This window comes from Coturnix japonica, chromosome 7 (assembly GCF_054131305.1).
Source record: "Coturnix japonica strain WE chromosome 7, WE-NBRP24, whole genome shotgun sequence".
Taxonomy (NCBI): domain Eukaryota; kingdom Metazoa; phylum Chordata; class Aves; order Galliformes; family Phasianidae; genus Coturnix; species Coturnix japonica.
This window is the reverse complement of record NC_140669.1, coordinates 23,320,494-23,391,676: the sequence shown is the minus strand read 5'-3', so window position 1 is coordinate 23,391,676 and position 71,183 is coordinate 23,320,494. Positions and strand designations below refer to the sequence as shown.

Genomic DNA, 71,183 nt, shown 5'->3' with positions numbered 1-71,183 from the left:
TCTTATAAAGAGATGCAAACAAGAAAGCCTCATATCAAGCTGTCAGTAAAACACTTCAAACGTGAGCAATGCTTGAAGAAGGTGTTAAGAAAAGTATCTAGCAAAAGTAGCTTTTTCTTTCCTCGCACCATTCCACTCACTTTAATTATAATCACTATGAACTGTAGGGCGTTCTAACAAAGCAAATAATTGAGTGACAGCAGAAGAGGAGGAGGCTCATTTATACATTTAATTTTTATTACAGGAAGTTCCTGGAACGTAGGCCAGTCAGTCATTTCAATCTAACAAAAAAAGAAAAAAAATGGTGAGTAAATAGCGACTGGAAGAATTCACAGGATTTATGAAAGCAATTAGTGTCTGCCAGGAGCTAGATTACAAAGGACACCATCCCTAATGTAATGGCAGGAAAATATTATTGGAGTCTTCATTAAGCCTAATGCTAAAGTTTGCTCTTTTGCGATCAAACATCAGTGACTGCAGTCAAAATCACTATTGTGGACTTGCATGTTGCACAAATGCCCATAAAATTACTCACGTGGTTAAGTAGTCCCACATGGTTCAGTGGGTCTCATTACATAAGTGCTATCAGAGGTCTTAGGTCAGGATACTGCATTCCTTAAACCAGACAGATTCTCACTGAAGTGATTAGGAGCACTTCATTTTCAGAATAGAAAGAATTCCACAGGTATTTGCTTGAAGTGTGAGACAAATCTACTTTAGCTACATTTCCACCTTTCTGTAATTTATGCAGGAAAAAGCTATTTGAGTGCATGAGTATTACTGACCAAAGGAAACATCAGACACATTCACAGGTATTTGCAGCAGAAATTTGTGTTCTCAGCTATTGCCACAGGTCTGTTACCCGACCAAATCACAAAGAAACAATGATTCCAACTCCTGTCTCACACACCCACACCTACTGACTCCCAAGGGCATGTGGGATTATTATTATTTTAATATCTAAGAACAAATCATTGCCCTTCTGTAACTGAAAAACTGGAAGGTGGGCTACATTCGATGTTAAGTAAATGACTGGGTTTGAGCAGTGAGCAAGAGCTGCAAAAGTGAAACGTAATAAATTAAGCAGCCATCTTGCTCAGTCAGCAGCACAGGATTGAACCTTCAGTGCTATTCACTACAAATGGATCTATTGGATCATGGGTCATTAGTTCAACTACCTTTAACAAGTGCAACCAAATAGGAATGTTATTAAACATTTATCTTCAGAGGCAGATTTACTGGAAAAGATAAGGGGGTTGTAGAGACACTCCAATAGCACTGCCTATTTCAGCATGCATTCCTACCATAAGTACCTTTCATTCATAAAAATATCTCAGGAACCCAAAGTATCCTGCAGACATCTGCCTTTACATGCAGGGGACTGCACCCTGGCACTCCCCTCCCCCACCAAGGCACTGACCGCTCATTTGCAATACACATTATGTGTTAACCTCTTGCTGCCCTCCTATTCCACATTTTCCAGACAAGGACAGACTAAGGCCATTAGAAGAGAAGAACAAATTACCATTTTGGCGGTAGAGGAGAAATGATCTTATTAACTAGTGCTGAAATCATTACTGCCTTACTAAGAAAGAGAGTAATTAGACACAAAATCAGTCCCTCCTTTCCCTCAGAGGTCTATCCAGATTCTTAGAAATTTGTACCTTGGCCCATATGACATTAAACAGTAAGGAATTAATTAAGCAGAAGGAAAGAACAGTTTTTGTCACCCTGGCCTATTGTTTCAACCTTTGCAGACACAAACATTTGTCACTGAACCAGTTTACACTATTCCATCTTCGTGCTTTCCTCCCAAGAATTCAAAACAACTTAATTTTTCATTTAATAGTTTAAAATCCAGAAAAAACAAAAAAATCATGCAAGGAAGGGATAGGTTGGGAGGATTTTGTTGCAGGTTCCAAGCAAGGAGGATGTAGCCAAAGGCTGAGCACAGCTATAGCTGCTAGATTTGATTTACATTTACTCGAATGTTTCCCTCATTGCCCTTGGAAGGCTTTGTTCTGATTTGAAAAGCTGCATTAGTCCTTCTAGGTTTGAAGATATGGAAGGAAGGGGCTTATAATAATATTTTCAAATTCTCTGCAGTACTGATATCCCAGAATCGGAAATCTGAGTCATAAAGAGAAAATGAGCCTCTTTCAGATTAAAATACATCTCAATCCGCCTTAACTGATACATGAATTACGACATCAATAATTACTCTTGTTACAGAACAGTTGTGACAACCATGTCAAGCTCAGTACTCATGACTTCACATCTAGTCTCTAGAGAGTCAGCCTAGGTCCTGATATGATGAATGTGGCAGGAGCAAGAATCTGAAGAAAGCCCTGTCTTTCAAGAGATGTTGCAGACTTTTTTTGTACCCCTTTAAATGGACCAAGAATCAAGAAAGACAGATTATTTCATTGCAAAAGGTTCAGTCCAGTTTTAAGTAGTCACAAAAATACAAACAGCAGCTTAACAACCCTAGTGGAATTGAGGGATAGTTTGCGGAAAAGTAAAAACAAGCAAACCAAACTCATAACTCTAGAATCAGTTCTTGACATTAACAAAAAGGCAGCATATTTCACTGCTGAAAAGTGCAATTTTATGGAAGGGTGTTGGCTTATCAACTGCCATGCCCTTACTAGCTCTTAAAAGTAGAGCAAATGTTAGAAACTTTTATGACTGAATGGGGAAAGGCAGGAGATAGACTATAAAAAAGGTATGGGAAAAAGTTAGCACAGAGCCAAAACAACCTTGCAGCTGCATTACATTATCCCAGTGGGAAGTTGCCAGGCTGGCAGCAAAGTTAAGCTCTATGTTCATAAAAGCGAAGTACTGATACCACCAGCTACAACTTGCATTACATGAGCTTCCCACACCTCTGTGCCAATTCAGCTCAGTCCTGATCTTGAACAATCACACTGTACCAGCCTTGGCTCAGATCTATGCAAAGCCTGCCAGGCAGTCTGTACACCCAAACCGTGCAGTGATTTACAAGTAAGCTTCTATAATATACCATGATAGATAGTGAGGATTGTTGAATGTAAGCAACAGCTAGCAGGATAGGTACTTCTCCACAAGTTGCTACCCATCCCATCGCAATCTAATCACAACCTAATCGTAATCAACCCTAATGATCTCCTATGTTATTGAAGCTAATTATTTTACAGTACCACAAATGTACATGAAAAATACAGAACAGACACATTATCTTTTTGAGTCAGGAGAGTTTATATTAAGCCAGGATAAAAACTTTGGAAAGACAATCTATGGAAATAACTGAGGTAAGAAAAAACATCTTGGAAAAGTTCCAGAAGGAGAAGCAGAACGGTTAAATATCAAAAGCATAAACTACGCATACAGTAAAACAAGGCAAGAGACTCCAAACTTTCATTTGGGTCCTTGGCTTAGCACACAAGCTGAATACTCTCCCCACCACCTGTATCTCTGTGGCCACCCATGAGACTTTTCAACAGTTGGAAATCTACTGTTTCCACATTGCCACCATTTGTGGAGACCTTTCACACTGATGTTAAAGTGAAGCCATAGAGCAAAAGTCATAATGCACAACACCACAGAAACTCAACCAATCTATTTCTAGCTCTTCACCATTACACAGGGTCAGATGCTGCATCGTTGGTTTACTGCTGTGCAGCTCCTCCAGCTTACACAAGCTCAAAATCATCACAGGAAGGAACAGATTTCATAATATGAAGTTCTATGCCATTTAATTCAAAGCACTTTACAAATAGCATTAAAAAAATAAAACCTGAACGACAAAAGCAAATTATAGATAGGATTGCCTCACTTCTAGGTAAATGCGGCTGACATTACACCACAGTCCAAAGCAAAGTGAAGGACTGGCTATCGAGCCAGCCTGGAACTACATTCAGCAGCTAAAGTTTAACGTTTGCAGTCATGAGAACTACTTCTGAAAATATTTCAGGTATTATATATCAGTTGTTGTAAATTATTGATATTCTTCTGACCACATACATAGAGAAATCTGCAGTCTCTGAAGGTGAGAGCTTAGTGCTGATCACTGAAATACCTAGTAAATACATAGATTTAACACAGTGCTGATGAGAGAGTTAATAACTTCTTAAGTTATAGCTTCACACTGCCCCCAAATTTGGACAGGCACTGTATCACACTGCCTGATGCTAAGTATTTTTTTCCACAGTATAAAAGCAGGGTTTACTTTGATTAGATTCTTCCAGAGTAGAGTTCCACATGAATGCATGCATTTTTTTTAACTAAAGATGACATGGAGTCCCATCTACTTTGTTGTATTTTTCTGTAAATGCTGACCCTGCTGATCTTTAGGGAACAAACACGAACATGTTTCTTTACTAAATGTACTAACTATGGTGCTCTGGATTACACCTTCCTAACTTAATCAGTTACAGCTCCATTTCTCTCCTCCAACTGAAAATTTCCACACAGATACAGAAATACTCAGATACATAATTTAAGGGGAAGTCTTAAGAACCATTAGGGAACATTTATTTTCAGGTAAAGGTGGTTCCCCAGTTATTTTCCTTGCACAGTCATCTTCCCCTAGATATCTTTAGCATTTACAATAGCACTACTCTCTTCTTTTGCTTGATTCTATATAGTTGCTCTGAATCCTTAATGCATCCAGTCACACCACAGTAGTTTTGGGGGAAGAATTTGTCAGAAAAAATGTCATCTGTATCTGCAGTGCTCTATAAATGAAGATATCACCAATCTGATACACTCTAGGTCAACTCTTCCTTTCTTTGTTGCTCACTTTTCAGCAACTGAAATCACAAGGCACGAAGTCAATAGATATTTGAGCTATTTAAATAGCTCGAAGGATAAAGGTCATGCCTCTGATGCAATTTATCTTCACAGGAACCCACTCAAATCTTGGAAACCGCTACCTTGGAGATAGGAGATTCTGGGGGTTGTATAGATAAGAGGTTGGTATATTCAAACTAGAGATAGCTTTTTTCAGAGCGTATTTAAATAGCTTAAAGCAAGGCCTTAGGCTAAAAAAACAAAACAAAAAACCCACCAAACAACTACCATCAGTGTATTTTAATGTGAAAAATGCCCACACAGTCACAGAGAGGAGCTCTCTCCCATGCTGGTACCTTCCAGGGGCACCCAGAGCCCAAGAAAGGAAATCAGTGGTTAGATGTTTCAGTTACTGCTGCCTCTTGTCCCATTACTGTTTTCAGTCATGCTCTTCACTCTGCTTCCAAGGTAAGGGTAATTCTCCTAAACAGGAGGGAGAAAGCTTAGCACTCCACAAGCTTCAAGCACACTTCAGTGAGCCAGGCTAAACAGCTGACCACGCCAAAGCAGTCAGTCCCACATTACCATCTTCCCCTGCCTGCCACACACTATGCTCTCCCTGCTTCCTTTATGGCAATTAGCCATAACCTGGCATTAGCCCAACTACACCATGAGTCCAATAGCTTGATCACATTGCCAGAAACTGGCTCTGAAAAAAAAAAAAAAAAAGAAAAGAAAAGAAAAAAAAGTAAATTAAAAAAAAAAAAAATCAAATATTAAAATTTTTAAAAAAGGAAAATAAAAAGGAATATCTTCTGACTAAATTACAAACTGTCACTTAGTCAAAGGTCAGCTAGACATGAGAACTGATACCACTGAGAAAAAGGGAGAAGGAAAAGCTTGGAGTTCTCCACACTTCTCAGGAAACCAGCTCCTACAGAGGTAACAAAAAGGCAATTTAGGTACCACCACTGTATAGCCATATGCAAATAGCACCAGCAAATAACTTGGTAAATAATAAAGAGTAGTGAAAACAGACAAGCTGCAAGGGCAGTACTTTCCTGACATGCTGTATACATTGCTACCAAAACGTGAATAATGACTCTTTGCACAAATGCGAAATGTTTTGATTAGCTCTATTAAGTCTGCTAGAAGAGGTTTCATTTTTGTCTCAGTTCACCAGCTTGTGTAACAGAGACAGCAGCAGCACCATTAAAAAATTCCACCTGAGGCCAGCTCCATTCAGCAACCAGAGGAGAGGAGGAGAGCTAATTAAAACCACATTCCCTAAAATCGCCATTCCTTAGTTGCATGTACCAGACAGAACATAGTATCTGCCACAGATGACTGACCTCAAAACAGAAGAGGGAGCAGGGGAGGTGAATGCAGCTCCAACTAAACATGCTCTGAAGAAAAAAGTGACATTAGAAGCTATTAGAACCACTGGTAGTTGTACCTGGACAACAAGGGGAGCAGAAATGGAACTAGAGAACACACTTAAGGGCACTTATATGCAACCTAGGTACAGATAAACCTAATGGTATAACTGTATTATCTATTTTCTTTGAGATCAATGTCTCAGTAATTTATTTAAAGTTCTCTTAAGTTGTCAGCCCAGACAGGATCGATTCCAGTTTAATTAACCACAGGCTTACACCTACAAAGGGGCACTCTGCACCTCGAGACCACCGCACACTTTGTAGAGGAAAGCTGGAGGCATCTTCTCAGAAAAACCACTGCTGTTCAGTTTGAGATTTGTACCCCCCCCTGCCCAGATCCCTGCAGAAAGCAGCACCCACTTTCGCCAAGACAGTCAGAAAGTTCTTGATTCCTTAACATGGGAACATCAGCATGTCGTTACTCCCAGACATTTCTTTCTTCACTATTCAATGTTTCCTCTGTGCTATCTGTCATCACCTTGTTTTCTCATTTTCCTTTTAATTAAAGATTATTATTCAAAGGAGGAAATATAGCACAATTTGAGAATTCATTCAGCACAAATAGAGCTGCATATTCTCTACTGACTTATGCAGAGGATCAGGAGACAAGATGCTCATATGACTTAGCCCAGCAGTGTCTCTTCTCTCTTGACTTTGTGCAAGTCGCTTAAGGTGAAATACCTTTCCCTTCCCATACTCAGCATTTCCATATTGGATCAAATACAGACAGAAGGACAGAAGAAAGGGATACTCTACTATCACCAGTGTTCCTACTTGTATTGTAGCCACACAGTCCTCACCACAGTTACAACAAAGAAGATGACAAGTACATTCCAGTGCTCAGCACAGGTTTATAAACATCACAAGCAAGGAAAAGATGCGTATACTACATCAGTTTGTCAAGGCAAATTTCAACTTGGATGAGAGCCTTCTCCCAGCATGACTGAAAAATATATACATTTATTTATTATTTTTCTCCCTGTTTTACTCTGGCTGCCAAAATATGATTGCAGACACCACCAGAAAGCATCTCCAGCAATAGTTAATGCTGACTGGTTCACCCCAGGAAGGCAACTCACTGTGACTGATACCCAGTCCTCTTCTGCCTCCTCCAGTCACATGGCATTAGAACAATGATGGATTTCCTACAGAGAGGGCTATGCAATGAACAGCGTGTGAACTCTAGGTGCAGACCCCCACAGGCATCACAGCCATCTCATCACATTGCTGAATCTTCTCTCCACACCATAATATGACAGATGAGTAGCAATACTTCTTCCAGGCTCCTTTAGTTCTCCAGTAGGCAGAATAATTCTCACATGCACAACAAAAGAGTTGGGGAGAAAAAAGTCTGAAGCATAAAGACTTTTGAATACATGCTATTTTCCTCCTTTCTAAAAAAAGTAAGCAGGATCATACCTATCTTAGTGCACAGAGGTAGAATTCTACCGATCATCATCCAAGTCCCTTAGCAGCGAGAAGAAAATTCGAGTTCAGATGTGGAGAGCATCACATACTCAGCATTCACTCACCACATAGGCATTAAGTAAAATGTGATTTATTTTCGAAGCTGAGAGAGTTGCCACAGAGAAAAGCACCATTACTGTGCACTAGGAATATTCAAGTACAGGGGGAACACAGAGGAATTGGTGCATTGTAAATTCATATTCCAACCTACTGCACACTAACTTTCCTGAATAGACAAGCCCTTAGACTAATAGGCACCTGGGAGTCTTCAAGTCTCAGTGCCCAATAAATAAAAAAGGCTATTTTATTATTTTTTTTTATTGGTGCTCTGGAATCAAGCTCTGATGTCCCCACTCAGACAATGCTTCCATTGAAATCAAGTCTTGGTCTATTATTAAATACTGTTTCTTTTACAGCTGCAAGCTTTTCAGGTTAGAGGATAGGGATTTAATATTCCAAATCACTAATCTCAGTCCAAAGGGAATTGCGCAGGCATTTATTTTGTTTTTACATAGGTGCCTAGATACTTCTAGATTCAATAGACCTGTACCGATGCCGAGAGCAGGAATTCTCTTCATGCCTGTCAATTCCCAAGACAAATAAACTCAAAACCAAAATTTAATTTTCATCTCGCTTTGAAAACTGTTGCAGACCCAGATTTATCCAGGACAACACTAAAGACCACTAATAAGTCTGAACGTCATCAACAGCTTTCAGTGCAAATTTCCTGAGCTTTGAATGCCTAATGGACCCTTAGAATAACAACAAAAAGATAGCATATATTTGAGGGCTCCACTGCACTGAGTTCTATAGCTCAAATCCTTGAGGTATTACCAGCTGCTCCTCCCACAGCCATCTCCCATACTGACAGATGAGTAGAGCCCACTGAACTCAATGAAATGGAAGTTAACTCACTACCAAAAAAATCAGTTTACCAATTCCCCTATCATAGGGAGCAGCTCTGTTACAAGCAACCCAGCCACTCACTACTAGGAATTATTTATGCAGTTCTATGCAGATGAGAGGAAGCAACTGCAGCAGCAATCTCGAGGCTAACAAAGCAGACCTGGACAGCGTTTGCTTTTCAGTTCTATCCGCAAGAAGCTGTTCGTATTCTAACAAAGGAATTCATTTACCCCCTTGAGATACCCAGCCAGCACATGAAGGAAGCAATCATTTACATCCATGTTATTTTAACTTCCTTCCTGCTACACTTTTTGCTTTTTTAGAATAACGGGTCAATGACAAACATTTTCCTTCTAGGCAGTTCACTCAGAGTGGTGTTCATGGAAACTTTGACAGCTTTATCTTCTTTCTGAGCTACTTACAGCTGTGACTCCATTACTTTGAAGTCAACTTGGATTTGGTTGGAATGAAGTGCAGACATCAGTGACTCAGGCTTAGCGTGCCACCTGCATTTGTTATCTTGCCATAGACAATTTAATCAGTTATGACTTTTTTTGTCTAGGCACAAGAACAAGAAAAAAATGTGATCAGCATTTCACAGGGTTGTTTCTTTACTGCTAGCAGGCCATTTAGCATCTGATAGACCATATAAAAAGGTCTTCCCAAGGGCTTAGAGTATTTGAGTTGTTCTTTTTATAGTGTAGAAGGTCATTAATGAGCAAGAGAAAGCAGCATGGAAATAGCTAGACAAGTCTTGTTGAGTTAATAAGAAACTGTCATTCTGCTTCAGTACTTTCTCATTAAGCCTGGCAATGTTCACGTCTAAGGAAACTGACAGTACAAATCTATTTTAATGCTCAATTTAGTCCCCCAAGTCTTGAGTCATGGCCAGTTTATCCCTAGTTTTATTTTCTTTTTCTTTAATGCATGGTTTTTTTTTTCAGTTCAGAAATTTGAGGAAAAGCACAACACTTTTTTTTAAACTGCTGCTCAAAAGCTAAATTTCAGATTAAAAGTAATAGTAAAAGAGCTAGATATATGTTGGCTATTCTGAACACAAGACTAGTCACTCCTAATCAAATTTTGCCCTCCTGTTCTTATTCTCATAGCTCACGTTTTCCAGGACTAATATCTTTTTGATTGTTGTTGGGTTTATGTGTCACAGTGCAATAAATTCCTCATTGTTTAAATAGGAGCAAGGCACACATATCACCTTTAACTGAGTCTTAAGTATCAAGGGCATGTCACACATCACTGAAATGAATCCAGGAAGCCGCTTCTTGCTAAGATGCTTACCATAAGAAAAGCTTCTGTAACTCTTTAGGTACCAAAAATCCAGCACTTTTCTCTTTTAAGCACCTTTTAAATGCAGTGCTTACTATTCAGCATCACACAGAACACATGAAAAGCCAGCTCAGATACTTATGTGACAGTGACCTCCATATCACTCTAATGCTGCCGTCAGCTCAGTCACACAATTGATTTAATTGGAAAACTGGAATAAGCCATAACATCTTTGCTGGCCAGCTGTGGATGTCACTTCAGGCTCAATCCCTACATGTCATCACCCAAGATCATACGCAGAAAGCCATGCTTGCAATGATACAGCACTTGGTAACTTAAGCTGAACTTCAGGCATATGGAAGTCCAAGAGGAGGACAATGGAACGGAGCAAAGTTCAACAAAGAAAACTAATGGAAAAGATCCATACGTTCCTTTTTGTTCTTCACACGTACAAAACCTTCGTGACAAGAACTGCTAACACTGAGCAATACCAGCTCTCTCCTGCTGTTTTTAACACTAAAGAAAACAGCGCAGTACATTAGTGAGGCAGTTCCATTCTCTTATCTGTTATTCTCCAGCATTTGTTAGCTAAACCTCTTAACTCTCCCAGCTACCCATTGCTCACACCAGGGAAGTTCCTAAAGCACACCTTTTCACACAGCATGGGTTTCATCTCTTAGTTGATTTCTCTTTTTCTGAACTCCACACATATGGAATTTCTTGTTAGTAAGCCCATAACAACTGAACATCTCGGCTCTGAAAACTCCCTCTAGAGCTGTTTCCACAGAACTCATTCTTATGTTAGTTCCTTTCCCTTTTCTTCCTCCTTACAACAGCCTACCAAAAGCCCCTAGATCTTTCAAGGCAAAGTACTACTTCCTGCAGCGCAGATACTGTGCTAAGGAGCTGAAGTTCCTGAAGGTTTGAAATCTCAGATCATTAAGGTCATACAAAGGTGAAAAGTCTTTAAACTGAAAAAGAGGTGAGAAAGATAAGATGCATCCCAACATGCCAAAAATACTACAGGATTCCAGTAATGTAAATAAAGGGTTTTCCATTATAGGCTACGCAGTTTTGGTGGGGTGTTGTAAAACTGCTGATTTGAGATAACTTGAAAACTCTCCCATTATTGTAATTTCATGAGTGCTTCCCACTATTATTCACTGCTGTAGAAGCAGAACGAGGCAATTACAATTCTTTCTCATTATTTTTAAGATTTCCTTTTCTGGTGAGGGAGAAGGGAGGCTGCAAAGCAGTGGGAAGAGCAGTAAAAGAATAATACGTTCGTATCATCCAAAGCAGCAACCATTTGTTTCTTGATTGCGTTCCTGATTCTTTCTGCACCTGGTTAACTCTGTGTTGTCAAATCCTTAAACTTACCACAATATGAAATAACAAGAACTAAACCTGTAAAGATATTAGTGAAAATTCATTCCAGCTTACGAGCTCCTGAAGGCTCAAACAAATGCAGAAAAATAAAACCAAACAAGAACAATCTTGGTAAGTCTCCTTTTTTGTTATGGTTGTCCTTGGAAGAAAATCTTAAAGAACCTCTACCTCCAGATATTTTTATTCTGTAGTCTGAACCATATAGGTTCGGATTTTCTTAGCATATGCTGTAGTTTCTTGATGCTTAAAGTAGATCTCCCAGAAATCACTATTTCTTGAGTACGTAAAGAAGGTGTTCTGTTTGCCAGAAGGTGCTTTCCTTGCTCCTCAGTCTGCACTTCACAACTTTTAGAGGGAGAGATACCAGCGAAGCTATTTTTCATACTGCCATCACTACTTTCTTCTTGCTGTCTCATCAGAACAGGACCAGCCTTAGATTGTACAGGGCTCTACATGCCAGTATCACATACAAAGCTGGTATCTGACTCCTTCCTCAATTATGATTAAGTCAGTATAATCAGCCAGCACAGGGGAACAAGGCAGGCGTTGCCTCCTTTCTGGAGACAGAGTTTTTCTCCCCCAGGCAAAAATTGGGAAGTGCAAGATGTGATTTGTGATGAAATTCAGAACCATGCAAAACTTGCCTGGTTTCAGATTTCATTACCCCCACACTACAAAGGTTTGGCAAGGCAAGAGATCATCCACCAACTAAGATCATCCTCAATTGTTCCAGAGTTCAGGAAGCTTCTAGAATGCAGCAAGGTGTGAAACTGCAGCTTCAGTCAACCTTCCTGTTGAAATTTGTTCCAACACTGAAGTTCTGTTTATTTTGTTTCACAGACCAAACAGATGCCAAGCAGCTTCATATGCTCTGTTTTAGCTTTACAGATAGTCATAGGAAAGAGAACAGCTGAGAATGCTGTGTTCCTCCTTGAGCTTGGACTATCATCTTTACAACCAGAACAAGACTAGTGCACCCTCTCAGAAGGAAGCTCAGAACAGGACAATATCAACTCTCCCACACTAAAAATGCAGCATTTTCAACAGCACCGACCACGTTCTAAGCCTCAACAGCATTAATGACTTTAGAAAGAACTGTTTATACTGTTACATTGAATTTGATCTCCATCACATTTGACATAAGTTATGAGGTTCATACATGCATTTTTTGTTGGAATTCATGTTTCCCTCAGCCCTTTTCTGCCCAGCATCCCAAGGGAAATGAGACCTCACCGACTCTTTAAGACAAAAAGCTCTGCATATACAGTAAGTCATTCACTCCAGGCTATACCCTGCAAGATGCATAAAAAAGCAGAAGCACCAAGTACATCATTCTAACTGTTAGGTGATCCTTTTGCAACGTTGTCCAGACATTTGTGGGTGGGGAGAGGCATAAAAGACCAACTTTTCTGGAAGATTTTTTTTCCCACCCAAACAGTAAGATAAGCTTTTGCAGTAACACAAACCAGTGTCGTGCCCTGACAGCAAATAGTAGCGTTCTATACATCTTTGAAACAATGGCTCTCTCTGCTGGTACCTCAGTGTGTCGTACCACGAGACAGCACTGCAGAGAAAAGCACTGAACACCCACAGCAGAACAGCCTGCTTGTTTCAAAGAAAATTCTGCTCCTTTCTCTCTGGGTCTGAGGTTCCCACTTTTAGGAAGTGAGTCCCATTAACACGCATTGGAAAGATTATCTATTGCTGCTTACTTCCACAGTTTAACCTTACATTTTAGCTGACACCAGACAAAAAAAGTCTCCTGGTGCTGCATCAGGAAGTGAGAGCACTATTTTACAGATCCCTGGCCCTCTTGTTTGTTTTCTAAGCAAATAAAAAAAAAAGAATATGTGAATTTCCTAGGAGTGTAGGTCAGAAAAGGGGCAATACTGATCTAGCAGCTCCAGTATGGCTAAAAGGTTACCTGGAACCTCTTATTAATTAAGAAAGTCCCATTACTACTGCTGGCTGCTAACAGGTTTCAGGGAAAAAAAATAAATTCATATTAATGTAACTTCTGCCTGTAGAAAGTCTCTAACAACAAACTTAAGCATGAGGAGTTGTTTCATTAATTTTGACTTGCACCTCAGTTCCCAATTGAAGCACAGTGCCAGCAGCTCTTATTTAAGCCAAGTCTTTCTTTTCACCACCCTAGACTCTGAGAAAGAACATATCTTATAAGACTAGCAGAAATCCATAGCACTTGCCAGAAGAGACTGTGACAACAAGTCACAAATCTCTCTTGGGGTGAGGTAGTTAAAAACCACAACCACTTTTTCAAAGAGTCAAATTTAGAACTAAAGCTAAACTCCCATCCATGGTTTGGCTACTTCTTTGCTGAAACCAATGGCACTGAGCTGCAGCTGCTGCACAGATGTTCAGAGGAAAACTATTCTGAATAAAACAGCCCAGCCCAACTGGACCAAAGTCTGCTCTTCAGTTTTAGAGATATGAACAAAGAAAGCCGACAGAAAGCCTGAATGTAGCATTACACAGATGGAAATCTGCTTTGACTGCTCTGCAATTTTGACAAAGTACCTTTTTTTCATAAACTTAAAATTGTTTTCATTTTAAATTTCATGATAAGTTCTGAAAACAAGACTTATACTGTCTCCACTTCCTTTGCTTCTATTTAGTCAGGCACCTTAATTTTACATTATTATCCATTACTTTGTCTTACACAGTAAGCATCATAGTGGAAATTCTTGACAATTGTAGGCCAACAATAGTGGCTTCTGTAGACCACATTCATAGTGAAAAGAACAATTACTGTCACCTGCTTATATTGTCAGAATCCCTTTTCAGATTATTCTCTTAAGATCAAAATATCTGACTACAACAGCATCTAAGCATTCTTAGGGCACATTCACAGGATTATAGAATTGAATCATTGAGTCTTCCAAGTTAGAAGGGACCCATAAGGACCATCTCCCTGTTTCACACAGCACCATTCAAAAACCAGACTCCATGTCTGAGAGTATTATTCAAATCATCCTAATGTTTCTTGAACTCCAGCAGCTCAAGGCCATACCCACCACTCTCTGGTTCAAACCCTGTCCCTAATCCCCAGCTGCACCGTACCCCACCCCCACATTTGCAACTGTACCTCTTGGAGTCACGTTCAGGAAAAAAAACTGCCACCCCTTCCAAATAGTTCCTTACAGAACATTAATACTGAACTCATTCGTTAAAACACACAATGTCATTCTTTTGTATGTGAGTTCTCACACAAAGCTAAGAACTTACTGGTGCTGCTGCTTAAGTCGTGACAATCTATGGAGTCACATAATTCCTAAAATAAAAATCAGACCATGAGTTTCCAAACTCAGGATCTTTGAATGTTAAGTTGTGTAAGTTACTAAAAGGAAACAACAAAATTAAAATATTCACCATTATTAAATGTGCAAGGCACCAATGAATGAATCTTTGGATCTTCAACTGCAGCATTAGCCAGAAAGGAACTCACCAGCCTCAGTAATGAGAGAGCAAGCGATCTCTGAAGAGAGAAGCAGCTAACCTGCGAGGGCCATTACAATTACATGAGGTGCTCATTATAATAGCACCAACAAATTATTCTGAAGAGTTTCAGGTCTTACAGCTGTGCAAAACACAGTGAGAGGTTAAGGCAGCGGTTAAACCAAGGCTCAAGCTTTTCCTTCACTTACTTCCCCCTAAACTTTTCTTTTTTTTTTTTTTTTAATTGGCATCTGCAGTTCAAATGGTGAGAGTTGATTTTGTTGTTGCTTCCCTCGGTTTACGCCTCCTTTTATTTTTGTACTCTACAAACAGGATTTTACAACCTGAATCTGGATCAAGTCTTCTGAGTTCTTGTAGCTGCCACAAAATGCAGAAATAAAAATTCAGTTTAAAAACAATTAATTATAACAAGCAGTATAGAGAAGGAGACTTCCCAATCAATGATTAAGGAAAAAATGCAGCTGGCAAAAGCTGACATAATAAGTCCCACAGAAGCAAAGTGCTGTCCTTTCTCCTGGAATGACTTTGACTACGTACTTATGTCAGCAACTGATTTCAGTCTTAGTGTATTGCACTGAGTGTGAACCAAGTGCTGCCAGTCTTGAGCTACAGATTGCTTTGCATCATCAGCATGAAGTTAAGGCAGCTCAACAGTCATTCACTTGCACATAAAATCATATGCTGCTATGTGACGTATCTACACACAGATTCATCCACACACAGCACTGACTAGTGGTAGAACACCGTTATTGCTCACAAACCTTCCATAGCAGCAGCACTGAAAAATACAGCTGTAGTAGTGGGGAACAATTAAGTCCTGGTGAAAAGCACGTCCTGAGGTCACAGCTGTTAGCCCCTTGTTGGTCCAACAGCTGGTCTTTGGATAAAGTGAAACAGTAGGGACTCTTAGCATAGTAAACAGCCTGTCCGGTATTAAAAACAACACAGGAACAGTTGCATCAGCAGATAATTACAAGACAAAAAGAAAAATCAATAACCCACAGAGCAAATGGCAATTCTTAATGCAATCTAAGGTCATAGATTTAACCCTTTCCTCAGCTCTTAACCACCAGTAAATTCACACAACTTCAAGATATCTTCAAGTCTCAGGTTCTCATGCAGAGTTTTCAGACTCTGTTCAGCAGAGCAGTACATTTCCTTTAGGTACTTGTACAGCTATGGGCTGTGGCAGTTGTGGTGATGTCTTAGAAGCAGCAATTTTTCACCTATGAGAAACATGTCCAAGACAACAAAAAATAGTACAAGAATTTCAGCTGTTTACCAGAAGGTGAATCAGTACTCCCTTAGTACGATTAGCAGTGCTCCCTTATCACCATATATAAGCACATGCAAATTGGGACAAATTTCTACAGAAGCTGCACACTAACCCATGAAGAACATCAGACAAGCAGACAAGGGTGGATCCTGTATTCAAAATATCTGGAAGGAGCAGTAATAACAACAGGCAACATCACAAGGCAGAATTCCTTGTAGGTATGGTTAAACAAAAAGATCTTTTAGCAGCATACTGAACATCATCATGTGCATCTTTCGAGTTATTTCAGTAACAGACACAGCAAGGGTATACAAAGGTTTAGTATTTTACTATTAATTACTGCAAAAGAGAATGAATGAGGGTAATACAGGCACTTATTTTTGTGCTTTGGCTTAGCAGTTACTTACAAGATCAAAGATCAAGGAAAACTCTGGTATTCAGGGATTAGTTTGTTGTTTTCCAAATGGTAACTATCAACATCTATTAGAACCAATTCCACTATTACTAAACCCAAAACAAGATGTAGCAAGCATCACTAACTCGGAAATATTGTAACTACATAGATTATATGTAAGTGGAAGATTTATGGCTACATATATATTTAATAAGAAGTCAAGGACTGCAATTTGTATTAATAAACACAGAAGCTGGATTTTTTTTCCCCTATAATCCACCCTACTGAAGCAGAACTTCTCCACATACACCTCACTAGTGCATGTGTTTGCAATAAACAGATTGAGATTTAGGCACACCTGTTAGCTCTAAGGTAGCACCTAACAATATAAAGTGGATTTTTGAGGTCTTTCACAGTGGGCAGCAGAATTTCAGAGACACAAAGCTTGTGTGAGGTTATCCAGGAGGCAAGCAGCAGCTCTAAGCTCACAGCACACTTTGTCTCATGTTCCAGTTTGCCATGCTATATATCATGGCCTTCAACTATTCATCCACGGACAACTGTGAAGTCTAAGCCCAATAGCTACTTGTAGCAGCGTTTTAACATTTAACCTAGTTTCATTGTTTCAAGGCTTACTATAGTCCTGATGATGTACCTGTTGCATTTTTTCCACTAAAACTGAAGACAGAAAGTAAGATTCCAGGAGTTCTTTAACTCAGGTGTAAGTTATTAACTCAGGAATAAGGCAGAGACAGAAAGACCAAACAAGTTTTTCTTCAAAAAGCCAAAGTATTACATGACACATCACCCAGAATGAGATTAAAATGGTATTTTTACCCCCATTTAAAATTTGACACACTACCAAGGTGTGAGAGTATTACATAAAAATAAAAATTAACGCTTTAATAGAGAATATTTACCTCTCAATGGAAATGTTTCTAGTCAGAACAAGCAATCACCACAGCATCCACAAGCTTACTACCCAGGTCAACACCTGTAAAGGTGGTATAAAGTTGGCTAATATAAAGATGTTAACCAAGATGGCGACAAATAGTCAAAGGTTATTAGTAAAGAAAACTCACCAACGTTGATGCCTTGACCAGATAGCTGAGGCAGTCTCCACTGGGGAGCAATCTCCAAGAGATGCTGCCTCAGTGGCGGTCAGCCCTTAAATGAGGTCTCAGAGGAGGTGGAGTCAAAGTCCACCCCTTCTGGGAGCACAGCTAAATTACTCTCACTTGTGCTCCTGCATCTGACCCAATACTTGCCTCAGCAGATTAATCAGTGGTTCAAGCTGTGATTTCCCATACAACACCATACTACTTCAATAACACTTTGCCAGGAGAAAAAAAAAAAAATAATAAAAATAAAAAAATCAGAGGGATGAAAAGTACCTGTGAGGAAATGGCAGAAGATGGAGGAAGGGGATGGCAGGTCATCAGATTTGAGGAGATGGGGAGCGAGTCCAGCTGCTCACAGCAAGACAGCCAGCAGCACCAGCCTGCCCACCCCTCCTGAGGAGGATGAAGGCCGCTCTGATGACCAACCCTGCACACACAGCCATGACCTGGCTCTGGTACTTACCTCCAGCAGTCACCTCAACCAGCAGAGCCCACACAGCAGCAGGTTGGCAGGCGGGGCCACAGAGACAACAAATGGCATTTGTGGATGCATGCAAACGTATGCTGAAACAGCTCCCTCACGATGAAAGTTTAAAAACACGAATAAATATGTACCCAGCATGTGTTACTTGCTACCACACAGCTGCACAGCTCACTGCCTCCCCCAACGGCCCCACCTCATGGTGACTGCAGCCCCTCCCTCAGGGGCGCTTCCCCACAGCCCCCTCAGTGCAGCCCCCTGAGCCCGGCTGCAGGCTTACCTCAGATGTGCCGTGTAAGAGGCTCCAGCCCTTCTCTTAATTCTGCTAGTTATCCATTTGCCCAAGTATCAGCCATGCAGGCAGACATGGGGAGAAGCCACCACTCGTGGAAGCTTTTTGGCAGGTTGAGAAAAACAACAGGATAGCTTCTGCCTGCCATGTTGAGCAGGTGAGGGCAGTGAGTACCTCAGGAGGGGCAGCAGGTGAGCCCAATTGGGCCCCAGCTCCAGGAAGCCCACACCTTCAGCTTCCTCATCTCACCCAGCTGGCCTGCTCCTCCAGTCAGGCAGGCACAAAGCTGTGCTCGCAGCCATAACATGGAGCTCCTCAAGGAGCACTGAGGTGAACTTATTTTGGTGGGAAGCTGAAAGAGGCAGTGAAGTGCAAAGCAGAAGCTGGGTGCTGAGGTGGGCTCAGAAAGGCACAAGCCTCTCTGCAGCACTTGGCAGCTAGTCCCATTCTGCAGTACAGAGCACCCAGCAAAAGCTCCAATTCCCAGACAAAAGTCAGATATTCTATTATTTTTCTTCTGCTGCTCTACACAAAAACAAACAGGCAGTCTCACACAGTGAGTCCTGAACAAGCCAAATCTACTTTAGGAATTATGTAAAGCATCTCTTTTTCGGTAATTTCAAATATTAATTTGTAACAGACAAATCATTTTTCAAGGAACTCGTGTAATGTTATGTCCCTGTTCAGATTCCTCCTGGAAAACAGCAAGAAACCTGCATGGTAAAAAGTAAGAGCAGCAGGAAGAAGGAAGTTGAGAGGGAGGGCAGAAGAACAAACTAAAAAAAGCAAGAGGAGCAGGAATAAATGGAAAATACAATGAAAGCAAAGTTGGAAACAGAGCAGAGAAGCACAGAGGATACACGCTTAGCAATAATATTCCAGTGTGAGAAGGTAACAACTGAAAAATAATGTAAAACCTCTGTAGTCTTCGCTTTGCTTTCTGCCAGCCAAATGCATATATCCAAACCTATAAATGTTCATGTATGAAGAAATATATATAACCAAGTGTCTGCTTATGTAATAGAAGACTAATATGACATAAAATACGAAGGAGCCAGCAGACTCACCTGATACCCCCAGGCAAATTCCAAGGTGGAGAAAAAACATTTTCATCCGAGGTGTGCACATACATAAAGCTTTAGCAGCAGATGTTTCCTAAGCTTAGCATTGCTTGTCCTAAATATGCTTCAATGCTTCAATCTATTTACCTTTATTCTGAATTTTAAGTCCTCAAATTACCTTTTTTCCAAGTCATTAATGAAAAATTGACAATGAACCGCTGTTGGCCATTGTACAGATTCAGTGTGTGTGTGTTTAAGAATGGTATTTACTGGGGAAAACAGCGAACTCCTTGGGTGATTTTGAAGAGCTGCAGCCTAGAAATAACGCTCAAGGGAGGTTATTTGTAGGACACGTAGGTTTTTAGAAGTAGCATCTTTTACTTTTTATCATCTTTTATTAAATCAGATGGTTGAAAAAGAATAAGTCTGACTTCAGTTTTGTTTAGTTTTGTATTTTGAGATTAGTACCATGCCCTATTCAATTCTGTTTGTGGAAAAGGAAGTAGGCATTCAAGTGAAACTAAGAACCCCAAATTAATTTGGACCATGATCTTAAGTGTCAGCAAGTGATGCAAATTACCCACGAAATTTCAGAATAAGGAGAATATTAGCCTCATTGACTTTCTTTCATAACCCTTATTCTCATTATGAATCTTCCTACAAAAAATAGCTTATTTAGACATCCATTCCATTTACATCTAAAACTTCATTTGATATTTTTCATTGCCTCCTTGCTTGTCACATCTGCTAGGCTCTTGTTTCATGTTTGTATTTTCATTCTACAAAGAAAATGTACTTTAAATATTTCTCCAACCTCTTGATCTCTGAACATTTCCTGCCTCTTGTGCTGTCCTCCATCCCTTGATACCCTGTTGGAACAACCACTAAACTTGTATCCCTAACTTCCTCTTAGTCTCTCGTGTCCTCCCAAAAGCATACCTAAAACTTGTAATTCAGGTTTTTAATCCCCTTAGAGATGTAAAGAGGGAAAGTAGACAATTCATTATTTTTTAAATACTAATTTGTAGAAGCAACCAGACATATGTTAAGTATCACTAACCAGCACCTGTTTTCTCTTTATTCCAATTTCTCTTTCCTTCATTTAGGCAATCTGTTTAGCTCTTCAGGCTAAGAGCCTCTCCTCCTGCCAACATTTTCCAAGCAAACTCAAAGTTGCCATGGCAATTAATAATCATTTTTGTTTTAGGTTACAGAAACGAACTAAAAGAGTAGAGGCACCAGGAGGAGGTGGCAACAAAGAATTCACAGTTAGAGAAAATGCAAGAACATATTTAGCAGCAGGGGGATTATCAGAGAAAGCCTCTGCAGTTCCAGAAGAGACAGTTAGAGAAACAAAATGGAGCAGGTAGCCTATAAAAAGGCTAATGCTTATTTAAACTGTACAGAATTCATCTGAAAAGATGATAGCAATTAAACTTAGTTTGTTTCTGCCATGCAATTCCTGTGACAAGTCCCAAACTTGCAGTAACTCTGTTGCACCTCTATTAAAGATGGTTACAATAGTCATGGCTACCATAGTGGCCCTAAGCTGGAGAAATTCCTCAACGTAGTTTTGATGTAGCAGCGCAAGGCATTAGCAACAATAACATCACTGCCATATTTGTTCATTTCTGGATGTTTTCAGCATATTTGATATCTCCTCTGAAAGCCCCAGACACCGCATAGCTGAAGAAAGATGCTCTAAAATATATTCACAGAGAAATTCTTGAAAATCCAAATAATAAATGCTAGGAAAAAAAAAATCACAATTTAAGACAAACATTTTTTTAAAGACTATTTTAAATACTTGCGATATCAGTATTTCAACATAATTTTCTATTTAAAATTGATGAAAAGAAAAAATATTTCCTAAGCAGCAGGATGTATGAGATTAACCAATAGAAGATGGTGATCTGATTGATGTTTTCTTATTAAGACGCAGGCAATTGCTGACAAAGAAGGAGCAACGAGGTCATGCCAGCAGCTGGTGGTGGTAGCAGAACACTTCAAGTATGAAAGAAATCTAGAGGAGACGAATGCAAGATGTGAGGCTAAGGAACACAAGAAAAAATAAGGAAAATGCTAGATTAGATGTGAAGAAAGCCAGAGACAAGCAAAGTTTTCACTCAGGTGAATAGCTATTATTTAGAAATTGAAGTTATATTTTCACTTAGTATTTATAAAATCTGCATGCTTAGTGTCAGTCTGTGCAAGAATACTTACATAATCAGGTCTCCCATTAGCGCAGTCCTAATGACTTAAGCTACCTTCAGTTCAAAATGTATTGCAGTTCTTTTGCTATTTAACCAGTTTTCCAACATTTCTCCAAATACCAGCAGCAATTCAAGTACATCTTATGCTCTAAAGCAGTACAAAGACGCAGATAATATCTGTTTATACAACAGAAAGAAGCACAACTAGGTTTCACGAAATTACAGTTACCTTTATGTAATCCATCAGAACAGACTCCAGCACAGAACGCTTCCGGAGCTCATTGCTATGAGCACCTCAACACAGGGAGTCTGTACATTGCATACCAAAACACTGCAAACAGCACAGAACTCTTCTTCAAGGGATGAAAGGATACGTGGCAACTGCAGCTGAGCAGGAATAGCTGTTTGTTTGCTCTACCCATCTTGTTGTGACATGAAAACATACTGTCTCACAACAAGGTATAAGCATAAACAAAAATTTTCTTTCCCAGACTGTTTCGAAGCTCGCTCAAAGCCAGCTCCTGGGTAAGTCCAGGCTCCTGTCCAGGCTGTGCCTCAGAAGGCACAGTTACATACTGGCATAAAGCACCAGATAGCCAGCCATGAGCCTACTGAGTTCACAGGTTTCAAATCAAAAAACACCAGACTTCTAACCTGAGGAAGTCTGACTTGTGTTTTCAGTCCATTTTATTAACAGTTCGCAGGCAAAGAGGAGATTCCAAAGCAACATCCACAATTCTAATAAGCACCGCTTATAGAAGCTACTGAACTAGAACAAGGTATTTCTCATCCATAGGTGTTTTGTTATTTTCAGCTACTTGAAAAGCTAGGTCTGAAAACCACACAGAAAAAATAAATACTTGGCATGGGTCGTTGCAGTGAGCTCTTCCAGCTAAAGGTTCCAACCTTATTCAAAAGAGTATCAATGTGTTTTTCTTTACCAGATTGTTGCAATTCTCATTCCCAAAGCTATTTTCCCAGACTGCAACTATAGTCTGTATATACTTATCATTGATAGGAAGTGAAAGCATTTGTTTTATCAGCCAGCGAAAATTAACATAGACAGACCATGATAACCTTTAAAACCTCTTGAGGTGCCAGAATACATTTTGCTTATCTTTCGCAGCTTCACCATAGATTCTTTGGCCCACTTCAGAAGAAAGAAGAAACAAAAACAAAATTGTCTTTTTACTAGAGGTATGAAGACCTTATTGCTGACTTCTGGAAGAAATACCCAAATCAATCAATTGATGTGCTAGTGTTTCAGAAGAGGCAAGTTTTCTGTATCAACAGTAAGATAAACTATAGCAAGGTAAGATCTTTTCTTTGCCAGTGATCTGCTTGACTATTATTATCTAGTGAAAGAAAATGACATTTGCAGATCCAAGTTGTATTGTTCCTGTACAGTCTCCTGTGAAGAAGAGTAATCAACTTCTGTGATCTCCCTAAGCTGAAGCTTAATTTCACTTTAATTCAATACGCACTAAGCACAGGTTCTAAAAGCAAGATAAAGCCACTTGTCATCCAACTACTTCCAACTTGCAGTTCCTGCAGTTCTTTGTATGTTGTCTCAGAAGCTGATCATCTCATCTGCGAAAATTTACCAGTGCATCAGTAGTTCAAAAGTGTATATGGAAGATGCCCAGGTCAGCACAGATACTTAAGTACTGTTTTCTCAAAAGTAATCCTAATTCAAAGTAGGAAAAGCTAAAAATTATAATATATAGGGTGTAGAGCTTCTAAATACATAAAATTTGCAACAGACTTCAAGTCAGACATTTTAACTGAAGTCCATAAGCCTGCAAATTTAAACATTTAACTTCAAAATCTCAGTTTGTTGAATTTACAGTTGACTACATAGATATAAATATATTTAAGAAAAAATACAAATACTTTAGACAAATAAGCTTTAAAGACCTCCATGTGCAACCTGATATTTTACACAACACTTACCAATGCAGTTTTTATATAATATGATAATGAATATCAAGTATACGAAATTCATAGTTAGAAATATTTAAACTGCTTTAATATTTGAAGTCAATAGTGTCTAAACCTTCCTGCTGTGAAGACTGTTTCTTTTTCCAACATTCACTGCTTTTTTTTAATAGTAACAACCAAAAACCACTGAGGAGGAGCAGCTGTCAACAGCTGAACTGAGTTTTTCTGATAAACAGGTAAGCACATCAATGAAGAATACACTAAATTTCACAAGCAGGAAGAGATTATTTTCCCTATTTTTCTCTAACATACAAAGGAGACTCTGATTTCCAGTCATGAGCTTCAAATCCATGAATGGTTTAGAAAGTGCAATCCAGATCATTTTCTCAGAACAATTATTTGGAAAATTGTTACTTGATTCAAAGAAATGAATGTAAAACCAAGTCTCCACCCTCCCGACTTCAAAATTTATGGTTTATTTCAAAGTACAACTTGCAAAAAATGAAGCTCCTTAAAAAGGTACCAATGCATGTGTAGCTTGTTTATCCTCATGTTTTACATGAAGCTCTCCATACTAATTTTGTAGTCAGAGTACAGTTTTCCTATTACTACTGTTCCACAAACAGCTGCAACTGTACAGACATTGCTTTAGATCAGCTGCTCTGTTCCTTGATGCTTGATAACGGATCAAAAAGAGGTCAATTCGTTTTGCCACTGGTACTATGTCCACTCTATAAGCAGACATGTTTCAGGAGTGTTACACAACAGGGAAAAATAAAACAAACACACACAAACACACACACACACACAAAAAGCAACCTTGGCCTCAAGCTTCATTCCACTGAATCTGAAATAGCACTTGGCAGGAAGCTCTCCTCCAGATTCTCCAGTGAGGCAGTGCTTCAAAACTAGAAAACTGATATAGAAGAGCATGTAAAATGGACTCATAAGAGTCAAGGGAACAGCAGGAACCAAAGAAAGCTGACACAGCAGCAGTACTAGCATCAAACACAGGGGAACTGGATTCATTCTCATCCCCACCTTCAGATTCCTGAGTGACCTCGGTAAACCACTGTCCCCTGTGCCTCTGTTCCTAATTTGCAGAAGTGGGATAATGAGAAGTTGTCAACTAACAAGAGCATTAAAAAAATTAAATCAGAGATGATCTGACAGCAATCATAAGGCTGTTTTAGTTCTGGTATTCTGATGTGGGTAAGTTTAACGTTCTCAAAAAGCAACTGGAGCTAAGGCCAGAGAAGCCAAGTTGTTCTACATCACAGGAAGAATTATATAGCATACTTTAAGATTGAAGTCCCACATTCTAATATTTATTAATCAAAAGTTTTAGTCTTTTAAAGAATTTCAGATCCACAATGCATTAGTAGAAGTATCAGCAAATAAAAAATAATAATTAGACAAACCACAAGCATAAAAGTTCCTGTAAAGCTTTACAGCCAGAGCTATAAAAACTGATCATGGACAGCACATTTCCAATTTCTTCCAAGTACACCCGCATTAAAATGCTTTTAAATTAACTTGTCATTCATAAATGAACTTGATTTACAAAACCAAGCCAGGAACAAAGTCCTACCCACCTGCTGAAAAGCTGAAGCAGGGGCAATGCAGAAACCTTCTCCACCCTGCCCTGCTTATAACATTCCATCTGAGCTTTCACACCCAATCAAATTTTCTCAGATTATTCGGAACCTGCAACCAGCTACAACATGAAAACGACCCTCAAGTGTGCTGAGGCAGCTTGATATTTCCATGTCATCCATCATAGAGAGATTACTCATTAGTATCATAATCATTTGAGATGTAGACATTAAACCTCTGTATTTTCTTCCAAGTTGCATTTTCAGTGTAACTTTTGTGCATGAAGTGAAGCAGTATGTAACTATGTGAACATTCCCTAACAGAACAAGAAACAGCTAGTAGTCTTAAAGAGTCACCTGCTACCCAATCCAGTAAGTATATTGCTTATATTGCTTATGCAAGTAGAAAAAAGTAAATGCTTTTATAGGAGGTATGTTTACAGACCACAACTTTTTTTCTGCCTTTTATGTAGTGGTACTAGAAAGGAAAGCCCCAACTATCTTCTTTCACATTTTTGTTCATTTCCAGACATTTGAAAAGAAAATGCAAATTGTTTATAAAATCGTTTTTCTTGTTTATTTTAAATGAAGCTGGTACAGACAATGTCCATTCAAAACCCATGTCCCAGGCCAAAAGGTACAAACAAGAGTGTCAAAGTAACACCAGTTGCCTGCTGTGAACATTCTTGCATGAATACCTGCGTGTACTAATTGCTATATGAAGTTAAAATGCTTCTGGGCTCTTCTGGCAAGATTTAAGAATCATTAGGGTTTTCAATTCTATGTCTTCAGCAAAGCCATCTCTGGAGCAAGGTACAGATGACAACGGTTCTAGATTTTTTCGTTTCCAACTCTGGTCTTCTTCGTCGGGCCATCAGCACAATTTAAGTAAAATAGCTCTGAGTTACGGATACATGATTTCTCCACAGTTTAGTTCTGAAAAACTTCATCTCGCACTGAAAGTTATAGTCCAGGAGTGAAACAGTCACACATCAAAACTTCAGGGCAGATATGGAAGTCATTAAGAACACTCGCCCACCTGGCAGATCTTACAACCTTCGTGCCTGAAATGCACGAACTTAGTGAACATACAAATGCATGTGTGTATATGTATTTCTAAAGGGGAGGGCGGAAGGGAAAAGGAGAGCAGGGCTGCAGCTGGATCACAGAAGTTCAGCACAATGAAAACAGAAACAATAGTGTATAATGAGCACGAGAATTTAAAATACCAGACGCTCGAAAATAAACTCCCAGAGATGGGGTGCCAGTTTCAATTCAGTGTTGAACACCACATTACAAAAGAACTATTATTTAAAAATAAAAAAGGATTAAGGGGAAATAAAACAAACAGAAGGATCTAAACTGTTGAGTGACCCCCCGTCTGTTCCTGATAAACTTCAATCACATCTTCCTCCTCCATCCCCAGCTGTTAGAACAGAGAAAAAAAAAACAGCACAATTGTTACAAATCTGGTGCACCGAATTCAGAGCAGGTCCTAGAAAAGCTATCTGATGCTTTGTTCTTCTGCCTCATCATTTTTCAAAGGACAAAGAGGTGAAAAATTTTTCACTTAATACCTCACTAGCCAACACTCATGCTCTTAAATATTTTTTCTTCCATCATAGACATTTCAGCACATCTTCTCAGTCAAAGCAATAATCTTATCTGTGAAGTCCAAATTCACTTGTGAAGCAGCACACATCAGCTTGAAAAACACTAGCTTTACTTTCCTCTAAACTTCTTCTTGGGCAATGGATGCACAGGAATGTAACTACCAACACTGTGAATGCATCCGCTGTATAGCCGCATGGATTATATACTGCATGCTGCTAAGCACGATACAGCTAAGACCTACAGCTTGCAACTCAAAGCCTGTTCACAGCTGTTGTCTCAAACAAAGTAACTTGTTCATTGTGGAATTCAAGAAGTTTGATTTTTTTTCAGAAGGTCATCATTATAACTCAGTATTTCAGTATTTCTTCCTGTTCCTTTCTTCGTAACAATTGGTGAAAGTCACCAGATAGCAAAAGTAATCTGTTTGCTGTTTATTTACACTTTTCATCTAATAAATGTGAACAAAATACATGTTTACTTCAAATTCAAGCTGAAGATCTAGAACAACAACTGATCAGTTCCCTCAGACTTTTTTCCACTATATGCGAAGGTCCAATTAGTCTTTTTTCTGACCTATGTACCAACCTTATTGAATACTTCAGTCATACAAGTATAATCAGACTACAATTAGTCAGAGATGTATTGACAGATGGGCTACATTTAAAGAATCAAATCAGGTTAATATAGCAGAACAGATAAACTAACACATTTTGTAATTATTTTCTCCTCTGAATGCTGTATGCAACACTCTCTGAAAAGAAACTCACCTCCTTGGGGGTATGATTATCAGTAATCCTCTGACCCTCGAAGAGAAACCTGAGTGAGTTCATTGGAACACCCTTAAAAAAAAAAAAAGCACAAAAAAACCTCAACCAAGATGCACACATTGACAAGAAACACATTTTTAATAAAAACAGTGCACATATAAGTTAAAAAGGAAAGCATAGGTTCTTGTTACACAGAGAGCTCAGCTATCCTGCTGCTCCCATGTAAACTACCAAGTGTCTCAAGGAGAGCAATAGTGCTGAACTGCATCATTCTTCCAAAGTTACAGTAAAGTTCTTCGGGATCAAGAACTGGGAAATTTTCTTAGCATCTCCCCTCCCCAACTCCTCTAAAGTACCAACTATGCACTCCCAAGGCATTACAGGAGGGTGCAGCCTTCTTCTAAACCATTTATCAGCCTTTTTAAAGACTACCATAACATACAGAATATGTGTACTTCACAAACTCCTACACTTGCTTCCACAATCTTATAACACTGCAATAAAGAATGGTATCCTCTACAGATACAAGCTCTGCAAAAGCCCTACACTGTGAAGGAGAGTGAGCAGAGAAAGGAGCACCCCAAGAGCAAATAAAATAAGATCACAGTACATCTAGTGCACAGCATTCCTATGTTAAAGCTTAATACCACACTTCACCTTTGCAGCTAAGACAAACACCTAACCTTTTCCTCTTCTTTCATATCCATTATCAGCAAAGTAAGTGCAAGTGAAATATGACCAGTTTAGTGCATCATTTACATCTCAGAAATGTTGCTTACTTGACACCAAAACCAATGTTGACTATAAATGAAGGAATTGGGACTCTCTAGAAATCAGCCAGGAGAAAGATGTAGTTCTGCCTACCAAAACATGTATTTCTTGGAAAAAAAATCTGCACACACACATTTCTAACAGTGAATATGACTAACTGCATGAATGAATGCCAGGATCTGCTTTTTAGTTTTCTGATGAATCCCAATTTTAGTCACTTTTTAGTTTGGGTTGCAAGGATATCTGTCATTTAACCTTTTATCTCCTTCTCTAGTAGGATAGCAGGCCATATAGCAACATTACTGTACAAAGGCACAGAAAATCTAATGTGTCATAGTATGAAAGAGGTATTTCTACAGAACTTACCGTACTTTGATGCAAATCAAACTTAGCACTAAAATAAAAAGTTGGGTTTTTTTTTTTTGTTTTTTTTTTTTAATATTTTTATCTACTGAATTGAACTTCAGTGCAATTGCTCAAGAAAAGGCCACATAAGGCATCTGTCCCCAAAGCTAGGAGTGAAGTAGACCAGGGCCGCTAAGAATAGCATCACTGAATCCACAGTATCTGCCATAGAACCTGTAAGTGAACACGTATTTCCTGTCCTGGAACAGCAGTCACTATTTACCTGTATCAAGCATTGATACTGCGTATTTCTTTAGGTTAGGGTATAATAGCTCATGCAAATGTATTATCATACTTATGACAGTAACAACATATAAGGCTGCCCTCATCCCAAGCTGCAGTATTCTATTTCAAGGAAATTTCAAAAGGATCCAGAAGATTTTACAGTAATTTCAAATGTAAACCTGGACATTTTAAAAGATTACTTCTACACCTTCTGAACAGCCACTGTACATTCAGTGTCATGGTTTCACAAACCTGTCTTTGACAGTATGATTCTTTGAGTTTCTTGAGGTGTGTTGTCATTTTCACCTTGAAGTGAATTTCACTGCTGTCCTATGAATAGAAAAGAAAAAAATATTAATTCAGCAACTGCTTACTTTCTCTATGCTCATTTTAAAAGATTCATTAAAAAAGTCTTACAAAAAAAGTAGCACAGAACACTATTTAATTTTCACTGGGCATAATTTAGTGACTGCTAAACCATCTTAGAGGTTCATGTTATGCACTTACATTCATCACTTTCGCAGGAAGCCCTGCTTTGAAACAGATGGCACAATACAGCCTTCAGCTCGCCACGGACATTTTTGGATTTAGAAGTATTAAATACCATACTCAGCTCAGTCTGTACTCCATCTTTTACCAGCTGACATACTTACAAAATACAAACATACATATGCAGGGGACTTCTGCTCTAAGATTCCACGAGACAAGTTAAAGCTTGTATTTCAAAATATACGCAAAACCTTGTTCAAATAGAGCAATTATCTGGAGCTTAGGATACAGGCTAACTTGGCAACATAACATCAACCTAAAGCAAAGTCTCAGCTCTCAATATTCTGCAGTTCTTCCTACAAGCAATAAGGTACAAATCATTGCATTTGTCAAAATGGCTACAGATAAAGCAGACCACGAAATGTTCTGTGCAAACACACAGCTTTCGAGTGTGTTCTCATTATAGCTGATTAAACCAGCAAGACTTGAGTTTACACCAGCACCAGTTAAAATCATGTCTCTGGTAGACAGTAACTGTACTAATACTCCAACAAACAACAAGTTAAATCAAATGAACTAATGTGGAATTCTTCTCTTCTGGAAGAGTTTAGATATCTATTTAAACAATACAAATTCAGACTTACAATCCATCACCCATTACCAACAAGTCAATCAACAGAATCCTCTTCCTACTCTTAACCAGTAGGGTTGATCCCATGTTTGCCATATATGAACTCCAAAGACCCAAATGTAAGAGCATGCTAACACACCTTGCTGGCAATTGGTCAAAGACTCGCATTGAAGAACTTAGCACATCAGCTTCTCTCCCATTCATTACAATATTTTAAAAATTCACACCGTCTCCCAAATAGCCATTATGTAAAAACTCACCTGCCCAATGACTTTGAGTTTAATGTATTCCCCCTCTTTCTTATCTCCTAAGTCCTCAGCTGAAGGCTTTGCTTCCTGCAGGAAAAACATTTTAAAAAAAAATTATATTGAAGTCCAACACTTATTTTCACTAGACAATACAATGCCAGTTATACTCATCATAATAAATTCACACTTCTCAAGGTATCTTATTTCTTCCACCATACATGAAAATAGTAGCATACTACTACAGTACGCTACCTGTCTGCATGTGAGAAGTTAATGATGGAAGGAACAGCACGAAGAACATAAGAAGGACCATTGGGAAGCACTGGAGCAGGCTCCCTGGGGTGGTGGTTGAGTCACCATCCATGGATGTGTTTAAAAAGGTTTGGATGTGGTGCTCAGGGACGTGATTTAGTGGAGGGTTGTTAGATAGGGTAGCATTGCTGGGTTGCGGTTATACTTGATGACCTTGAGGTCTTTTCCAACCTGAGCAATTTTATGACTTAAATATAGATGACATATGAAAAAATACGGGAGATACACTTTCATACCAATAACTCAACAAGCAGATAGCAAAAAAAATCAAAGGAATTATACCAAGAGACTCAGATACTTAGAAAAAAAAAAAAAAAAAAAAAGAACATGAGCAAACAAATATTTATAACTCCCTACAAATGTAAAGGCAGTGAACTGCAAAAAACTTCCATTTTTTTGTTGTATCAACAGCAGTTACTATTTCAAAAGGACAGTAACCCACCTTTTCCTATGACTATAAAACAATATCAGTTAACAGCTTCCTTCTAGTATGTTTGTTATAAGACTAATTCTTAAAAACTAAAGTACTTCTAAGAACATCAGTGCTTTGGTATTTCTCCAGGATAAGAATCAAGTGTACAGGAAACTCCGAATCAACATTTCAAGCACTAAAACTCTTCAACTTAAGTGCAATGTTCTATAAAGCAAGAATCATGGACATCAAAGTTCTCATGTTAACTGCTGATAAATAAGATAAGCCAAAATGCAGGCAGTATTATAGACAGACAGTATAATACTGTCACTACACATTTGGACCAGGACTTTGGTTAAGTTCCATTACAACACAAGGGATCCCATACAGACACCATCACGGGTCTAGATGGTACTCAATCAAAAAGCCTTCCCAAGTAATCAGAAACATGGACATCCTGCTGATCGTGTTTCATCTTCCTTTTTCATTCCACTGCTTAGCACAGTAGATGAAATAAGCAGAATGTGTGCAGGTATCCGATACATGTGTTCCCAGTAATAAAGGTGATTTTCACCAAGTACATACAAATATTCTTTGTATGGCCGAACTTGAAATGCATAATACACCTACATATTAAGACCATCCAGACAGATCTCTATCTCCATATTAAAATAGTAGGTAAGCCTTTCTGAGCATCTCCCTCTCCCCCCCAGAGGTTAAACAAGCACATCTTTCCTACTTGTCCAGTGTGAGGTGTCCCTGCCTCTTAGAGGCCCCTAACAACCAAAACCATTCTGTGATAATAACTTGAAAAAGGGGAGCGGAGGCAGGAGAGGGAAGTCTGCAACTACCTCCCTTACGTGCACTACTCAGCCTGGAAAAAAGGAAGAGGAAGTGCTCTTTGTGTAAGTTTGAATACTGCCTCAAGCCTGATCCATTCCATTTTTGCAGCAGCAAAAGCCATAGACTCTACCTGGCCTGAGATGCAGCGGGGCCCAATCTAGACTATTGGGACTGATTTATCACCCTCAAATACCAAATAAAAAAAATAAACCCCAGGTCTTCCAGAAAATAGACATTCTCAAGACTCCAAGCAAGGCATTTTGGACATGGGAAAAGAGTCTTTACCAGTAACAGTCTCAGTGAGCAAGCTTCCCACCAAAGTTTTCCCTTTCTAACATATCTGAACTCTAATCTCATGGACTATCTGCAGGAATAAAAATATGCTGACTTCCACTCCTGACTGACAGAGGGAAAATGAGAACCAAAACCTGTTAACTTGCACAAGCAGCATTTTTATTGCCTACATGCAGGATCACTAGCCTCAAGGTAGCAAAATGTTTCAGATCTCTACAGATGCAAAATACGTAACAAATTTCTCCTGTATGTAGGAGAATTTAAGATATCTGGTCCTTTCAAAGGACATTTCAGATCAGGTATTGTCTTAGTTTACTTCTGCATATGAACTGAATTGCACAGCAGCACGTTAGTCCAGAAGGAGAAGTACTGGCACCTGTTCAAACACTTCAGTGCATTGTAACATTTACCTACTTAGCTCCTATAAACAAATCACCCTGTAAAAGGTATGACAAAGTATCATTACTACTGTAACAACACCTCTGTCCAATACAGCTGGAAAGCAAAGATTCCTAAATTACCTGTTCTCTATCCTCAGGGAAAGAAGACTCAAGTACTAAAATCTAATAGGGAGAGCTGCAAGCAGTAGGGAACGCAGAGGGAATCAGAGTCCTAAAACACCTCACTATTAAGATGATTGTTTAAAGCCCAAGCAATTTATTACCCACAAAAGTCAGTGCTGAGACAGAACTTTAGGAAAAGAGAAACAGGGTCAAACCTTTGTTGACAAGAATAATACTTTAAAAAAACAATGCAAAAGGTTTGAAATCAATGCAAGACCTTCCAAGCCTAAAACACCTCTCTTCATTTTGTCAGTGCTAACTACACACAAACAAAAGAATACCCCAATGCTCAGTTCTAACTTTCCATTAGATCTCTGAAGTTTTAAAGACTTTTTTCCACAGTCGAACCTATTTGGCTAAAACTAGGTCATAACATATTTAACACAGTCAAAAACATAGTCAAACCCTTTTCACCTAAAGAGCACGAGCTGAGGCCCCCAGTACTGTCTCACATTTATGTCAACACTGAATTCATGACCTTAAAGCACCCAAAGCTTCTTGCACTGAGTGTGCCAGGTATTTGCTGCTGTAGCTAACAGAACCACAAAACAAGCATTGTAAGCTTGTGTACTACAAACTTCCTCCTCCAGTTTTCTCTAGTGCTCAGCTTCACCGTCTAAACATACCCAGTCACTTCCAGCTTTTTTAAAACCAGAATTACAGAATGCATACAACTGCAATGCACTTCATTATCTAGCCAATGAACTCTGACATTTGCTGCAGGAGTGACAGAATGTATAAAACTGTGCTGCAGCATTCCACTCGTGGTCCGGGAAGAGACAAACACCTGTGTGCAACTATAGCAAAAACAACACAAGATTCTTCAGAGAAGGGAACCGTTCTTCTCTCCTATTCGGACCCACCAAGCAGCCCCTTTTTGCAGGTTGCCCTTCTTACAGTAACTTTCATGATAAAAAAGTACATCTGCCATTGGAAATAAAGTTGCTAAACCAAACATGCTTCTTGATTTATACTAAAAGGGTGGGCCAAAATTCTAACTACTGTCAAATGGCATCTATCCTCTTAATAACTTAATTCTAGGGCCACAGGGAAGACATTGCAAGCAACACCCAATTTGAGGCTGCAGCAATGGGACAGATCAATATGATGGGAAAGGCATTACCACAACAGTGTGATGATGGAAGGACCAGCACAGTAGAGAAGTGCTATAAAGGAGTAAAGAAGATTGCTCAGCCATATCAGAAGATTCCAGGTTCTCAGCAGAAAGCTCCACCAAGGAGGGATGTCCAGCAAGAGATCCTTCCCCAGTGGCAGTCAGCCCTTCATGGGGTCTAGCAGAGCTGCAGCCAGGCTTCTGCCCTCCTGGTCACACAGCTGAACTGCCTTCACCTGTGCACCCAGGGCTGACTGGGTCCTTTCCCCAGGTGCTCACAGTGGTTCAGGCTGTGATTCAACAGTCCCCATACAGAGGCAAATTATTCTAGTCGATATTATTTCAACTGATTACTTTGATAAACAAGGTTTATCTACAGCTCTGCCTCACTGCACATTGTATGCTTACTTAGGCAGCTGTTAAGCTCTTACTGCAGTCTCCCCAATACAGAGACAGATACATGACAACATTTTGCTTAGCTATTTCCAATAAATCAGTGTGGGCTGTTATTCTAAGACCAAAAAGGTAACCCCATACAGTAAATTTTACATATTTCAAGCAGTTCCAAACACGTATGTGCTTTAGCAGGACTGGGCTGGAGAAGGAATTACTTAATGAAAGCTGCTATGTGTTAAAACATGCCTTAATTCATAAACACAGAGCACTACGGAATGGGTCACGTGAATAACAGCCTACAAAATCTAGTTCAGAATTTGTGCTTTCTTTCTATGCAGCCACTTCCCTGCAGCTCCCTGCGCTGGAGACATGCCCTAATCAGTGCCAGCAACAGCTGCGCTCACAGAGAGAGGCAGGAGCATCCTCACCAACACAGCTGCACAGGGCTGAAAAGCAGCGGATGACCACCAGCACGTACAGCAATAATTTCTATTCACAACCCATAGAGGTTATTCTGCACAGCAGATAAAGCGTATCGAGTTTTGGATATCTGTAATTCCCTGGCTGGCACTGTTACTATTCTCGACTTCACAGCACTGCAAGAAACATTTGTAGATGCTAACGTCGATTTCTCAGAATTCAAACGATCCTGACAAAGTTAGAAAACACTGCCATATGAAAGTACTATAAACGACAAAGTCAAACAGAGCACAGATTGGAAATGGAACGCTGTCGTAGCTCCCAGGCAGCAGGTCACACAGCCCAACGCGACGGATGCGAGCAAAGGGCTGTGTGTGTGTGTGCCTGCCGAGCGAGCCAAGAACTTGCCGTACAAGGAACTATTGAAGTCCCCGGCTGACGGGTCAGAATTGACAACAACACCGCGTACCAGCGGAGGCAAAAAAGGGTCTGGGTGAAGGACCGGATGTTTCATACGTGCAAACAACGCCGAACCGGGCAAGTCAGAGTTCACCCCCGCCGCCCCCCCCCGTCCTCGTTCCTAAGGGAGCCCTCGGCAAGCTCGGCCCAGCCCGCTGCGGGGAGCAGCATCCCACCGCAACAACGGGCAGCGAAAGGAAACCAGCAGCTGCCGCGCGCCGCCCCCATCCCGAGCCGCCCCTTCCCCCTAACGCGAGGAGAGCGCCCCGAGCGGGGCGGGATGGGGGGATTCACCGTCAGCGGGGACGGAGCGGAGCAGGACGCGGAGTCCGACCGAGGCCGGAGCCGTTCCCCCCTCCCCCATCGCACTCCCCGACGGGACACCCCCGCCCCGCTCGGCCCCGCCGTCTGCAGGGGATGATGCCGGGGGGGTCGGGGGGGCGCGGAGGGAGCGGTTCCCGGCCGGCGGCGGGACCGCGGGGCTTCGTGGCGCCGCTCCCCCCGCGGCCGGGGCCGTCCGCGTACCTGGTCCGACATGGCTGGGCGCGGGGCGGGCGGCTGCTCGGCTGGGCCGCTGCGGGGCTCGGCTCCTTTCTCTGCCCGCAGCGCAAACACAGGCCGCGGCGCGGGCGGGATTTCCTGTGCGCCTGAGCTCACTTCCCGCCGCCGGCTCCTCCCCGCCCGAGCGGGGCTCGGCTCAGCTCTGCCCGCCCCGGCTCTGCCCGTTGGCACGAGGGGCCCGACGTGCCCCGCTGCTGGCACCACGCGTAGGGCCCGAGGAACGGAGCTCAGCCCGCGAGCGGGGCCGGCAGCGCAGTGCGACGGGCAGCGGGCAGGGCAGGGCGGCATGGCCGCTGGGGGCAGCGCGGCAGTGCGGTAACGATCCCAACCCCCAACCAGTCGGCTTCAAAACAACGCACGGTACCAACAACGGGACAGACCTCACCCCGTACGCCGTTGGTACTCACAGACAGACACAGCTGTAGCCATGTGCCGGTCTGGCTCTAGCATAAAGCCTGTGTGTAATTCTTAGCAACGTTTCCTACACAGTTTGCAGTTAAAGCGCACGCTCGCTCGAGCCAGAACTCAGCTGCCTTCCCCCATAGAGAACAAAGGCGCGGCTCTGACATGTGCACGGTCGCACAACACGCCGACTCGCCGCTCCGCCTCGTTAAGGAAGTCACAGCCCCGGGGCACGAGAAGCGTTAGCGCTGCGGAGCTGATCCGACCGACCCGTGAGAAAGGAACGCAAAGACCAAGCCCAGGCTTCTCTCCTTTAACTGCATAAACCCTATATCCCATATATTTGCAGTTAAACCACATTAATGCTGCTTTAAAGAAAAACGGAGCACACACACGTAAGGCTCTTATCAGAACACTCAAAGCCATCGCTGCTGCAACCACCTGGGAATTAAGCGAGGCTATTATGGGAAGTATTGCTCTTGCTCTGATTTTCTCCCTGCAACTAATCTCAGTCACTTGGAGTCCCCTCCATTAGCTCAGGTTGAGGTGCGGCTCTATTACGGATGCAGCTGAGCAGGGAAGGGCCGCAGCATTCCCTCACAATCAGTGGCCCATCTCCTCTGCATAACACCTCTTTCACCAACCAAACACAGGCTCTTGAACATCAAATACAGCCACTTGGCTCCTAACACAGGCTCTTGAACAGCCAGTTGGCTCCTAGCGCTGGCACAGCTGCTCGGGAGCAAAAAGGATGAACATAACACTCTAAGCTCCAGCCTGGGCTGTCAGCACTGAAACAGGGCTTTGAAAGTAGGTGTGTGAACCTGCCTGACCTTCTGCACTGAGCACTGCTTGTTCAGTGACGCCGTTAAATGCTCATTATAACACCAAAAACAAACAGCTCCCACGGCCATAACGCGAATAACCCCGTTATCGCAGCGCTGCTTCCCCCGCAGCCCCACACGCTGCAGGCCGGGCACACGGCGCTGCCTCGTGGACACCAACCGCGGCCCAGCACCGCCCCCAGCCGGCGGGCAGCGCACGGAGCGAGCCCAACAAAATGGGGGCTGCACTCAGCACACGGTCACAGCCCACAAGGCCGCTATACGCAAACAGGAGCTCGTAGAGCACAGCTGCGAGGCACAGCGCGGTGGAACCCTTAGGGAACCGCCCCGTTACCGGCCGTGCCCAGGGCACACAGTGTCACAGCCGGCAGCCCCGGCCGCGCTCACTGCGCCACGTGGCCTGCGGGAGCGCGCGGAACTGGCCGCCCAGCACTTCCCCTTCCGGTGAGGTCACTTCCGCTGCGCCCACTCTAGTTCATGGGCGGGGTGGGCGCCGTGGGTCCGCGCACGTGGCCGTGCTGCTGCCGCTGCTCCCGGTTGTCCCCGGCCCTTCTTGGCTGCCGCCATGTTGGTGCTGTTTGAGACCGCTGCTGGCTACGCCATCTTCAAGGTGAGGTGTGGAGGTGGCGAGGAGGCCGCGCCCCGCTCCCGGTTGGGGTTTGGTGGGCGCTGTGGATGCGGCCTGGTGAGGGGCCGTGTCTGTTACGAGTCTTGTGGGTTCTGACCCACGGGAACCGGGCGGGAGCTGGGCACAGAGGCCGGTACCCAATGGAGTGAATGGCTGCTTTGTGTGCAGGTTGTATGGGGGAAATGGGGGCTGTCTCTCTGGAGCCCTGGGCAGTGGCCCATCGTAGTGCTGCTGATGTACAGCTGGTCTTTTATTAAGAGAAATTTTATGTTCTCGTATAAGAAGGAGTGAGCCAGATTCTTCACTATATCGTTGCCTTATGAGGACAGGCTGAGGGAGTTGGGTTTGTTCAGCCTGGAGAAGAGAAGGTTGCGGGGTGACCTCATTGCAGCCTTTCAATACCTGAAGGGAACTTACTCCCAGGAGGGGAGTAAACTCTTGGAAAGGGCTGACAATAGCAGGATACGGGGAAATGGTTTTAAGTTAAAAGAGGGAAGATTTAGGTTGGATGTTAGGGGGAAGTTCTTCACTAGGAGAGTGATTAGGCCCTGGAACAGGCTGCCCAGGGAGGTTGTGGATGCCCCGTCCTTGGAGGTGTTCAAGACCAGGTTGGACGGGGCCCTGGGCAACCTGATCTAGTAAAGGTGTATGTTTGGTGGCCCTGCCAGGCAGGGGGGTTGGAACTACATGATCCTTGAGGTCCCTTCCAACCCGGGTCATTCTGTGATCGTGTTTTCGTATAGCAGTGCTATGTGTCGAGCCCAGCTCACCCGGGTGGTGGGATGTGGGGTTTGTGCCGCTCTGCACCGGGCTGTGTAACCTCACTTCAAGCACTGTGTGCAGGTTTGGGCACCGCAGTGTAAGAAAGATATGAAGCTATTGAAGAGCAGCCATAGAAAGGCAGCAGAAACGGGGAGGGCACTGAGGGCAACGTGTGTGAGTTGTGGCTGAGGTCCCTTGGGTTGCTCAGAGCGGAGGAGCTGAGGGGAGGCTCGTGGTGGCTGCAGCTCCTCTAAGGGGCGGTGCTGAGCTGTGCTCCCTGTGACACTAAGGAGCTGTGCCAGGGGAAGGGCAGCTGGGGTGCAGGGAAAGGTTGTGCACCAGAGAGCTGTGGGCATGGAATGGGCCCAGGGCAGTGGGTACGGTCCTGAGTGCCAGACCTCAAGATGCGTTTGGGCTGTGTGTGCGGGAAGTGGGTTTGACTTCTGACCCTTCATGGAGCTAGGAGTTGAATTCAGTGATTCTTGGGGGTTCCTTCCAACTCAGGAGATTCGATGGTTCTATTCTGTAATTGTGCAGGAGTCAAGAGGGGCTGTAAACAGCCCGTATTTAAACCACTGAAACTGAGGTTGGCATATGAAAAAAGTTGGTATATAAATAGAGGCATGAAAAGAGGCACAGAATTGAAGAAACTCCTCTGCAGAAGTGCTGCTGATGTCAGCAGCTGCGTGCTGGGCCCGGCTGTGGTGTCTCTGTCAGGCAGCAGGGGGCACCAGGCAGCAAGCAGCAGCGTTCCCTTGCAGGCATTAAGCATACTCCGGGAGAGCAAACTGCATTTGATATCTGGGTTGGATGCAAGAGAACTGGAAGCTGGCTGCTAGAACTGAGCATTAGTAACATTTCATTAGGATATGTGTTTGGACGCATGTTTTGTTTTTCCACACTTGTTCTATTTGCAGCTGCCAGGAAGGCCTGCTCATGCTGTGTGTCTGCAGGACTGGGAGAGCTTTTCTATCCTCCATACAGTAGCTGCAAATTTATGTGATCACTAAATCTGTATGTTAGTTCTGTATCAAAGTATTCACCATGTTGTTTTGCTTTTTTTTAAGACAGTGTCTTAATGTGGTCATTGTTTAGTTTGTTCCTCAGTTCCTTGAGAACTGAAGAGAATTTACATTTCAGAACTCTTAGAAACAGTTGTCACCCACTTCCCTTTTCAGCAGGGCTCACAAGCTGTCTGTAGGCAGAATAACTGTGCTCTGCCATTATGCTTTGGTAAACAGGATCATCTTTCTCTACAAGCTGGGTAGCCCTTCAGTGGTCTCCTGTTGGTATTGCTCCTGTCAGAGGAGTGAAGAGTGTGTATGACTTGGGGGTAAATAGAATAACAGTGTTCTGGTTCTTGGAAGTCATGTTCCATTATATCTTAGTGTCCGCTGAGACACAAAATTTCCATAGGCAGCCATAGTTTCTATATATTAGCAACCTTGATTTATCAGTTTGTATACTTGTGTTTTTCTCAATATCTGTTTATAGAGCCAGAATTCTCTGAGCTTCAGGGCAGGAAGAACTAATCCTGTCTGTATCAAAGATGAATCCACTGCGAAGCAAAGAATCAACAGGCTGGGGAGATGTGCCCAAAGGTTGTCTTGCGCCCCAGAGCCCTGTGGGAAATGAGTCATCATGTTTATTTGCTCAGCAATAATTTAATTTAAACAAAAAGAAAGAGCCTCCTTTGTCCTAGGTTTAAAAATCTGCAAGGGCGCAAGAGCTGTTTTTGCAGGGCACCAAGTTGAATTGTAGTTGTGCTGGGGCTTGTCACAACTTAAATCCAACATTTTTACTGAGGTGTGAAGAACTTAACATTGTAAGGACTTTGCCAGTGCTGTTCTCCTGAGCGATGTTCTAGGAATTTGCAGTACACTCGGCATTTTGTGAAATGTGTGCAGGGTCTAATGGCATAATTGTTATCCTTTTCCTGTTTAAATGCTGGATGGGAATCTCCTCTGACCAGAGATGGGATTAATCTATTGCTTCCTCTTAAAGCAATTTTAACTCAAACAATTACTGAGCTGTGCTGAAAAGTCATCCCTGCTGTGATGTCCTTTCTGCCTTGGGTTCATTTGGATTTGTGAAAATAAGGTGTGGGATCACTCCTTCCTGTGAGGTGTCCCAGACATGTTTGTATTTTCCCAAAGTAGAGACAGGTTTGGTTTTGGGTCACTGAGGTTGTGAATGAATCCTTTAAGAGGTGGAGCAAGACCAGTTTTGATAAATAAAGAGAGGGCTTTACTTTGATGGTGCAGGTTCAAAAGGACCTAGCCATTATTGAGCAACTTCTCTAACACAGTTGAAAGCGAGTACAACACTGTAAACTCAGTTGCGTGCTGGTGGGGTGAAGATGCTGAGACAGAATGGTGAGACTGGAGACTACCGTAATTGCTTTTGTTGACTCAATTTGCAGTAACTTCCAGTGTTAAGATATGCCACGAATATGTTCCAGGTCATCTCTGCTGAATGTGTGTCTGAAGGTTGTTCAGATGAGCTTTCAATATGCTTTTGTTTTGTTTTTGTCTGCAGGTTCTGAATGAGAAAAAACTCCAAGAAGTTGACAGTTTGTGGAAGGAGTTTGAAACTCCTGAAAAAGCAAACAAAATGTAAGTGGCCTGATGTGGAGGTAACAGCCTGACTTTGACAGTACGCAGCTGCCTGTACAGCTCTGTTAACCTGAGCTTCAGAAACAAGTGTTGACTTTTAAGTATTGTACATATTACTGTAAGCAACAGTAATGTGAAATTAAGTGCTAATACTATCTTGAAGTGTGTGTGTGTGTATATATATATATATATATATATATATATATGAACTTGTGGTGTAATTAAGCTGCAGAAGTTATTATCACATGACTATCACATGACACCGGGAAAAAAAAACCAAAAAACAATATTATAAGGAGTTTTGGATGTTTTGACAAGAGCATCCAAGTTAACTGGCTGAAATACCATGTTTTTGTGCTGACAGGAAATTCTTGAAAGAAAAACCCATCATGGTTCAACTGAAACTAATAGCATGTGAATCCTGTGAGTTGAGAGCCTGGTGTTGCTTCCCATGCCGCCAGTCACTGTTAGTGTCTCTGAGCAGCTGCCTGGGGTTGTGGTGCCTGCTGACCAAGCGACCAAGCTGGCCTTTCTAGCAAATAGTCCTAAGGCTGGGAACAATGGTGAATTCCTGCCAAGTCTGCTTAGGGTGTTTTTATTGGAGCATTTCTAAGCAGCTTTGGTTAGAAGAGATACCTCTGAACAAGCTATGACTTGTGATTTGGGTTTGTACTGCTCTGGAGGAATATTTAGAGGAGAAGATGGAATATTCCACATATCTGTTTGAAGTGTTGTTCGTCTTGTCTTGGAAACATCATCCTGGCCACTTGCTAGGCAGGATATGGCTCTTAATGGATCTGTTCTCTGATCAAGTCAGTTCTTGTATTTCTAATGATTCTAAAAAGGCATCAGAATAAGCCTGGGGCTTTTGTTAGGCTTGTGTTCTTAATTCAGGCATTCAGCTTTATCTGTGACCTTGCTTCTTTTGCAGATACTTGGCTCACAAAGCGCAGTAGTTAATCAGAACAGGATTAGTTAAATGCCTGCCCTTGACAAGGAATTTACTGGATTGTGATAGCTTCTTCACTGGGGCTCTAGATATCAACACTACAGATTATGTGAGGGGGAGAAGGAACTTGAGCTGCGGGAGTTGGCACAGTGTGTTTAAACACTGTACGTATGATTTTTGGCTCTGGTGAGCAGTAAGGCCATGGAAGAATGCTCCGTTTACTGGTTGTTTTAAGCTCAACTCAAAACTTGTGTTCTAACATATAATTACAAGGGAGGACTCGAGGATTCAGGGGCAATGCATCAGTTCAGTCTTAAAGATTTGAAGATTTATTTGGTGGAAAAGAGTGTTAAATCTGAGCTGTGCAGGCTGTGTCCTGTGGAGGCAGAAGGTGAAGATTTTCAAAATGAGGATAGCGGTATCAGTCAGTAGTGACAGTCAGGGTGCAGTCTTGAGATTCACATGGTTAATGTCTGTCCTTAAATTTCAGATGTATTGCTCCTCTTCCTTTTTGAGGGTCTGAATATTCATCTCTGCTCACTTGCAATCAGGGACAAAGAGGGGAGATATAGTAGCCTGGGCAGAGGGGGAAAAAAAAAAGCCCTTTTTTGTTAACATCTGTCTCATGTACATTTGCTGACATACTTGTATTTTTCTTTTGCAGAGTAAAGCTGAAACACTTTGAAAAGTTTCAGGACACAACAGAAGCGCTCGCTGGTAAGGGAAAGTTGACATTGTTCTTGGAAAAAATGAAAAATAAAAGGCAACGGAGCAACAGCAACCTCTAACATCTCAGACAATAGTTCACTCATTGCTTACCTCTGTCTCTGCAGTTTTTAATTTGCATGGTTTTTAAATGATGCATCTTTGAAAGGCAACTGCTTCTGTTTTATGAGGACATCGACCCACTCTACAGCGTAGCAAAGATGTAATAAAGTCTTACTTTGTTCATGTCATTCCTATTGCCCAGGCAGTTTACTAATGAGCACCATGTAGAAATTTGATGTACGTAGTCTGTTGTCGATGATGGATACTTGTTGGAACTGAATGTAGCTGATTTGAGTCAACATTTCGTCACTACCACTGAGACAACAGACATATCAGACTACATATTATTATAACTGCTTGTATTACGGATGTGGTATACCTGTTTGGTTTTCTTGCACCTGAAGCACTTCAGAGAAATTCAGGTGCTTAAACAAAATGGGAAGTTATTCAATAACTTTTACTATTTAAACACACAAATTCTCAACACTGCAGATCTTTTTGAACAGCAAAGATGCTAGCTAATTGTTCATGGATAGCATGATTATTAGTGCTAAACGGGTTTGTAATCTATAACTTCTGTAGGTGCATATTGCACCTCACATTTACTACCAAGTAGTGGATCTTCATATTCTAAGGTAGTAGGGGTAGCATATAGAGGAAGCTAAAGAAACAATGAAAATGGAAATGTTGTATATGCAAATGAAAGAGTTGAGTCTGAAGCTGCAGTATATTTCTCTGGCATACTTTTTGGTGTATGTTGCTTTTGCTTAGGTTTATGTTTGGATCATGTATTGCTAGGCTGATTAGAAAATAAGCGAAAAAACCCAAAACACCTACACCAACAAGCACCTGAACAACAAAGCAAGAAGAACAAGGGGGGAAAAAACCTCCTAATTTAGAGTTTTGGGTTTGTCTGGGAAATCACAGAATCACAGAATTGTAGGGGTTGGAAGGGACCTCTAGAGATCATTGAGTCCAACCCCCCTGCCAAAGCAGGCTCCCTACACCACGTCACACAGGAAGGCGTCCAGCTGGGTCTTGAATATCTCCAGAGAAGGAGACTCCACCACCTCCCTGGGCAGCCTGTTCCAGTGCTCCGTCACCCTCACTGTAAAGAAGTTCTTCTGCAGATTCGTGCAGAACTTCCTATGCTGTACTTTCATCCCATTACCCCTAGACCTGTCCCCACGCACTACTGAAAAGAGACTAGCATCACCACTATGGCTCCCACACCTCAGGTATTTATAAACCTGGATCAAGTCCCCTCTCAGCCTTCTTTTCTCAAGGCTAAACAGACCCAGTTCCCTAAGTCTCTCCTCATAGGGGAGATGCTCCAGGCCCTTCACCATTTTTGTGGCCCTCTGCTGGACTCTTTCCAAGAGATCCTTGTCTTTTTTGTACTGGGGAGCCTAGTTTTATTGATTCTAGAAATCAATAATCACTGGCTTGTGTACTCTTTATTATGCTGGAGATGTATCAATCACAGAAGTTCAGTGGAATACAAAGTTGATTTGCACAGAGGGTTGTATTTGTTCTGTCTTAAAATGTATTGTGTGGGGTTGTAAATGTCTTGCAGATCATTTAATACTTGAATATGGAAAGAATCCATTTAAAATGCTTCAGTCTATGTGGTGTATACTAAAAGGGTCTTTTTCTGACTCCCCAGTCCATGTGTGCAGTGTTTGTTTTTTTTCTTGGGCTTTGAAGGACCATATGTTACTGTCAGCACAGGATGCAAATAAGTCATTGCTCAATTTAAGATTTAAGAGGGACCTGGCAAATGATTGGTTAATTAAACTCTATACAAAATGTTCCATTAGAACTTGGCTTTTGGAAATGTGAATTTTACATCTAAGATGCATTATGTACTAGTAGCATTTCATGAGCAAAATGCAGAGAAACTGGACTGAAGACACATGGAGCAAGGCACAGCAGATAGGAAGGTGATTCTTGATCTAGGTCTTCAAAAGGGCAAGAAGATAATTTCCTTCTATTTTTATTTTAGCTGGTATTGTGGTATTGCAGCTCGGGCTAAAGCTACTGTGGCAGTCAAAATAATACCGAGTTAGAAGCCATATTGTCACAGGCTTTAGGAAAGGGAAGAAACTGCATCTTTGGTCTTGTTTTCTACAGCATCCACGGCTCTTGTAGAAGGCAAACTCAGCAAGAACTTGAAGAAAATTCTCAAGAAGATAGTGGCAAAAGATGCCCACGAACAGTTGGCTGTAGCAGATGCTAAACTTGGTGGTGTCATAAAGGTGATAATTGACTTTGCTGTTTTTCTTTTTGTCTTTGTCTTTCTGTTTCATGCTACTGAGATCTTGTAGACGGGTTTCGGAAAGATAAAAATGATTAGCAATGTAACCTGCTGCCCCCGTGATGTTTGTGGTGTGTAGAGAATCACTGTTCCTTATGATCAAATGTCTCCAGCTCTTGCCTACCAGAGGAAGGGAGAAGTACTGTAGAGGTGGTCTACTTTCTCTGACATCTCCAAGCTGTCCAATCCTAGGTTCACACTTATGTCTGATTGCTGCCTGTTCCAGAGAGTTTTATTCTGACCATGTTCTCATCCTGTGTTAGGAGATTGTAGTGGGGTGCAAACGGAGAAGACTCCAGTGCTGAAGTGAATACCACAAAGGACTCTGACTTAATTATTTAAACAGAGGCTGAATTATACATCTCTTCAAACTGGGATTGTTAGTGTAGTTAAATGAAGTTGTCGTTACCTTAAGCATGAAAAAAGACTTGAACCTGTTGAATGACCACAGAATTGCCTTAGGAAAGCCAGGTGTAATGAGATAAAGCTCTGGAAGAAGGGATTTAGAGAAATATTGTCATGTCTGACTTAGGCTCAATGACTTCCATCTTACAGGATAAGCTGAATTTGAGTTGTATACACAGCCCGATGGTTACAGAGCTGATGAGAGGGATTCGTTCACAGATTGAAGGGCTTATTACAGGCCTCCCTTCCAGAGAGATGGCAGCTATGTGTCTGGGTCTGGCACACAGGTGAGTTCCTAGCACAGCTCTGTTTCATCCTGTCACTGCCCTACTCCTGTGTCCTTGGCTGCTCTTTGCTGCTTCAGATGTCTCTATGTTGTATGGTTTCATATTCACTTTGTAAGTCAACATACATGTGCATCTGAAGCCTTATTTCACAGGGATTTTCCAGTTTGCAACCACCTTCTTGGGAAAAGGCTTCAGCCTCATCCCAAAGTTGATAGCTTCCTTTCCCTTCACTACAGAGCTTGGTATGAAATGTCTCTGTAGTAGTTGAATGGTTAGTTTAAAACTCCATTGCCATTTAGAGATGGGAGGATTATGATTTCTTGATTTACACTGGCATATGTGCATGTGTAATGTATATAATGTAAGTATTAAAGGCAGAGATGTATTTCCCTTCTGACCATCGTGCCTTGCTAGGCTTGGTGGAGTAGTAAAGGAGAAAAGAATTGCTGGATCAGCACAGGGTCAGGCATGCCCTCATGAGCAACTTTTAATCCCTTTTTTGATATGAACTTGTTCTGTAGCCATTGGCAAGTTAGAGAACTGCTTTGTTGTAGCTAATACTTTGAAGATGCATTTGTTGCTGCTAATGATGTCTAGAAAGTAGACATTCATATATTAAAAAAACAATAATTGGAACATTTAAGCCCTTGTGGATATCATGTGTTTTACTGTAGAAATTTTAATCATATGTCAAAAGCCAGATGTTTCTTCTATTACTTCTTGCTACCATTGCTGATATTTGCTGCAGTGTAGGTTGTGTTTTGTGGATCACTTTCAACTGCTGCAGAACTGAAAGTGCTATTGACAAATAATTTTTGTGGGAAGCATTGCAGAAGGAAACCAGAAACTTATTTCCTGCCACAGTGTTTGTGCTCAGTCTGATGCTTGTGGTACAGTTGGCCTTAGCTTTCACTTTTTTCATAGCATATGCATGTGTATATGTCACAGTTGTTCAGAAAGGTCGCGTGGTCAGGGTTTCCTCAGTGGTCACAGGTGGGAGTGGTCAGCACTATAAAGTTGAGCTGGTATGAATGAATGTATGGACAGCCACGTTCCTGTAAAACAGGGATGGGTGGGATGTACTCTGCAGTGGGAGGTCAGTGTGCTAATGAAATTATTTCTGTATCCACAGCCTTTCTCGATACAAGTTGAAATTCAGCCCAGACAAAGTAGATACCATGATTGTCCAGGCAATTTGTAAGTATATTTAGAGCCTAAATTATTCATGGTTCAATTTATTTGCCTTCTTCATGCTGGTTGCAGGGAAGTATTGGTGTCATTTTTTTTTCCTTAGAATGTTACAGTAAATTATATTGTGTTCAGCTAGGCATAAGGTTTGTAATCTCAATAGGATTTACCACAAACACTAACACTGTTAGGGTGGTACAGTAAGCCGATATCTGTTTTCTTAGCACAGAGATGAGCTGAAATACAGGCAGTGTAAGTTCAGTCCTCTGAGGACTTCACTACCCAACGTGCCTCACCTCAGTTATTTTGGGAGAGTGTCTGGGCCCCACAGAACAGGGCTTTCTGAATCTCCATTTTTGTGCTAGGTCACATATAGTGCAATGTGGAGATGCTCTTACCTTAGAGGTGTAGAAACCACTGCAGTTTTTAATGCTGCTTTCCATGCCCATGCTTTCTTAATGAAAAACAGACTGCAATTGTAAACACAGACAGGGACACCCATTCCTCATTTGTCTTTGAAGACGTCTGCATCATAATCAGCATTCTTGCTGTGAAGCAGTTGCAAGGAATCCTGTTTGGGATATTAATTCCCAGACTGTTGTCAATGATGAAACATAGTTAAGCTGAAAATAATGATTTAATTCAGTTCCTTCGTCACTACCACTGAGACAACAGATGGAAATGTTGTTATTGCATTAGAGGGAAATATTTTAGCCTCAGGGCTCTGTAGCAATATATGCCGTGGGTGTTACATGTTGATGTTGTAAATCCAGTTATCAGTCGTATCTTCTAGCTGCTGAGCTTGTTGGATTTGTCAGATGCATTTATAGTGTAAAGACAATTAAAGGGCTTAACACAGTCAAGTAACTGTGAATACAAGATACATTCTCACCATTAGGTTTTTTCTTTAACGTTTATTAGGTGGCTAATTGTTACATCTACCTTGTGTGTGAACACTTTTCTGATTGAGAGGGAGAATCACGGTGGCTCCTGTGCCCCATCCAAGAGAATGCCCTTTGCAGCTGCTAAAGACATCTGTTCTCCAAAGTGGTGCCAGTGGTTAAACTTTCAGACAATGTTTGTGTTAATTCTAATGTTTCTGCACTACTGTGCCTAGGATTGTGCAGTTCTCTGAAAACAAAGGACTTCTACTTCACTGCAGCTTAAGTTGCATTCCATCAAATCTTTGTGATAGAACAAGGGCTGCTCTAGAAGTAATGCCTTCTGTTTTATTATGTTCAGAGGTGAATGTTGGTGGTGTGGCAGTAGAAGTAGAATCTTCCCACCAATATCAAGTTATATTGTGGTACTGTGTGGCATATGGCAGCAAAGGCACAGTCTTACAGAATAGTATCTGACATGGATGCATATATGAAATGAAGGGGTCATTGAATTCCTCTGTGTGGAAAAAATGGCACCCGTTGACATTCACTGATGCTTGTTGAACGTATCTGGAGACCAGGCAGTGGATGGCAGTGAGGCAGTGATGGCACTGGGTCCCTGCTCTAGTACAGACTTCTACTAGTGCAGCATGCAGACTTCTTCATTGCTGATGAATATGTATAGCTAATGGTGGTGAATACATTGAAAAAAGGTATTTGGAAGATGAGAATTTGCTTTATCAAATAGTGGCGTTGTGCTTTTTGCATCTGTTGTAGTTTCCGTGGAAATAAATAGGAAGCATTACTTTTGGAGCAACTTATCTACTTCTGTTATCTTTGCTTACTTTGTTTAAATTTGTTGATTTGAGAGTTAACCATTTTTCAATGTCCTTGTAAGAAACAAAAGTCCATTCTTCTTTCTCGTAGCACTTCTTGATGACTTGGACAAAGAACTGAATAATTATATCATGCGCTGTAGAGAATGGTATGGTTGGCACTTCCCTGAGCTGGGTAAAATCATCACAGATAACCTGACCTATTGTAAATGCGTGCGGAAAGTTGGTGAGTAATAAGGAGGTGTGAGCCTGGGGGATGCATTGTGTATTAACGTGAAATGTCATGACACAGATTTATAGACCAGCCACTCGCTCTACAGCAGGTCATGGTGTTGTGTACAATCCTACCATCTAAACCAGTGCAAATAAGGCCAGTACAGAGGTGGTGTGTGGTTGCCTCTGTATGCTAATGCAGTTTGAAATTCTGAACCGTAATATAACGCTAATATCATATGACCAGCATAAAGAAGACCACCAGCATATCTTGGAATTAATCAGACCAGTTTGGATATTTAGACCTGGTTAGTTAAAAGTAACTGCTGCTTACTGATATTCTTCCTTCGTAGTCTTGTGACTGAGAATTTTACAGCAAATAGGTACTGAAAAGGTGTGAAGTATTTGGTGTTACGGAATAAGGGCTTTTTCTAGTTCCAAATTGAATTGACCTAACCTTTCTTGGTAGTGTAAATAAGGTCTGAACATCAATGTATATTTTGGGAGTTTAGGTTAGGATGATAACAGACTTGACTGACTGTTATTTTAGCCTTTTTATCTTTGTCTGTTTCTGTTCTTTTCATACCTTCTCATCTCACCCCCACTACAAACGTGCTTTCATCTGTCCCCTGCAGGAGATAGAAGAAATTTTGCATCTTCTGATGTTTCTGACATCCTACCAGAGGAGATTGAGGAGGATGTAAAAGCTGCTGCTGAGATTTCCATGGGAACAGAAGTATCAGAAGAAGATATAAACAACATAATTCATCTCTGTGATCAGGTATGCATATGTATATGAATAGCAGTAGAAATTCCACAATGCCTAACAGCGTCAGAGACTCTTCTACCTAGGCCCTTTCTAACACAGTCATGATGGCAGTGATGATTCCTATATTGTGGTTTTCCTGATGTACAAACGTGAGGGTGCACAATCACTACCTCATCTGAGCCATCTCCATCTGTTGATGTCTATTTGAAGCCTTCTGCAAGTGTCTTCCTTTTGGAAGGAATTCTGGCACTGGTGTGTTTTTAAGCCCTTAAGAAAATGGTACTGCGCAACCTCTTTTTCACCTGTCAGTTTTGAAGCTGGGTGGTAAACCCTGGGTTAAAAGTGGAGCACTGAGGCCTAAAAAGAATTGGGAGCCCTCTCCTGCTTTCATTTGTATTGCCTATGGACTCCCTCTGACTTTGGTGCCAACTGAATCCCTTTGTGACTTTACCAGGGAGTGGCAGGGTTAGGAATAGCAAGTTCCTGTTCTCAGTCTAGACTGGGCTGCTTTTTTATGTGTGTTTTAATTGAGTGCATTTGTATGGAACAAGTAGAGATCATTTATCCTATTTAAAGAGAATGGTGACAAAGATTTATGTGAAAACTGAATGTTCCAGGGTTTTGTCCTAAAGAAAATGTCCTTACTAAGTATTTTTGTTCTGCTTCGCTGTCTTTGGCATGTTGTCAGCTCCTTTATCAGGAGCTCTGCTGAGAAAATAGGTTACATGAGGGAATGAACAGTACAAATCCAATACACTTCATGGATGGAACTCTGCTCTGGGAATATACCCTATATAAAGCTTTCTGTAACTGACTCTTGATTGTGTAGTTTGCACTGTTAGCCTCCTTGGTAGTAGCCACCTTCTTTTAGGACTTAGATTTGTCTGTCAGCCAATTCTGATTCATGTAACTAAACTTTGTTTATGCCAGGTAATTGAGATCTCTGAGTATCGGACACAGCTGTATGACTACCTGAAGAACAGAATGATGGCCATTGCTCCTAATCTCACTGTTATGGTGGGTGAACTGGTTGGAGCAAGACTCATTGCTCATGCAGGTGGGTCACACTGGTCAGTGTAAATAAAGTTTAGCTGACCTCACCACAAGTTTTCTCTCAGGAGCTAATTGGCTAAAGGCATCATGCAAGACCATGATGAGCATCTCTTGAGAATGAGTGTGAGCTCAGTAGTAGTCTGTGATGATGTAGTTCTTGGTTGGCCTGAATCCTTCTTGGAATGTGAGGGCAACTTAAGTCACTACCTCTTCTGAGACACTGAGCCCCTTTCTGGCAGTCCAGTCAGATCTGAGATAAAATACTGAGAAGTTGGCTTTAAGCATTTGTAGTCAGATTGGCTCAAGGTAGCAGCCTCATTCTGATTATCTGTTGTAGTTGTGTGATAATGCGTTCTTGCTGATGGACCTGGTCAGGAGTAGGCTTTACTCTTGTATAAAATGTCTTATTGACTCACCCTTCTTTCCTGTTGCTTAAATCAGAGACAGAGTTAAAGCATGAAAGATTGTAACGGCTTACTTGTCCTTTGGGAAATTGACATGAAGCAGCTCACAGAGAAACTGAGTGCTCAGATCTTCTTCTTTTGAATACTGTAGAGATCTAGTATTGTTCTTGTTTAGCTGCTGTTCTGATAGATTACTATTCCTGTGTCAACTCCTTTTAGGTTCTCTCTTGAATCTGGCAAAACATCCAGCCTCAACAGTTCAGATATTGGGTGCTGAGAAGGCACTCTTCAGAGCACTCAAGACTAAACGAGACACACCTAAATTTGGCCTTATCTATCATGCTTCCTTAGTGGGACAGACAACCGCCAAAAACAAAGGAAAGGTGAGTTTCAGAGCTGTTAAAGCTTTGCTTTTTTCAGAGTATGGAAGTCTGTCATTGAGATGACTTGAGCTTCACATTAAGGCACTTTCCACAGCGTTCTCTCCTGCTTTGCTTTGTGGTTATGTGGAAAATACCATTGTCCCACAAACCTTCGTGTTGTTCATTCCTGTTGACAAAGGGGAAGCGGGGGTGGTCTGTTCAACACAACTTTAATATCTGTAAGAACAGATCCATTCCTGCCAAGTTGTGATGTAACGCTGGTTTTCTCAAGGGATGTTTTACTGCTTTCTTCTGTGTGATAGTAAGCTAAGCTGTGTCAGGCATTAGTCTTATTTGAAAATCAAGTTAATACTCTATACTGAAGGTTATGAGTACTGTGGCTTGCATTTAAAGAGCTTAGGTTTTTGTAATGCAGCTGGATGGAGATGTCTTGAATTGTGGAGAAAGCTATTCAGCTGGAAATTATATCTCAAAATGACCTGGGATAAAACTTGAAGTAGAGTGGGAGATGTCCTTATTTGCTAGGTTCAGATTTGTCCCCCTATTTATGTAGGAAATATGGTGTTACTTTAACTGTACTTCAGTGCTAAAGACTGACATACTAATTGTTTCCTGGACTAAACGCTGCTAGGAGAAGGTTGCTTTGTTCTTCTGTTTGTGGTTATGGTTTCCAGATCAGAGTGAATCATTGCCTTATGTTCAGTCTTAGCATTTAATATTCTTTTTGCCTTGCCCAGATTTCTCGAATGCTGGCAGCTAAGACTGCCTTGACTATTCGTTACGATGCCCTTGGAGAGGATAGCAGCGCTGAAATGGGAGCTGAGAACAGATTAAAAGTGGAGACAAGACTGAGGCATTTGGAAGAGAGAGGAGTAAGTATGCAGAAGATTGCTGCATGAAGCTAACTTTATTGAAAAACATGTCTTCTGTACCTCTTCTGTTTGTGGTGTGGTTTTCTGATACTCTGTAGCCTGTATCCCAACCTTGTCTGGGGGGCCTGTGAGCTGGTGTCAGTTTTTCTTGTTTATGTGATTGTTTCTGAGTACATTATAGTTAAAAATATTGACTCTGAAGAAGTAAAAATGATCATGCACTTGCGTTTTACAACATTTATTAATTATAAACATATGCTTGTTATGTCATGGCTCATCCTCATTAGAAGGATTGTTTATTGTTTATTGTTCCCCCTCCACTACATTTCTCATTGTGATTCCCCTAAATCTGATAGTGCTTTTAGAGATGAGAGCTTTCTCAGGAGCCAAAGCTAGATGTTGTTGATGTCACAGAAGAGTTGCTGCATTATCCTCTCATCTCTGTACTTGCTGTTCCATCATTTGCCATTGTCATTGCATACTGGGACGACATAGGATTCACTTTCCACTTTTAGGTAGTATGCCTAAAGCATGTACAAATTTGAACTAGCTTTGTGAATTTCGAGTTACGATCCTGTAATGTGGCTGTAATATATTTGATCCCAAACTAGATGCCCTTTAGTTATGCTGGCTTCTAGAAGAGCAGTATTGGAAAGGCATGTCATGAGGTCTTTCTCACCTCAGTTGTCACCCTGTTGCTATTCTGATCCTAGGCGTGAAACTTGTGCAGTTGTACCAGAACCTGACCAATTTTTGTCTTTCCATTTTTGATTCCTTTCGAGGGCTCTGAATCTTGTATTGTGAATTGTTTTTGTTCTGAGTAATTTATTTTTCACTTCTAAATTTTTCTTTTAGATAAGAAGAATAAGTGGCACTGGAAAAGCCTTGGCAAGGGCAGACAAGTATCAAAACAAGAGGTGAATAGTTTTTCTTTTCAGCTTGATTAAATGTAAATAGCTTTTCATATTTTTATTCCTGAGAAGCTTTTTCGTTGTGGATTGGATTGCCTTGAAATGCAGAAAACATACTGTGCTCTAAAACATTGATAACATGTCCCCTTGCAAATTTGCATGTTCCCTCATTTTGCAATTATAGTAAAGCCAGTAAACTACAGAGTTTCTAGTGCCTGAAATGACTGAATTGCAGCTTTGATGGCCGAACATCTAAGGGCTGCTATGTATTACATTTAATCTGGGCTGTGACACCTGGTCCAGAGAGGGCAAGCGCTTGTCAGAAGTAGAGCGTGGTGTTAGTTCTGTCAGAAAAATCAGCAGCGTTGCATCCATTTGCATTCATCATGCATCTTTTTCAAGGCTGGCTGTAACTTGCATTTCCATTTGTTAAACATCTCTAAGGGTAGTGATGGCTCTGTGTTTTCTGGAGCAGTTTTTGAAGAAACCGTCAATAAGTGAAGCATCAATGTATGTAAGAAGGCAGTAACTTGAGGTGTTGAGGAGACAACATACTTGTAGGTTTATGACCTCTTGAAATGAGGAGCGGTTAAGTCCTGCTGGGACATGTTCATACTGTTAAGCTTGTTCCGCAGACATGTAGGCTTGGGGGAAGAGACATTGGAGATAACTTCTTGCTGTTAAGCCTAGTTTGGCTGTCTAAAAGGGAAAGAGATTAAAAATACTAATTTCGTGCACTCGGAATAATTTGAGTTCTAGAATTTCTGAAGTTCTGTTTTCCAGGAGCATGTTTATTTTCTGAACAAGTTAGAGCTATTTGTCTATGGTTCGTACACCAGCTCAGTCTCCTTTAAATTATATTCATAGTATGTAGTCATATTACTATTGCTTTGTGGTTATTGTTTGAGGAGCCAATGTAGTTTTGTAAGGACATTGGCATGAATCTCCTAGTCTTGTATGGAACTACAGACCCAGCGTTAATTAATTACATCACAGTAATGTTTCAGAAGTTTGTTGTCTGACTATTTTGTAGAAATGAAACAGAATCCACAATTCCCAAGAGGCTGCGTAGTCAGTTTCTGCAGAGCAATATGCTGTGATCATACCCACAAGAGTTTGTGATGCTTAGAGAAGTTGATAATGCTACCTGCTAGTGTTGTCACGTGTTTCTCTGTCTGATCACTAGTCTCAGTTGCATTAGCAACCTCTGGAAGGTCACTACTTCAGATTCCTGATTTAAACAAGTTTAGATGCACATGTGTCTGGATGGAAAGTAGTTCAGGGTTATTGTTTTAGAACTTGTTTCTTTTCTAGGAATTCTGTTCTGAATTAGTCAGAAAAAAAAATGCCTTATTGCTATTAGCAATTCAACTGTCCTTGAAAAGGTATGATGGAAGAGAATTGTGTTTAAGGGCAGCTGATTCTCTGCAGTCTCTATAAGAGGTGAAGACTTGAACAAAGGAGCTTGCAGTATTCAGATAGAGGTAGTTTCTGCCACGGATTAGGTATTCACCTGTCTTGCCTTCTAACTTGCTGTTATCTTGCCTTCTAACTTGTGCCCTGTGAACGTAATGGTGGAGAAGCAGTGCAGAAAAAGTAGTAACAAAGCTCTTCCTAATCCTGTGTATCTGTTAACCCCAGAGTACATGTATGAACTTCCCTAATAGTGGGGAGCTATGTGCTTGTGACCATACAGCAGCAACAGAAAGATTTTCATCTGGCAGGAGATCAAACGGGTAACTTGAACACTTCATAGAGTCTCAGATATGAGCCAGAACTGGCCTCTTGGTTGAACTTTCTGTTCATATCAGACAGCTGTGCTTCATGGGATATCTCCTGTACTCTTGATTACCGATGAGCCATTTATGTGTTGGAGAAAGTGCCCAACTACCTGTAGATGCTTGTTAGCTGAGCGGGACTGATTTGCTAATGTTTTCAGGAGGTTGTGTTGGAAAGCTAACTACAGGATCTTACCTGGAGGCCAGCTCTTCATTGCCTGACTTGTTTTCTTTATTACAGTGAAATAAAGGTGTATGATCCTTCCAGTGACTCTACGCTTCCTGCTGTTTCAAAGAAACGCAAAATTGAGGAGGTGGAAGAGCAGGAGGCAGGAGTTGCAGTGAAAGCAAAGAAGTTCAAGGCAGAGATGAAAGGTGAGTTGCTACAACTATGCTGCTAGCATGCTGCTGTGTTTTGTGCAGTCTGACAACCATCCACGTACCTAGTTACTCTCCTTGAGTCTGTTGTAATATACTACTACTAATAAAGAATCTTCTCATAAAACTGCTTTAAGTATAGAACATTTTAACAAGTAAGAGCTCTACTCATTCCTTGCACTGTATAGTAGGCTCGTCTTCAGTGGCTCTCAGCATCTAGAAAAAAAAAGTTCCTGAGGGGGGGAAAAAAACAACTTGCCTGAACTTTCTTTAAATGAATACTATTTTATTCTGTGTTTCAGCACATTAAAGTTGAACATCAGAACTTGAGGTTAAATGTCACTTGGAAAATTCACTTTGAACTTATGGTACGCAAGGAGTTATTTTTTAGGGAGCTAAAACAACGCTGGCCACAGTTGTTCTCCTCTGAGATACCGTGTGAAGAAAGGTTTGGGGCTGTGACTTCAAAGCACTCTGGTTTCTGTTTTGTGGCTCACTCCGTGCAGCATTGTCCCTCTTTTTGTGTGTACACTTGCAACACCTCTAAATGGCTTGTTACAATAGTAGAGTACCCAGTAGGTAACTTGGGATTACTTTATATTCCTCTTGTGGAGCCCTGAACTAGATCTGGGCTTGAACTGCTTCTGGCTCTATCTACTTGTGGTGTCTGTGCACGTGTATGGAGCAACTCGTAGGAAACACTGGTGGGGGAATTCTTTGTACTTCACATCTGAGATGTGTGCTCCAGCTTGCGCTTATCATAACGAAACAAGGTCACTTGAGTATTTTAAAAGCTTGAACTTTGCTCTTTTGCTTTTTGGGTAGTGTGGGTGTTTTCACAGCTACTGCTTTTGGTAATCCTTTGAACTAAATCCCCTTACTATAGCCTCAGAATTATTCCCTTGGGTCTCCTTTCTGTTACCAAAATATTGACATCTTGTAGGCATGAGCTCCTTGCAGGTGAAGTATTACAGTTATTTCCAACCTGGTCTCTTACCAGTACTAAGAGGGTATTTCTATTTGTAAATGTTATTCAATGATTTGTGCTTTTATAGAGTAGAACTGCTTCTGTTTTCTTCCTTTGCTTTATTGAGAATAGAGAATGGATGGAGCTTAGTAGTTGCACTTGAGCTGTAGGATTTGAGCTGTAGAGAGTGTTCAGAAAAATTGTGAGCTACTGAAATCTGTTCTGTTTGATTTTTGGGAAAGTTACTGATACCCAAAGTACCTGAAAGAGTAGGGCAACCTCTGGATGTTCATAGCTCCTATTTTTTTCCCCCAGATCTCTGTATCAAGTGTGTTTTGAGACACTTTGAGAATTACAGCCCTACTGTGTGCCAGATGTTTGACAGACTCTGGAAGAAGCAGTTTATTACAGCTTATTTGCTTCATATCAACTGTATGCAGATTTCATCCCTTCAGCATCCTGACATGGGCTAGACAAACCATGACCTTGTTCTTTTTCTGGTTGATATGCCTGCATCAGCATGCTGGTAAGGTGGTGGTGGCCTAAGAAGTTTGTTGAGTAGTTCATTAAGTTCTGAAACAGGCAGAAGAGTACAGGGGAGGTCCCAGCATTGGGATTTATGTTGCGTATCTGCTTGAATATGTACAAGCATTTCAGTTTCTGCTGTTCTTGGCTCTGTTCTTTCCAATGCAGTATTCTGCTCTTTGCAGTGCAGAAACTCTTAAGGTTTTCTCTGGTCAGAAATTACACATCCAGGCATAGTGCTGTGTAAGAATTCTCTGCCCCTCTCCTTCCCCTTGCTGTTTGTGCAGCCCCCATAATAGGTGGGGATGGTAGGAAAGAGCAGTTCAGGAAAAAAGAATTCTTCAGCCAGATCAAGTTTGATCCAGTCCATATTCTGTGAAGAAGGTTAGGAATGGGAATGATGTGGGAAGCCGCCCAAGAAAAGTGTTTTGTCAGACTACTGCTTTAGTATTTGTAGTAAAGGGGGTCAGTAATTTGTGTTGTGCTAGACTGGGATGTAAATGCAACTGCAAAATGTGGTGTGTGGTGTTTTCTCTCCCCGTTAGAGGTGTGTGTGTGGTGGTAGTACCTCGGACAGGAACAGCATAGGAGCTAAGTGGGGAGGCATGACTTCAAACTGCATTCACCTTTTATGTTATGTCTAGAAGGAAACCAAGCAGAGGGTTAGTGCCCAAAATAAGTTATAGTCCACTTAAAGAGTTGCTTCTTAATACAAAACATGTATTTAATGGTGGAGGGTAGGAAATAGAACTGATATTGTTGCCTCAAGTCTGAAGCTAGATGTGCCAAACAAACATTGTGTACCACCAGTGAGTTGCTCAACTTGTGTGGAGGCATTGGGATGTAGTAACAGCTTGTCACCTGTGAAGGTGTCTCTTGCCAAGAGAAACATCTTGAAATTAATGGAGTGGGCTCGGCAAGGCCCAAAGACTTAAATGGCAGGAGTGTCACAATGTGATATGTTTATTGACAGGCTGTGTGACTTAAGTGTGTGTAGGGGGGATCATATAGAGGAGGAAGGGTGCATTGGGGATTGGCATGTAAAAGCTTAGAGAAGACCGGTGGAAAATGGATTACTGGAACTGATGGTTTCCAGTGCTGTGGAGGGCCATCAATCAAACTCTTCCTCTGGGTCCTGTGTTTTGTGCCTTAGTGCCCCATAGGAATGATTGGTGGCTTTCTTGTCAGCTGCTGTGTATCACAAAGAAGTCCCACTGGGCTTGAGTGACTTGAAAGTACTGGATCCGGAGGGAGAAGAGCAGCCCCCCGGAGCCTTTATCCTCATTTTGCCTGGGTTCAAATGTATGAAGTCCTGTGATGAGCTTTGCTAGAAAGCAACAACTTAAATCTTCTTGAAAACATCTGCTGCCAGCTGTGAGAAGTGACAGTGTGAGTGTTCCATGCTTTATCTGTGGTTGTAAATTGTGGCAGATTCCACTGCCTGGTGTTTCAGACTCGATGACACACATGTAATAACAATTTTTTTTTCTGAGTGCTATCCAGTGTTGTGCTTGACAGTGCAGAGCTTCCTGATCCTGCTGAGTGAAAGCGTGTACTGTAACTAAATGTGATGCACGCACTCCTGTCATACCATGTGGCTTTAATGTAGCACAGGGTTATTTTAACCTATCTCATATCCGTAGTACTACAAAGGTGAGTGTATTTCCTGTTACACAGTCTGTGTGGTTAATTGCAAAGCATGCTTATGGTAGAATCCCCTTTAAATCATATATATATGTTCCTTTATTGGTAATCCTTTTGCTGTTTTCACTCTGGCATTTTTAAATGTCAAAAATGTTGGATTTTTCTGTAGAAATGTCTAGAAATTTTTTATACTAAAGCTCATTTTTTTTTTTGTCTGGAAACCATTTTGGTGGCAAAGATAAGAGCTCAGTCCTCCTGCTGCCCTGAAGTAACTACACCTTTGACAGTACAATGAAGATTTTAGGGGTGTGGTTTTTATTATTTATTTTAATGATCTTTTTTAATTGTTCCTGTTCTTTCTGTAAGTGATAGGTGAGTGTACTTTCAAGCTGAAATGTTTTTTGGAGAAATACACTGAGAAAACAGCATCTTGAGACGTACTTCTGGGTAGCAGCTGTGTGTACCCCAGATTCAGCATCTTGGTTTTCTGTCTACTGAAGGGCAGTGGTTGCTACATCATGAATGCACTCACAAGTACTTCATACTGAGGAACTTGCTATCTAGCACTGAATCAGTTGTGCAAATAAACTTAACTTGGGTGTATTCCAGTAGCAGATTGGCTACTGCAAAAACTGTCAACTGGGTAATGGTTTCTGCTCATTTTCTTTACCTGGAGATTCCTAAGAACGTGACTTATATTGTAGAGGATGAGTAATGATAAATCATATTCCTTCTACCGCAGTGATTCGATACACTGGCTTTTGACGGATAATTGTGAAAAATAAGCGTAAGAGAACATGAGTAAAGCTCTCCTTAACAATTCTCCAAGATCATATAAATGCTGTTTTTCAGGGCGGTTTCTACTCTTGCAATTAAATGTTTTGTCAGCTCAGATTTTTGTGTCTTCCAGTCAAAATGACTGCTGGTCTGCCTCTTTCCAATGTGAAGATAAGGGAATCAGTTGCCAAAAACCTACTGCTGGCTGAATGCACTGCTAGTGTGGGTTGTTGAGTCCTTCCAGGGCTCTTGTGATGCCAGTGAAAATGTTTGGCAAATGGTGGGCAGTCTCTGTTCAAAAAGAGCACCTGAAACGCCAATAAAACATGCAGGCTTATTTTAAATGTTGGAGATGGCGCATAGGGGTGCTTTTTGTGCGAGATGTGATTAGTGCTGTCACATTGTCACGTATGTCTTAGGTAACTGTACGTTTTGGTAATAGCAAGCAGTAGTCATACAAATAGGGGAGGGGAGGATAAAAGGTGTGTGGAGACAGCACAGTATTTTTTGCTTTCTTAATATCCTTGTTGCATCCTCTCAAATCTCATAGAAATCTTTTTCCTTTTACCTTTTACTCTTGTAATAATCAACAACTTGCCTTTTATTATTCTTCTTTCTGTGGTACAGAAGAGACAAATGTAGAAGAGGATGAGCCTGTCAAAAAGAAGAAAAAGAAAAAGGAGAAGAAAAAACAAGCTGAGGAAGAGGAGGACCTGACAGAGGAAGCGCCCACCAGCTCTACAGTTGAGGTAAGGCAGAACTGCACAGCTGCCTGATCCTTTTTGGGATGGACTCCCTCCAGATTTATGGAGCAAGGGGGAAAATATTCTTGCCTATTTAACTCATGCTATGCAAGGACTGTTTTTAGCAACTTCATTTGGTAATATTCATCACTGTAAATTTCATGAAGAGTTGTATTACTTAATTAGGTCTGAGAAACTGTAATTCCTTAGTGCACTAGTAGTGTTTCCCTTCCTTTCCTGAGCCCACCCCCAGCCTTAGTCTCCATTCTTGTTACTTCTTCTCTAGAGATCTGTTGGTACTGATTCACAGGCAGCTCTGTTGTTCAGGGCTCCTGCAGAGCAAAGGCTGTATGTGCTGAATAGATGAAGCATCGCTTGATGTCTCCTAGCAGCAGCAGAGTGGGTGCTGTAGCCAAATTAATTGCTCGATTTTGAAATTCTGTTCTTAACATGTGGAATTTCATCTATTCCCCTTTCATTAGAGCAGCTATGCTGTCTGTTACAGACTGATCTGAGCTTGGAGCAGCCAGCAGTGTGTGACAGACATCACAGCTTCCCTTGCTGTGCAAGTGGAGTAACAGCAGAGGGAAGGGGACGTCTCTTGTGCTGTGCTGAGCATGGCAACTGAGGGAGATGCTTTGAGTTTGAGCTCTGTTGCTTAGCTACATGCATTGCTTTGCTTCTCCATTACAATTTATTCATAGCAACATTTGTTTGTTTCCAGAATACAGAGAAAAAGAAGAAGAAGAAGAAGAAGGTGAAAAATGAGAATGAAGACTGAGAAAAGGTGGAAACATAGGTCATAGGACAATGCTTCAGAGTAGCATTTCTTGATGTAATTTCTTTAACCTCTAGCTGTAAACTGTTAACCTCGCTATATTGCAAGAGGGCAAAGAGATGCATTTGATAGCTATCTTCTGCCCTGGAGCAGGATGCCCCATTGTCCCTGCTACTTAAGAAGGCTACTCTGTTGTTTTGCAGTGTCTTGTGTTGAAAAGTTGACAGTAGATCCTTTTTTCATATGCAGTCTTCACTGATAAAAATAAAAACATTTTTATGGAGACCTTTAGCCTTTGTCTTGTAATTTATTTGCTGGCTTTCTAACCACTATTGGGAGTGTTTCTAAAATTTAATGTTTTAATTGAATGATCAGCTTAAAACTATTTTATCAATGTGTAAATATTCCATTGCAGTTTCTTTCCTAAGGAATTCAAAGCTTGTAAATATTCTTAAGTTCTCCATAAAATTGATACAAATATCTGTAAGTAACATAAAAGAGCATTGAACAGCTGAGGTGTTATCAAGCCTGCAGTGTATTTTTTATCAGGAGACTTTTATCACCTTCCAAACATTTTTGTTTTGTTACATTGTCTGACAGAATCAAGGCACGTGGTTGGAAAGAATGTGAGTTAGCTTCCAAATGGCTCCAGTGGTGGTTATGGCAACTTTCTTCACTTAAAAAGAAATAGAGGGGGGAAAAAAAAGAAAAGAACACAACGATTTTTTGAGTCATCTGATAATAGACTTGGGAAGGCAAGAGTTTCACTTAATAGAGGCAGAAATCAGTCACTTGCTAATTCTGCCATTCTTTATGGGGAATACAGTTGTTCTGAAGTAGCATCATACAATCAAGACTAAAATTCTTGGAGCATAGTGTTGGCAAATAAGATGCTTATTTGACTGCTCAACACAATCATTAATGTAGAAAAAAATGTTGTAGGTGTGGTAGTACACCTAGTAGTTATGAGTCTACACTCATAAGCTGAGCAAAATTGCAGTGTTGTTGGCAGGGTTCAGTGACTTCTCAGCCACTGCCGCTAGTGCTGTTCTGTGGAATATAGTTGTTGACCAGCTCTTGAAAGTTAACTGCCTGTAGCTGGCTTACCTTTTAGTGAAACTAGGCGTATTGAATCCCTAACAAAGCTGGTACGGTGTTTGCTTCATGTGCTTCTGTCTGTATCAAGAACATGAACTGCCTTCTCTCTGATTATTCTGGGCTTCAAGCCATAACTGAGGAGGATCGAGGAGTATCTGAGGCAGTATGTCAGGACTGTGTTATTGTATTGCAATCATCTGTTATCCTAGGTGTTGTGAATGTGTCCTTGTGTTGTGCTGTCTGCAATTGTTGATGTCCTGTCATGCAGAGCTCTGGATTGTATGTGAGTACTGAGACCTTTCCAGCTCATTTGCTTTTTGCTGGAAGAGCAGATGAATTCAGCTTCAGTCTCTTGGTGGGTGGCAAAGATGTTAAAAATGACCCATAGTGAGTTGGAAGACTTGGCTATTAGTGCACTTAGGTTTTTCATTGTGTGCTTTCAGATAGAAATCTGTACAGATGTGAGACTTAAGTTTCCTCTGAACTATGAATGTAGTCTCTTCTTCAGAAGTCTCAGATAAATAATGTATATGCTGTTCAGAAGTTGCCCTATATAATTCATGCTCTAATCAGGAAACTTGTATGAGCATCAGTTGCTCAGTAAGTCTAATGAATGAGATCGAAGTGGAACAAGGTTATTTTTGCATAGCCGCTATTCTCCATTTTGCTTCTTCCTTAGATGAATCACATTCACTTCCTGTCAGTTTCCATACTTAACACATTTTATTACTGCAAGCCAGTGTCCCGTAGAAACAAACTTCCATGTCCCAAGGTGGTTGTTGCAGCAGAATCTTTGCTTTGGTGTCACTTTACAAGTGTTGATTTTGATATCAAATTAACTACAGCTTCTGCTTTATTCTGCATCAAAACTTCTGAAATGCAGTGTGTTTTGTTTGTACAAAATGAAACTACTTTGCAGGAAATAGAAGTGTGCTGGGTGAGGAAAAATGCAAGTTGCAAGTTTCTCGGTCCTGGATAGGTCATGCACTTAGCAGCACCACCTCTTCTAAGCAGGTAAGGAAGTGAGTACTCTGTGTTCTGATTTTGAACTGTTTGACTGTTAAGCTCCATATCCTAGGAACAATGCGCTCAGTACCCTAAAGGGCAGCTGCTGAGACACTGATAAGTGTATTGAACTCAAATGCTAAATGTGAACAGTGAAAGTAATCAGTGGTGATAGACTGCAGTCATTTTAAGCCAGGGTCACTGTATTTGAAGTTGCTTATCAGTTCAGGCAGATAAAACTGGCTTGCTTACGCATGGTTTTCCCCAGACAAAGGTCTGGGCATTTGTGTACTGTCTTGCATCTTTGAAATAATGAAGCCTACAACTACAGTTGGGAAATACTGTAACCTCTTTGCACGGGTAACAGTGAATGCCAAGGTTTGGAGCAGGCCCTTAATTAGGACTTCAGCCTTTTGATCTTATTAAGTAGTTCTGATTCTTATGTTTGTACTGCCTCCACTTTGAGTAATTGTGCAACAGGACATTCATGTGGAGCCTGCGCTGTAGCTCGCTTATCTTTGTGAGGGAGCAGATCTGTCCAAAAATGGATCTTTTGTTTTGCCTTTTATTAAGAAAAATACTGATGTTGGTTTAAGGATAGATCTTTTTTGTTTAATTTCCAGAAAGAATTGCTGGCAAAGGCATTGGCATCTCAAGTGGAGCAGTGGGATCTGTGATCCTTAGAGCATTTGATCAGTGTGGGTTACAATAAAGTCAGTAGTGAAAAACTGCTGATGTACTTAGGGGGTAAGCCTAGGAGAAGGTAAAATTATTTAGAGGATTAGCTGAAAAAAAAATGCAGTGTGTCTTGGATACTTGGGCATTTCAACACTGTATCTCTAGGTCCTGCCATCCTGAGACACGTGGGCCACTCTCACTCTGCTTTCTTTGCTTTCTGTATTTTATAGACTTCGGTAATTTTTTCTTTTCTAGAGTTAAGTGTTGGATGCTTACTGAAGCCAGCAGATACATCCCCTTATCAGCTATTTAACAGGGGGGTGTGTGTGGCTGCAAGGATGCATGCAGCTTAACTTCTCTTCCAAAGAGTTACTACTGGGCCTGAGAAGCAGAAAGAAGCGTTGCATCTCCAATCCATCCAATCTAATAGATTCTTAATATAAACTGCTAGTGGCTTCTGTACTATGTGTCACTCCTATGGTTATCTTTTAGAGAAAATAGCTGGTTCTGTGATCACACTGCACTTCTTATTGCAGACACCTTTCCCTCTTAAGGGATGTTGCTTCAGTGTTGGAGAGGAGAGCAGTCTTGACAACGTGATCTGACCAGATGACTTTTGTTCCTCATGGCCGTGGCCTTATAAAGACCATCCACCAGGAGCAGCTGCATCACACTGCAGGGCACTGAGCTGACAGCCTGCCTTCTGGGAGCTGCTTGGAGGCTCATGAGGTAATGGTGTGACTCTTCCACCTGGGCAGATTATAGCATTTTCTCTTCTGCAAGGAGAGATTTTTATCAGGTATGCAGGCTGGCTTCTGGACTGGGGCGTGCCACCTGTTTCTCCCCAGAGCCAGCCTAGCTTCTGGGGCTCTGTGCCCTGAATTATTTCAGAAGTGGTTTGTTGTCATTCTGAGCACAAACATGTAACATTGCAGGCTGGTCCAGGTATGTGTGTGCATGAGGTGACATGGCTCTGCCTAATGTGGGACTTAACATTCAGCCAAACTGTTCTCACCTATCATTTGCACACTATTTGTTTCTCAAGTGTCAGATTTTGCCTCTCATAGGCACAAGCATCTCCACATGCAGTGACTGTAATTCCAGTAGTATTAATCTGTGGCAGAAAGTGCAGCAGATTCAAGGGGAATGGTGGAAAAATCCTCGGTCAGTTCAAAGCTGATTGGGTTTGCCATGCTTAATCTTTACTCTTTGTGTTCCCCCTCTGAAAACTGAGCTAATGCTCAATCCCGTGAGTGTACAGGACTGTCACTGCCTCGTTGTTTATGAAGCACAGTGAGAATTCTGAATGGGACCCAACTTAGACCCAACTTACTCCTAGTTGGAGCTTGAAACCAGCTCTGTTTTTACACTTAACATCCTTTCACACAGTGTCAAAGCCAGGGTTTGCTCCTGTTGTGGTGTAGTATCACTTCAGAAGGTAGCTTGTTAGGACTGGTAGTACTTGGTGGGAAAGCCAAGCTCTGACATTGTGGCACTCTGCTGTGAGACCAGAGAGGCTGTAGGGAATGGCAGCTACCCTGGATGAGAGGCAGACTCTTAGTGCAGTACTCAATGCAAGTCCTTGGTGCTGGAGATAGGGGTACAAGAAAGATAATGTCCCATTACCCAATCGGTGTTATGCAATATGTTGAAGCAATACCAGGCAGTGCTGTGGCAAGGGGAGCATGCTTTCCCCCTTGTAGCCAGCCTGCTTGCGTGGGGGTGGGCATGGCAGGAAATTGTGGAAACAGTTCTTGCCCTTTATTCGCTTTCTGTGTTTTTGCTGTGTTGGTAGCAGGCAGCTGCACAAAGGGCGAGCAGACACTTCACCAAGTAGGGTCAGTACGGCCAGCAGGGCTTCCCTCGCTGCCCAGCATGGCATTGCCTGCAGTGTGGTGCTGGCTGCTTCCTCCAATACTTCGCTTTGTGGAACTGACCTCTCATGTACCACACAGAAACAGGGCTGATGTATGGTGTGTTGCTGATGCTGTATCCCCAGGGAGCAGCTTGAGTGGCCATGAGCAGTGGCAGCCAGTTCTCCTGGCTGTGTGCTGTCACTCCCTGATGGCGCATCAGCAGTACTCATCCATTTCTACCCCAGGGCTACAGTACCTTTTAGTGGCAGTAGCTAAATCACCAGAGATGTGTAAACCATCCCGGCGTGTCTTGGATGTGCGAGTCCGTCACAGGTAGAAAGAAAATAACACTTAGAAATCTCGTTTCCAGGACCTCTAGTGCGGCATCTTTTAAAAATATCAGCAGTGACAAGCTGAGAAAGAAACCTTTGTCTAGACGCTTGTTTCCTAATACTGAATGCCAGGAGTTATTTCTCTTTACCTTTCTGGAGACTTAGTGGCTGGAGAACATTCTCTTTCCAAAGGAAATCCTTTTAACTTTGAGCAGCTTGAGACTCTAATTGGATGAAATAATAGCTTGGCGCTCCCCCAAGCAATATGATTTTTATCTTTTTCGTTGTCTGCAAAAGTCTGGCTTGTTGCAGTCCTGTGAGTCATGGAGGGAGTGTGGATGGATGGCAGAGGGTGCTGGTGTCCAGGGCCAGGCCCTTGGTGAGGTGGACATGTGGCTCTCAGAGGGACATGGCCATGTCTGCCCCGATGCTGGGGTGGTGCTGCCTGCCTCAGGGCTGCCGTGGTCCCATCGCTGATGCTGGCCTGGCTCTGGGCAGCTTTGTTAACTTTTAAGTTACACAAGAGGGATTTTTTTTGTTGGCCACTGCTCTGGTTTCTCCAGGTGACTCATCTTCTAATAATCATGGATTCGTGCTTTGTCTCAGCTGAACACTGACTATTCATCAGCTTCAACTAGCATGTTTTGACGTTTTTGGTGGAGCCTTAGATTTTTATGATTTAGCCCAGCAATAAGCGTGATAAACACCAAAGCTTTGAACCCCTCAGGATTTTGTTTCTGTACAGTGTATTAAACAAACAAAGGTATCCAACGCAACTTTCTCCCTTGCCTCAGAAAAAAAAGCCTTAGGCCTTGGGGTGCACTGAATCAGCCATTGCCTTGGCTGTAGCACCTTGCCTACCTGCATTCCCAGAACTGGGGGGCCCTGGCCAGGGGATTCCTGCCTGTGCCAGGGAGAGCAACTTACCTGGGTGAGGACAATGCAAGGCACGCTGAGCAAAGGTGGCTGAGGTGCAGCAGGAAGCTGCGGGTGATCTCTCAGTTCTCTGCTGACTTATTCATCGTCAGATGTCTGAATGCTGGCAGGACTGGGCTGAGCCTTCAGCTCCTCTTGGGGCTCTCAAGGTTGGGGCTGCACAGGACAGGCATAAGCTGAACCAAAATGAGGATTGCTGTGTGCCCTCATGCCCTTCGCCAACAAGGAACTGCCTATCTCCTGTGCCGGCATTGCTTCCCTGGGGCGTTTTTTCCTCTTCTCTGTTTACCATCCTTACAGCTTGTTTTCCTTCCGGCAGCTGCTTGCAACAAAGTGCTGGCAGACAATCTTATCTCGGGGCACAGCCTGTCCTGCTCTGCTCTCTGCAGCATCAAGGTCCCCATGGGGCACTGCACAGGGGCAGCCATAGCAGCTTGGCTTCAGATGGGCACGTGGAGAGGTCCACATTGTGTGTCTAGGAGGGTGACAGAGTCTATTTCCCTCCTTGTCTCATTTGCTTGGTTTGTTGATCAGAATGGTTCTGCTCCGTGGCATCTGGGAGAGGAACTCATCTGGCTTTCAGGAAAAGAGGCCTTAAAACTCCAGGGAATATAGGTTGAGAATTCTCATTGCTTGTGCTTTGAAGCCAGCATGCCTGATAACTGAAATGCACCTAAAACTATTAAAGAAAGTAGCACTTCCTTTATAGAAATAAGTATTTCATTAAATAGCATGGGAACTGTTGAAAGAAAATTAACCAGTTCTCTTGCTGAGCTGTACCCTGCCAACACAAAAGTATCTCATCTTAAGCAAAAATTGGAAAGAGATGAGCCTGAAAGCTTCATGGCACCTGCACAGTTGTTGGGGCAGTGCTGAAGTGTTTCATGGAGCTGCTGGTGAAGACTTATTCTCCAAAGGTTTTTGCTGTAGGAGCTTCACATCTCCTGCAGTGTCTGTAGGAGGTGGAGAGCTGCTGGGCCTATTGCAGGAAGTGGCAGTCTTCCCATGTGCTTTCCAAGATGCTCCTTAATGGCCTATAGATGCTGTGTTGATGGGCACGGGCTCAAGATGACTTATGTTGCAGTGAGGTGAGCTCTATGGTTAGAGCCTTGTTCAGCAGCCGGCCATCTGCATTATCAGACTGTTTACTTTGGTTTCCGAAGTCCAACATATGTGCATTGCTTCACTAAGGATGAGCCCAAGGAACTGTTGTATGCCACTGCTTTTGGCTGGCTCCATCCATATGCATTTTGGAGTTCATTTCCTTTCTTTTAGCATACAGTTGAGAAACTTGCCGACAAAAGCTGAAACACCAATTTAATCATGTGAGACTATAGTGCTGTCAAGTGTATCAGATAGCATGAAATATGCAATAAGTCTTTGGAACTGCAGCTCTGCTGCTGGCAGCTGAGCAACTACCGTGTGCTGAGGTCACAACTACAAAAAAAGGTATTTAAATGTGCTTTTAACTTAAAAGGAAAGTCAGTATGAAACGGGAGAATCGCTTAGTGATGTTTCTGTGATTTCTCAATTAGATTTGCTCAATGTGTGATGTAAAATCTGAGTTTTCTCTGCTGTCAGTTGTTGACCCCTGTCCCCTGTGGAAGCCCTGACCTTTAGAAATAGCTGCAGCTGGAGGGTTTGCCTACCAGGAGAGCTGTGCTTCACTGCACCTGGGGAGAAAGGGGAGGAGGGTGTAAGTGTGGAGCCCTGCAGATCTGTTTTTGCCCCCCACCTGACCCCAGCAGGCACCTCTGCTCTGTGCAGGGAGGGGGTTGGGCCCAACCCAGGTGCTTTTGGCTAGACTGGATCTGCAAAGCAGAGCATCTGCACATTGCTGAGGAGTGCTGGTGTGCAGGGCTTGATGCAGCTTCAGTGTTGCACAGTCACCCTGTGTTAGACGTGCCCTTTGCCAGGTGTTGCAAGTCATCACAGGGTGATGCCTGCAGGAAAAAGGGACTAATCTGGTGATTTATTCTTCCTACAGTTGCTGCCTTAAGAGGGACAAAAGTCTATCTCTGATGCTTTTTTTGGTTATGTAGTTTGCATGGAGCAGGTAGTTCTGTTTTTTCAGACTGCGGTATCCGAGGTTAATTCTGCATCATATATGGAAGGTGACATAAGCCAGGGAGTACTTTTTTTTCATTAGGATGCCTACGGAAAACAACAGCAAAGAAGCCACCATTGCTGCTGGAATGGCTCCCCCACCACAAGCCAACCTGCCCAGCTACCACCTGGTGGGATACCTGTTGGAGACCAAGAACTCTGACTGTGCCCATTTCCCGTAGCTGCTGGCTACGTCAGGGCACAGCTGTGGTAATTCTGGTGATGCAAGCTGCTCCCTCAGCCTTTCCAGACAGGAAGGGGAAGAGCTCTGTCTCATCTAAAAAGCAGAAACATCTGTAAAGGCCAGTGTGAGTTTTTTCAGAATGAATCTGTGAGGATAGCAGTGATGCGGGGGTGATTTTAGTTTTCATCCATCATTGTGGATTGCTTTCAACTGTGAATTCATTGATAAATATTTAATACTCAGTGCGCAATTCCATTTTGATGTGTAATCTCCAGGGACACGTCCTCCTAATACAGAGGGGGGGAAGGAGGGAAAATGCCTAACAAAATTAAATCACTCCTTGTTCCACTCAAAGTATTCATATCAGTGTTTCCAGGTTCCTGTGGTCTCTTTGCGTAGCTGAGGTGCTGCAGAGGCTCCTGCTGTGCTTTGGTGAGGGAGATTGTCGCTGAGGTGTGCTACAGAGCAGCTCCTTGTCTTGCTGAAGCCCCTTCCTGCAGCATTCTGTATTAAAATGCATGAGTGTGTTTCCAGGGGATATCTTCCTTACGTTCCTTTTCAGTCCTTTGTTTCTAGTTCATCTGAAGTAGCAGCATTGCTGCTGTGCTATGGAAAACGAATGTTTAGCCTCAACATTCTTGAAGCTGCCTGTGCTGCAACAAACTTTCCAGAGCTGTTGTGACTACAGGATGGCTGAACCAAAGGGGAAAAGCCCAAGGGATGAAGGAGAGCACCTAGTGAGCATAGAGCCAACCCTGTGTGCTGTCCGGGGCCCAGCAGGGTCAGGGCTGCTCTGGGCACTGTGGTCTGGGCTGGTGTAGTTTGACAAAGCTGACAGCCAGGTGCTGTGATGTGCTGACCTCATCCATGGCATGTGCAAATCCAGCCCGTTGCTGAGACAAAAATGGCTTTAAGCCCTGTCTATCCATCTGTCTCCTCAGTCAGGTTTCCCTTCACCAGCTGGCATGAAAGGTGTTTTTAACTGAAACTATTTCCAGCTATTTCTCCCTTCAGAAACCCTCGAGTGTTTGCATGCCCCCTGCAAAGAGCTTTTCTCAGCATTTTGACTGGAAAGCATTGCAGCTTCATAGCTGCGTGGCAGGTATTTGAGCATGTCCCCTTGCTTTATGAACAACTCTGAGAACAGTTCATGTTGCACAGGAAGGGCATGTCTCTTTCTCCAAGTACCCATTGTTGTCTCCTATTCAGGAGCTTTCAGAAGCTACAGGCTGGCAGAGTGCAGCTCATGGTAACGGGCAGGGGCACCTTATGTGCTTCATCGTTACTGGGCTGTGGTGAGATGCTGGGGCTCGGCACCCACTGCGCTCTGCTCACCACCTGCCCAAGAAATGCTTGGTGTGAAGTCAAGGCCGCTGCTGTTGTGCAGTAGTTGGCCTGCTTTGAAAGATTATCTTCTGTGTGTGTGTGTGTGGTGAGTTTTTATCCTCCTTTTCCCCAGATGTAGCAATTTGTGGCCAAATCTCATGGTCTCAAGTGAGTGCTCTGGCAGAAGAAACTACTTTAGAACTTGACATAACCTAACTTTAAGATAAAAGCCTTTATGTAATCACTAGTTTGCATTCACGGTTGCTTTGGTTTCTCTCATCATCTAGAAGTTATTTTCTTCATGCTGGGAGTTGGACTTTCCTGGCACTGCATCTGTTTTCAGCGATGTATACACACAACTGCTGACAGCTCGGAGCCTGATCCCATGTTCCTTGACCCTGGTCCTAGCTTGTTTTTGCTGGCACAGTTATAAAGCCTCCCATCTCTACTGATGACCAGTGGTGGCCCTTCAGCTGCCTGAGGAACGCCCAGTGCTGTCTCAGAGTGGTCTGGCCTTTCTCGGTACTAAAAGAAGATGGTCCTATTGCTGTTCATGTAGCAGCCTGCTGCTCTGTGCTCCTTTCGTGTTCTCATTCAGCTCTCAGTGTGCTCTCCTCTCCCTGAAGCTTTATCAGAGACTCACGGTTCCATCACAGCTTTATGGCATCCAGCATGATGCACATGCATCCTGTAGAGCTGCTATGTGCTTTGAAGCACACCTCTTCCATCCTGTGCTTATCTCCCAGGCACAGCATGAGGCTGGGTTTGCTTCTGCCGACAGGCTGCTTTCAGATCTCTGATGAAAGGATTGTGAAGGATCATTGTTGTCGAGCAATCACTTCTGTTTCCAGTGAGCATCAAGCAGGCTGCAGGCATGCAACATCCTGCTGAAACCATGATGAGCTATGCCTGCTAGCAGCAGGTTGCTGTGCAGAGCAGGACTGGGGCAAGAGG

The 71,183-nt window shown here is 41.9% G+C and overlaps 2 protein-coding genes and 4 non-coding genes across 6 annotated transcripts; 5 read left to right on the top strand and 1 right to left on the bottom strand.

Annotated features, from left to right (window-relative positions):
- Positions 1 to 25,660: 25,660 nt before the first annotated feature.
- On the bottom strand, positions 25,661 to 35,700 carry SUMO1 (small ubiquitin like modifier 1). Its single transcript, XM_015868194.3, has 5 exons — positions 35,595 to 35,700; positions 30,269 to 30,343; positions 29,141 to 29,218; positions 27,488 to 27,559; positions 25,661 to 26,532 (listed from the first exon to the last, which is right to left on the bottom strand). The coding sequence occupies exons 1-5, from the start codon at positions 35,604 to 35,606 to the stop codon at positions 26,464 to 26,466; spliced, it is 306 nt and encodes a 101-aa protein (XP_015723680.1). The 5' UTR covers positions 35,607 to 35,700; the 3' UTR covers positions 25,661 to 26,463.
- Positions 35,701 to 37,329: 1,629 nt separating this feature from the next.
- NOP58 (NOP58 ribonucleoprotein) lies at positions 37,330 to 60,999 on the top strand. Its single transcript, XM_015868193.3, has 15 exons — positions 37,330 to 37,487; positions 40,806 to 40,882; positions 42,496 to 42,548; positions 44,733 to 44,857; positions 45,472 to 45,608; positions 46,741 to 46,805; positions 48,605 to 48,739; positions 49,362 to 49,507; positions 50,426 to 50,552; positions 51,172 to 51,335; positions 52,073 to 52,207; positions 53,063 to 53,124; positions 55,138 to 55,271; positions 59,815 to 59,936; positions 60,655 to 60,999. Exons 1-15 carry the CDS (start codon positions 37,443 to 37,445, stop codon positions 60,709 to 60,711), a joined length of 1,584 nt encoding a protein of 527 aa, XP_015723679.2. The 5' UTR covers positions 37,330 to 37,442; the 3' UTR covers positions 60,712 to 60,999.
- Positions 42,842 to 42,930, top strand: LOC116653710 (small nucleolar RNA SNORD70). Its single transcript, XR_004308096.1, has one exon. It is a non-coding gene; the product is annotated as a small nucleolar RNA SNORD70 (small nucleolar RNA).
- LOC116653711 (small nucleolar RNA SNORD70) lies at positions 47,388 to 47,475 on the top strand. Its single transcript, XR_004308097.1, has one exon. It is a non-coding gene; the product is annotated as a small nucleolar RNA SNORD70 (small nucleolar RNA).
- LOC116653708 (small nucleolar RNA SNORD11B) lies at positions 49,598 to 49,681 on the top strand. The gene has a single exon (XR_004308094.2). It is a non-coding gene; the product is annotated as a small nucleolar RNA SNORD11B (small nucleolar RNA).
- LOC116653707 (small nucleolar RNA SNORD11) lies at positions 50,684 to 50,769 on the top strand. The gene has a single exon (XR_004308093.1). It is a non-coding gene; the product is annotated as a small nucleolar RNA SNORD11 (small nucleolar RNA).
- Positions 61,000 to 71,183: the final 10,184 nt, after the last annotated feature.

What these genes read in the sequence shown, in the direction of transcription:
- SUMO1 (XM_015868194.3), bottom strand. An exon ending in AACTCAAAGTCATTGGGCAG is followed by an intron (nt 29,219 to 30,268) that starts GTGAGTTTTTAC and finishes TTCTATTCATAG; the next exon opens with GACAGCAGTGAAATTCACTT. An exon ending in ATAATCATACCCCCAAGGAG is followed by an intron (nt 26,533 to 27,487) that starts GTGAGTTTCTTT and finishes CTGTTCTAACAG; the next exon opens with CTGGGGATGGAGGAGGAAGA.
- NOP58 (XM_015868193.3), top strand. Translation starts at nt 37,443, where the DNA reads ATGTTGGTGCTGTTTGAGACCGCTGCTGGCTACGCCATCTTCAAG. An exon ending in CCTGAAAAAGCAAACAAAAT is followed by an intron (nt 40,883 to 42,495) that starts GTAAGTGGCCTG and finishes TTTCTTTTGCAG; the next exon opens with AGTAAAGCTGAAACACTTTG. An exon ending in TAAATGCGTGCGGAAAGTTG is followed by an intron (nt 48,740 to 49,361) that starts GTGAGTAATAAG and finishes TGTCCCCTGCAG; the next exon opens with GAGATAGAAGAAATTTTGCA.